Source organism: Camarhynchus parvulus, chromosome 2 (genome assembly GCF_901933205.1).
Source record: "Camarhynchus parvulus chromosome 2, STF_HiC, whole genome shotgun sequence".
Lineage (NCBI taxonomy): Eukaryota > Metazoa > Chordata > Aves > Passeriformes > Thraupidae > Camarhynchus > Camarhynchus parvulus.
The window spans coordinates 108,143,222-108,215,310 of NC_044572.1; the positions used below are offsets into that span (position 1 = coordinate 108,143,222).

Sequence of the window (72,089 nt, forward strand, 5' to 3'; positions counted from 1 at the left end):
CTTTCTCCACTTTTTGATGCTGCTTGGCCACTTTTGCTGAGACAGTGGAACATATTAGCTTGGAAAAGAGAGAAAAAAATAGGGAATTTATCAGTGGAGGAAACAAATGGCTAACTTCTGACAGGTCTGAACTCTTTAAACCATTTCATATACTCTTCTGCTTTCTCCCAAAATAAATAATTCCAAAACACTAGAGTAGGAATTTGGTTTCTGAGACCCCCCTGAGAGCAGAGACCCTCAGGGTACTCTTGCAGGCAGAGCCACCCCAGGGTGCAGAGGCTAAGTGTGGAAAAGAAAGGCCATTTTATCAGAATCCTGATCAGACCCTGAGGATAAAAATCGCTGGAGGGGTGAGGCTGAGGTAGGAGCACAGAAGCTAAAGCTCAGTTCTCAAATAAGTAACTGAAATGTATAATTACACACGAGCACTGAATAGAGGTTTCTGTTAATCTGTGATCCGATAATCTTCTTTCACTGCCACTTAGCAACAGAATTACAAACTGAGGATGGAAAGCTAGGTTGACTTAAAATTCCTCTCTTTGCTGGGCAGAGATGGAAAAAGGTCCCAGTCTGAGCAGGCACAACAGGTTTCCCAGACACCTGAATTTCAAGTTGCCTGAAGAACAGCTCAGTTGGGCAAATAGCATTGTTTATAAGAGTTAGTAAATTTTACTTACAGAAACACAAGATTAATCCAGACACACATGTCCACAAACTCCGTTAAAATCATACATCTTCAGAACGGGGAATGTGAAAGAAGGAACCATTAGGCCAAAACTGCTGCACTGGAAATTATTCTTAACTGCTGGGTCAAACAGTAATCATCATATCTTTGGGATATCTGCAGTATCATAGAGATGCTCAGGAGAGGTGCAGGAGGGTGGTAATCTTTAGCAGTGATCCCTACCCAGAGCCACTCATTGTCCTTTCTTTGAGAGACATTTTGCACCCAACAGAGTACCAGCATACCTGAGGTCTCTCTTAGGTTCAGCTATTTTTATAAACATCAGAAAATAGGTAAATTTAAGTGCCTGCCACCATGCTCTTTTTATCTCAGCCTCTTCTTTCCATCTTCTTCTTACCTTTTTTTCCTTCTTTTTCTCACCTTTTTTGTTTTCCTGTGCTTCTTGCCTACAGAGTTGAGCAGTCAGATAAGGCATGCTCAAAGACATGCTAAAGGCTGCCTAACAACCAGGCTCAGCCACATCTTGGAGTACCTGGCGAGACTGCATGGCCTGCTTGGCATTCAGCAGATTCTTCCCGTAGTCCAACTCGGATGCCTTTTCCTTTGCACGTGTCACTATCTCCAGAGACAAGACTCCTGCAAGGACAGCTTCCTCCCACCTTGAGCAATTTGTTCCCTGTACTGTGGAAAGGATGGCCTTCTATCCCAGTAGTGCTGCCCAGCAGCAGAGGAGAGAGGGGAGGTATTCCAGCCAAAGGGCAACAGACCCAAGGGTGCTGTTAGAATGAAAGTTTAAATTAATATTTACATTTTAAAGAGATTGAATTTGCTTTGCTGGGTTTATCTTCAGCCAAGGACATGGCTTTTTTTTGTTTGTTTTGTTTTTACAGTAGTGTTTTGCTCTGAAACTGAGCAGCCAAGACCTGCCTATGCAGACCCATGCACCCTGTTTAAAAGAGGCTCTTTGTACCACAGCATGGCTCTGCTCCAGATTGCTGGAGTTGTTCATTCCTGACCAAACAAAATACAGTGGCAGGGGTCTGCCCAAGGGGTCTGCAGAGCTCCTTGGCTGCTGGGTACCATGCCATGGGCCATGGGACTGTGTCCCCTCAGAAAAGAGTTGGTCAGCAGGCAAAGAGGAGGAGCAGAATAGGGCACTCTGTTACCTTTTCTCTACTGTTTTGGGCGGCTGTGTGCAAGGAACAGCCAGAAAAGTTCTGCCTTTCAAAAGAGCCCAGGGGTAGTTTCTCAAGGCAATTATACCTGTGCTGGCACAAGAGCACTTATGGACTTGTGCAGGAAATAAATCCACCATCAACAAGCCAGCTGGGTGTATGAGCATGCAGTTTTGCTTGCACTTCAGGCAGAGGAGGTAAAAAGTTTCATAAGCCATGTATAACTCAGTGCTTTCCTGCACTGAGATCTCCCTAACTTCTGCATGGCAACCCTGGGGGTAAAAAAAAAGACAAATTGCTCAACAGAAAGGAGTGTGACTAGCAATTACACTCTTCTGCTATTTGCAGCCTTCCTCACATAATGACACAAAGAAAGAGCAAAATTAGTATGTGTTCCTCTTTTCATGTGACTTTCTGTACTTTGTGGAGAAACTTCAATAGACTCATCAAGCTGATACTAATAAAAGATCTACAGTTCTGTCTACAGTCAAATATTCCCCAGATAATAGTAGTGAGCTGGAGTTATTTGCTGGTTTTTCCCACTTCAAGCTATGCTTCTTTCGTCATTTTTCAAAGACTAAAGCACCTACTTGCTGAGTATCATCTTTAAAGAAAAGGCTAAAATTTACTTTTTACTTTTCTCCTTGCCACCAGGAGCCCAATAGCTAATGATGTCAAGCTCATTGGAAATCATCAGTACAAAGCAGTAGCCAACAGTGTTGTGAAGTCCAATACTGAGGACAGAAGGGATCTTTTAAATTGCAGGAAGGAGAGCAGAATAAAGAAAGTCATTCAGAGTGCATGAGTCTTTTGTCCTCTATTGAGGGAGAATGCTAGTTAGCAAGAGTGGGTAAGGATTTTGATCTGACCTTTTAAAGTCCTTTTGAAGCATCCAAGCAATTCTAAGGACTTGTCTATTTGGCCATACTTGAGAGTTTGTTAAGGCAGAATGAGAACATAAAGTGTGGCAACAGTTCTGCTAGGTGTGGACAAGCTGCTGGCCTCGATGCCTTCTCTGGCCTACATGAGAGGGATTAAAATTCTTTTGACTCACGCTTAGAGGAGAAAATCAGAGAGATGAAGGGGATTAAACGAATTTAGTTTACCAGTACATATTTCCCTAAGCTGGTTTCCAGTGGCTCCGATATTATGGGCTGTGATGCACTTTCGGGAAGACATGGGATGCTGTGCACTGCATCCTGTAGAAGTGAAGGGACCATAGTGCTGCCCTACAAACAGGGAGGGCACTGCTTGGCCCTCAGGATCAGATGCGGCTCCCAGATCAACTCTGCATGAAGGCTGGAGTACAAGGAACAGGAGTGGTCTGGTCTGGGAGCTACTGTTAGAAGGGCAGTACAGCAATGGCAATTCATATTTGACCTCCACACGTCATGAAAGTGAGGAGTGAGAATAATTCCCCGATAGCTCCATCCTCATCCAGCACTGTGGATCACTCCCCTTGTGGAGTGGGATTTTTTCCAAAATGTTTAAAATCACTATGTGGACTCCAGGACAAGCAAGCTGTTGGGAGTGAGAAACTCAAACTTCCTCCTGCTTGGACCTGACTACAGATAATAATAATTTTTCCTAACTCTAGCAGGGACATAACTGGCTGCTGTAAGCCAGCTACTGGACCCCCTGCACACTACAAACTGCATGGCACATAGAGGTCTGTTGAATAAGATGGTGGTTGTTCTGCTTGAGTTTGTCTAAAAGACGCAACAGCCTCTGCTTTGCTACGATTACTGACAAAGGCAGAAAAATTTGTGAATAGTCCAGATGCTGAACAGTTTCTCAGCAGTGGTATGTGGGGGCCTATAAGCTCTGCAGGCCAAGAAAGAGAAGCTAAAGGCTCCCCAGAAAGAATATACACAAACACAAGGCAGGGATAAAATGCACTTTAACTGCAAAAAGCAGATTCTGTAACAGCTGTGGTGGTGACTGTAGATCTAGAACAGTGGCACAAGAGTCATAAATACAGCTAAGCAATAGGCTCAGCTGATATTTATTTTATTTTTCTGGTACAGGAGGTGTTCTGAACCTAGTTCAGAGATAGTGAGAAAAGAAATTGCTATTTTTATCTGCAGCAAGTGTTGCATTGACTTATTCACAAGCTTGTGCCCTGTAGACCTGAGCATGTATCTGTTACATGATTGGAATTCAGTCCCCTAGCTTGGCTGGCAGTAGGTAAAGGGGGATATAACCACAGAGGCTCAATCATGGAAAAGTAGATACACGTTGCCTTGGTCCATCCATTTAAGCAGTGACCTGTATTTGCCACTATGTAGGGGCACACAGCAGCTCGTGCAGAAAGGACTCTGGACAGTTTGTGAATTTACATACACAAGCAAGATTTTTCCTTTACAATATACCAAGGAATAACAGCCAGTTAATCTCCTGTTGACTCACATACCCCACTGCATTTCAAAGTGTGTGATTCATTTTTGTCTGTACAGCTCAGTGTATGGGTAACATGCTGAGAAGCACTACTCCAAAGATACTCCTGCTTTGTTTAGTATGCCTTCACCCAGTATTTCCTACCTGGGTCACAGAGCTAGCTCTCACATCTGCTACAGGCAGAACCAGCAAGAGCTTTTGGCTCAGAAAGCTAGAAAAAACTATGAGCAGTGGCTTGTCTAAAACAGCTATTAGCACTTTTCTTTTGCTGGTTCCACATTACAAAAGTGTCTAGCCCTTGGGTTTTTCTCCCAGAAATGCTGTAGTATACTCTATTCTTGTCTTTAAAATCTGAAGAAAAACAAAAAAAAAAAATAAATACAGAAGGATAGATAGATGTTATTAATGCATTGTACATAGGGTCATGATCTGTTCTGTCCCTTATCTTGTGAAATACCTTTTTCTTTTTATCCCTTACAAGACACAAGGCTGTTTCCTCTCAGATCCATTTTCATGAGGCATTCATTGTGTTTTTTCACTGTGACACTGGTAAATGTGCTTGGAAGCTGATGCCAAAGTTGAGTGAAGCCTGTGGTGGATAGAGGAACTCTGTTTATGAGATAAAATGATTAGTGTAGCATTTCCTCAGAGCTTTTGGCAGGAAGCAGGCACCAGTTCAATTAATAGAAAGAAAGGCATAAATGTGTCCCTGTCACTGACACTTGGTAACTTCCCACTCAACAGCACGCCCGGGGGATTTTATTGCAGGGCAGATGGGGATCTTATTACAAGGTGGGACAGATGGACAGGAGGGAGATGTGGTCTGGGTGGGTCAGGGCACATGACAGAGTGCAAAGGCACCCACAGGCACACCAGCCATAGTTCGCATGGAAGCTGCATTCATGTGAGTCCACGTGGCAATCAACTTGTATCTACAATGATCTCCACTAAACAGAGACTTGAGTAATTCAAAAGACATTAACCAATGGCTAATTTGGCCCTGTGCAAATTTGCAGAAGCTTTTCAAGACCCTGCTCAGGTGGCCCTGCATGACAGAAAAACAGGCATTTCCTCACACCTATTTGTATTTAGGTACCAGAATGAAGTGCCCTAGACTCAGCATTTTACAATCTTAAACAGCAAGATGATGAACAAAGTACATAACTGCAATAGCTTAGCAAATATATATAACCTAAGAAAAGATTATAGTTTAACCCTACAGAACCTCTTTTGGTCATTATTGCTAGAGGAAGATTTTGATTGTCATATGTGGTCTAATTAATCATTTGATATCTGCAGTCCACTGAGAACAAACGGATAATTGATGGAAATTCACTTAAAAATAAAATACACTCCCAAAATGGCCTAACCAAGACCCCAGGAAAATAGTGACCTGTGTTGAGGTTTCCTTTTGCTATTGGAACATTTGCATCATGCTGTAGATTTATTGTGCATGTCTTCCTGTAAGAATGGCACAAAAGCTAAATTTACAATATAAACCACATAATTATTTTACTAATAAATAGATATTTATTATAGATATTTTATATATATCTATATATATAAAATATATCTCTATATATATCTAATATATATAGATATTTAATATATATCTATTTATAATAGATATTTATTATCTTTATTTTTATTATTTTATTATTTATATTTTATTTATTATTTTATCATAGATATTTATTATTTATTATTATTTATTATTGACCTTTAAAAGCATTGATCTCATGGCAAGTTCCAGCATCTTTCAAACACAGGAAATATTAAGTCTGGCACAAGGATATCATATTCAGTTAGCTTTGTACGTAAACTGAATTAGGTTTGGTTTTTTTAAAATCACTTGTCTAGACTGATAGATTAGTATGTAGACATGAATACATATTAAAGTTGAATAACAGAAGTTTGCTTTTGAGAGATCACAAGACCTATAGGGGTAGCTAATGAAAAAGTAATGATCAGTGCCCACTGACCTAGGAGTTTAAATGCTTCAGAGCCTACTGAGATGAGCAGGTGCCAGGTGAATTAATACATTACAAATGCCCTAAAGCAAGAATCATCTATTTATATGTCTCTTTGTTTGGACTTTGAGCTATGTCCCAGGATGCTCTTTGGACACAACCTTGGAAATTATAAAAAACCCTGTGATTTTATACCTCAAGACCAACCCAACCCATCTGTCTTCAAAATTGTTTGCTAACAGTATCCACCTCCTCACTTTTGAAGTAACTGGATTTGATTTAAGATACAAAATAAGGATGTTTTCCTTCTTTTTCTGCATAAGATCAGTAGTGTTTCCTTTCTTCCAAATAACTGGGCAGTGTTAGTCCTGTGAAAATCTGATAATGACCATTAAAACTCAAAATACAGACATACTCCTCAGCAAAAATTAAAATGAAAAAGGCTGATAAACAGGCAAACACCACGCATACCTAGAATGCCACAGTTTTTAATACCATTCTTTACAGATTGAAATTCAAGCTCAAACATGAACCTCCCTGAGCACATTTATTAATTAGAAAAGCATTATCCCTGGCTTTGTAGAGAGGGGGGATGTTATATAATTAGCAAATAGTGAAAGCAACAGAAGATTTCTCACTGGCTTCAAGCAGTTACTGCATTGAGCACTCTCCTTAAGTGCCAGAGCTCTGCCACATCAACTGAGCTAGAAGACACCTGAAGTAAAACTCACAAAGTTCTTGACTCTTTTTTCACCTAGAAAATTTATGTGAACTCCTTTGAGAAGTAAATCTCAGGTCTTTTCCTGTAAGTCCCTATGGAATGTTACTCCAGAGAAGTGAAAAAAGGTGTCACATTCAGGTCTCTATATTATAGAAAGGATTTTTTCCGAGCCCAGGAATTCATTAATTCTTCAAACGGGGAGTTTGGGAATTCTATCCAGATTACTGAATGGCTTACCATCTATCAGGCCCTTTCATTCCAATGTCACAGGAGAAGCTTACAGGTTTTTATGGTCAAAGTCAGGTATTCCAGCCTGTCTGAGCATTTTGCTACGTAGAAGCAGTTGGCTTTCTAAATGAAGTCAAATAGAAGGGAATGCTGCAGAGAATAAGGAGATTATCTGTGTAAAACAAGCCTAAGTGTGTGAGACTACATAGAAGAGAGAGAAAAATACCATAGCACAGTGGGAAAAATCCTTGACATAAACAAGAGTATTAGCCATAGGACATGTTTGCTCTTGACCTGAACACTCTAACGATTCCAAGCAGGGAACACACTTTCATTAGAAATAGGCATTAATCCTAATTCTTCAGAGATGAACTTCAATTGATTTGGAATTCAGATAAGCCTCAAAGCATTCACATATTTGAAGATTAACAAAATTTTTCCATCACTGGGGGTCTCACACTTTTTTGATTCCATAAAGCTGACGTTACTTGGTGCACCAGGGACTCTTGGCCATTCTCTTCTCCAACACCCTAAAAACCCTGTATGCTGGGTGAGCACCCCTTCTTCTGGGTTTCAGGAGTCCCCTAGACCCCAGATGCTTGCACTATATAGCCTCATACTATCTTTGTTTTAGCTATGTTACCCTGAAGCTTCTTCCACACCAGGATCCCTAAATATCTCTTTCTGTTGAATTTTCAGTAACTCAGTTTACTCTTTTTTCACAAAAGAGAATTCATGTTACTGCTCTGTGCTAAGGCTCTGTGTTGCACCATGTTTCCTGGGGCATGTACCCTGCTAGCAGTCTCTGGGAGCTGCCCTATTTCCAGCTCTTCATGGCAGCTCGCCTCCTCCTTCAGAAGGCCTAGAGTTTGCCAGCCCCACTTACATCTCAGAGCTCAGCCTCTTTTCATTTCAGCTTCTCTTATTTTGTATCTGGGATAAGCTATTCAGTACATAAGTTTCAGAAACCCGTTGCACAGAAAATGTTTAAGAACGTTTAACAGCAGACAGACAACAGTCAATCAGCACCTGCTGGATGCTCAGCAGTTATCCATCCTCTTTCTCCTTTCCCCTCCCACAATCATATTTTGGCTTTATACCAAGGGAGAGCCATCCTTCTCCACCAGCTGTTCCAAATCCCTGATCCTTCACATCCATGTTATGGAAAATATTACCACATTGTGGTACTAAGTTGAGTCTGACAGTGGAAGTGGGAAGATGAACCTAGCTTTGCTTTCACTAGGCTGTAGTAATTTTAAATTAGGTCTGCATGGATTTTAATAGAATTCTGTATAAATTCTGGATGCTTCATGATCAGAGATGAGATGTAGTAGAGACTCTTTTTTTGCCTTCTCACCGAGTCCACCTGTATCTTAGAACTTATAGAAATGATCTAGTTGTGTGCAAAATGTGTGAATGGAGATTCACAAAAACACAAAGTCTAATTTTGCACTCAAACTGGAGTCCCTGCTAGTAGTCAAAGAATCCCTGTCTGGGATGTTATGTATGGGATGTTATGTATGGGATGTTGAGAGCTGAAAAAGACAGTAAATGGAGGACAATGAATAAAAATCATATTGGGGTTAGAATTTTTCATGCTTATTCACTCTAAGAAGCAGCTACCAAAAGGTCAATCAATGTTATAAAAGAGGGAAACAAGACAATATGGACAGCTGAAATGTACTATCCCTGTAGACCTGATTTTTCAGAAACTGCTACTTTGTAGGAAAACCTGTAAGAAAATTGGGTTTTTTAAAGTAATTTTCCCATAGGAGAGCAATTTCTCATGCAGCCAAGTGCCAATATAATTAGCTCCTCAGCATTATCTCCTTGCAGAACCACTGACAGCAAAACACAGGACAGCCTACTTGCCCTAGAATACAGACATACAAAGCTTCATTGCTTCAGAGAAATATTCACAAATAATGAGAATAAAATTATGAGGTGATATGTTGTTGCACAGATCTAGGAGCAGCATTTAACTTTCCAAGATTTGAATATAAGCCCCAAGCATTAGATTGCAGCATGGTTTGTTACTGCTGAGCACCTTGCACTGACTTTTACATGCAGGCAAAGTGTGTGTAGAATGTTACCTACGTATCAGCCTGCTTTGCTGTAAGGACAAAGGGCACTTTGATCCCAGTGCAGGAGATTACTGTATTATAGATTTTTTTCTCAAAAATCAACTTTGCCTAGGGAGAAAAACTGCCTAAAGCAGCCCGAAGGCATGAAAGTCTCTGGAGAATACCAGCCGTGATTTCTCTCTAAGACTTCCATCACAATCCTAGTCAAGAAAACTGCTTTTTGTTAGAATACTGTGAAATCAGTAAAAAATGAGTGCCAGCTCCTGAAAAGTGTAGATTCAGGGTTGTTTAGGATATGGAGAAAAGGAACTGCTAAACAGGGCAGTTTCTTTGTCTCTCAACTAGCACAAGGTACAGTATGGACAGTTTATGTGATGCACCTGAACAAAATTAGCTATACCATGCCAACTCCCCCAGATGACTTGTCCCAGCTTAGGGTGGGGCTGACTGCACCCCTGAAAAACCTCTGAAATGCACATTTGTACACATACAAATGTAGAAATGTACAAACATACATGTAACAATAACATTCCCAGCAAAATAAAGGTTTGGCAACTGGAACCTTAGCCAGATGTTAGCAAAAGCTACCAGTCTTTGCTGGCTGCCTTGGCTCCTTTTGGGGTACATGGTGCTGGAGAGGACTCATTTCATTTTCCTGAGACATTTAGCTTCCCAGGGGGACAGCTCTCTACAAGTCTTTCCTCAGTGACTAAGAGACCTCAATGTCTACCTGAAGGTTGGGCAAGATGAATAATTAGAAGCTTGTTGTGGGTGACAGATTGTGTCAGATACCATTTAAGTTGTGTCTCAAAACAGAGACATTGCTCCTTTCCAACAAGCAGGGAGACTGATTGGAAATCCAGCACTGCTTGAGCCAGGCAATGAACAAACTCCATCACCCATGTACTGAGTCTGCATCCCTATGTGGGATCTGATCCTCAGAAAGAACTGGGTATACTGAGAAGAAATATGGGGCAGGTGCAGAGAAAGCATTGAGGCATTATCATGCCCAACCTGAAGGCAAGATAAAGAAATTCTCCTAGAACTAGTTGGATTTCTGGGCAAACAAAGGTCATTTGTGTTATTTTGTGGAGGGCTTTCTATGAGTGTAATCTCCCCAGGCAAGGGTCATGTTTGTGTCCGTTACTTATTTTCTTTTCTCTAGTGATCCTGCAGTCCTTCCATTGACTTCAATGGCAGTGCCATGAAGCAATGGACTGACTCTAGGATTGGGCTATTTACTAAGCAAATAATCGGAATCAGCAGTTTTGGAGTCATATGGGCACCCAATAAGCAGCCTGTTTTGTTGTTGGATTGGCTATAAAATCCCAAATCCCCTCAGCTCCTGGCTGCTGGCACCAAGGCTCACTAACAGCAAGCAGAATGGCCTTTCAGTCTGTGCTCTTTGTTTTCTTAGCTGGACTGGTATTTTTCTCTGAAGCTGCACCACTGGTGAGTTTCTTTGTTTTCAAACTCAATCATTACAAGAATGATAATCTAGATTTTCTAGATGACTAGCATCCTCCTCATCCATGAAATTCTGTAACCATTGGGCTTTGTCAGAATGCTATTTCTGGGTTTTTTTTATAGTATTCTTCAGAATACTTAAAACTTTTTTCTTTTCTTGTAATTTACCCACCTCTTTTAAGGTATTATGGAAGGGTCAGGGATCTAGGTGGTGTGACCTTTTATTTTGCTTTGTTTCTATCTGTTCATGACTCACATCCCGTATCCTCAATAAAGAGGCAGCTTAACCAAACAAGTGCTTCTCTAAAGCACTAAAAACTATTTTTGAAGTATGACTAAGGATTCCTTATAATGTAATGAAGTCTAGGAGAGGGATATTCTTTCAGCCTTAGGATGTCATATGTATTTCTTTGTTGGTTTCCCTAGATAACATACTTTGCACTTAAAAGAATTTGCTGTTTTCATATTTGTGATCATATTATAAAGGTATGACATTATACCATTTTCATAGAGCCATTTAGAGCAACTCTAAATATTGATCAAGCAATCCGTGTGTGTGTAATAAAGTATCAGTATAAAGCTCTAAGATATCCTGCTTAAGAAATAGATGTTTGGAAATTCACTTTGAATAGCATTGGCAGAGAACTTGCTTTTAAGTGAATGGTAATTCTGCAATTAGAATCTATCTTTTCTTTGGGAGAAGGTTTTTGCAGGCTTGGTGAACAGTTCCTATAGAACTTCTCCTCCTTTCCCTAAGGTCTCCCATGGCTCTGTTGACTCCAAATGCCCTCTTATGGTGAAAGTGCTGGATGCAGTCAGAGGAAGCCCTGCATCTGATGTAAATGTTAAAGTTTTTAAACAGGCTGAAGATGGAAGCTGGCAGGACTTTGCTGTTGGGTAAGTTGTGTGGTCTTCTGGAGTCATTTTCAAGTTGTCTTGGGCAAGCAATTGAGGAGTTAAAGGAATGGAGCTCGGATCAAAACAGAAATATGTTTTCTGACACACTATCAGTGTTCTGACACACTATGCCACACTATCAGTGTTCACAGCACATGAATTCTGATCTCAAATCTGTTAGATTTAAGTGGAGCTTATCCGTGACTGAAATGTTAATTGCAAAAATATGTTCAGATGCTCATCTTATCTTTGTAAGGGACTAGTTTTGATACTTTATTTTTCTCCTAGCTTCAGTATTATCTTTCCTTTCTATAGAAAGAAAAAGAAAAAAGCCTATTTACCAGCATTTTGTAGGTAATCCAGACTAACCTATCTTCATATGCAATGGATATAGAGCTTTATTTGCAGCACTCACATACAAAATCCTCTCTGTAAGCTTTGTCTGCACACATGTAAATAATAATTGCATTATTCATCTTCTGCTGTGTATCAAATGTGCTGGTGGGAAGAAACTCCTTGACCAGAAAGTTTAAGAGTATTATTGTAACACAACACAGAAGCAAAATTTCAGCAGTTTGAGGCCATTTCTCTAGCTCTGAATGTGTTTTTCTAGAATGACAGACTAATACCGACAGATACCTAGCATCCTTACAAATACCTTGGGACATCACAGAGGGTCAGACAATAATACCTTCAGTCTGTGACAGTGGTATGAGTAACTGAAGAACAGTTTACTAAAATTCAAGTAGCTGAGGTATTTAGACATTTAACTTTCACTGCAAAAATTTGTTGAATCAGATTTTTAAATAACTCAAGAGAAGTCTCCAGTAGCAGCAGCAGAATAGTCAAGCACAGAATGATAAGCACAAGAATGGACAGGAGTTAACTGTACATTTAACTGTCTTTTATTAGGATTTTTTATAGCTTGATTTAGACATAAACAGCAGGGAAAAACAACAAACCCCAGAGAAGAAGACTATAAGGAGAAATAACTTTTTCTCCATCTGAATGATTTCTTTTTATATAATGAAAACCAAAAAATGCTTTTCCCCATTGAAAAGTAGCAAAAAAATTTACAAGACCGAAAAAAAACAAATTCCACTCCCAAGTGCTGAGTGTTAACCTAGGAATAAATTACTCCTAAAATGGATTTATATACTTTAATGAACAGCAAAGCTCCTTGAGAAGTGTCACATTTTTTTTCAAGGAAAGCAGAGACAAGGATAACATCTTATCCCTACGAGCATTCCTTTCATTATTAGAAAACCAAATTATTTAAAATGTTTCATCAAGTACTGTTTAACAGCTAATACAAAATACAGTTTACAGAAGAACAAGAGAAATGTAATGGCATTATTAAATGTCCTCACCTCTGGGGCATAATAGTGTTTTCTTGTTCAGTTTGCAACCCTGCTCCCAACAAGCCCATGGAGACAAATCCTGTAGTTCTTAGGCAACTTCTGCTGACACTTTAGGTTAGTACACTCAAGAAAATTTAATCACATCTTCTTAAACATAAATTGAGAAGATTAACCCTAGGCAAGTGAGAATCATTTTGCTGGGTGATGGCAGTGAAGGAACATTAAATCACAGCTTTTATTGCAGGTAAAGATTTTGACATTTTTCCTGACTTGCATCACAACCAAGGCTACTTTCAGTGATACCATTGACTTTAGGTGATGACGGTTGTTCGAACCAAGTTTTCATGTGCAATTACAGTTTTATTCTTTTGGGGAAGCCAGAATTTCCCTGTGTTAAAACTCCTGAAAATGTGAATGAATCCAGGAACACAACCTGTAAATACTCCTGTCAGGTGAATAACATTTTGAAGTTACAGTACCTAGCAGATACATATGGGAAAGTTACATTTTGTACAAATGTCTGTTGTAGTTATGTTTCTACCATTTTGTTTCCTTATGTTTCCTTTACAAGCACACTTCATGGAATTAAGCAAATGTATTTAGGAACTGTTGAATTTGAGTAATGGTGTTTTAGGGGCAGTGGGGAAGTTAGAATAGTAGGAGCTGACTTTATTAAGAGGCTTATTTCAAAATTACTCTAGCTAAAGTATGCAAGAAGAGATAACTTGAGCTAAGACATACTGGGGAAGGGTTTAGGGCGCAGAACACATGATTTGGATTCTATACGAGCTCCTCCCATGACTAGCTTTGATCTTCTCACTCCTCACAAGTTTTTTGAAATCTAGGTCTTATCATGTGGTTCAGGAGTTGCAGTCAGTGAACACAGTTTTCCATGTGACCTGGGTTACAAGTCATGAAAGAAAAGACTTCTGTGTATTTTGAAGTGGTTCCCCAACCCTCCTTGTTTTCATTTTTTTAAGCTCCAGAATAAGAGCCAATGTTCCTGAGATATTTCCTCATCAGTCTGCACCTGAGAGCACAGTTATCTCAGTGCAGTATGTCCTAAGAGTTCATATTCATCATTGTACAGGCAGTGTAGATTTAACCTGGCCACAATATACAACTGAGGTCCAGACAGTCAAAAAGAGGATGAGGACTGCAGTATGGGATGGCACTGTAGTAACTTTACTGGCAAAGCACAGCTTTTTAATTTAGCTATCCATCTTACAGCAGAGGCTGGCAGTCCACATCCTGTTAAGAATAAGGAACCATATTATATTTAGTCCCCCACTCAGACAGAAATACAAGTGCTGTTCAGAAGCAATCACAGCATTTTGCTACCAGGGCTGAATGCTGAACATCCTCTGCCTTGTGCTCATCCCCTCCAGGCTCTGAATCACACACTGTCCTGTTGGCTGTCAGTGCAGCAGTAATGCTGAAGGGTTTCCTTGTGAGACCAGTCGCATTGAGTGGCTACCACTTAACAATTAAAATAAAGAAAGTGCCATTAACTTCTGGTAGCAGACATCCATTTTCAAGTGAGCTCTTGTTTCCAGTTTCCCAGCTGTTCTGGATGGTTAACATGTGACACTCTGGAGCACTACCCCTTAGGGAAAGCACCATTCCAGCTCCGTCCAGACTTTTCTCAAACTAAAACTAATTTGTTTTTCTGAACAAAGATTTTGAGGCAGACACCATTTTTCCTTTTAATTGCTTATCTAGACTATCAAGATTATAGGCAGAAGTACATGAATTGCTAACTTCTGCAGGATCTCAATAATTCTGTTTCACAGCTTCAAGCGCAGTCACAAATGAATTCTTTCTTTTTTTATTAAAGCAATATAGATCAAACCAGGAATTACTAATTAAACTAAAAGAAAACAGATGCATACACTTTACAAACTGACTGTGATACTTGTTTCAAATAGCACTTTGATTCTCTGCAGATTTGGTCTGCCCTGGATTCACTTGATTACACTTCTATTGGACCAGTGAGATTTTGTCAGTCTTGACAAATAAGAAAAATTAAAATTAGTATGGGATTTTAAATCCTGCTACCTCTTAATTTAAGCAAAAGCTCTGTCATTCAGTCTTTTTTTATTTACCACCATTAACCAAAGATTACAAATAAGGTGAAGGAGGAGAAAGAGACTGGGGAAGAAAAGCCCAATAACACTGATCCTGTCTCAGATAAGCAGCATGTTACTGCTTTCTCCACTTCCTCTCATCCTCCTCAAGTTTGTTTTCTGCCTAGACAGTTACTCTGTGCCATAAGACAGGAAAGTTCCACTGGTTCTTCCAGTCAAGGCTTTCTTCATTTTTCTTTCAACTAAATCGTGTGGTGATGAAGTGCTATAAATATCAAATAAATATTTTCAGCCGAAAAAGACCCAAACAAAAACAAACAAACACAAAAGGTTAAAAAATCAGAAACTAAGTAAAAGGAGAGAAAAGAGATAAATGGTGTTTAGGAGCTAAGTATGTAAATATTTAAACAGCAGTCATACAAAGCTTGAAAAGCCTCCTTTTCAAACAAATAGGGTGCAGTGCCAGCTATACTTCCTTCCTGCTACTGGAGTTTCTCCATCCACAGTTTTTTGTTCTGAGCTGAGCACATAAGCTTTGAGCTGGGAGTTCCTATTGCTCATTTATATGGTACCCAGTGGAAGAGGCCCCCGGTCTTTGACCAAGGCATTGTAATTCAAATTATTAAAATCTTATGATGCTAAATTGCATTTTCAAGACATTGCCACTAAGGGTCACATAAAATCACATCATTGTATAGGAATAAACTCCAGAGCGTCCGTGCTTATAACTGGAAAACAAAATAATTGTCCAATAAAATTTCTCTTCTCTGCTTAGTTTTATTTCGAGATTTGGCATCTTGCCTCTCATCATGACATTCCTTCTCCTAAGACAGTAACCTTTGGTTCTAGAGGACATTGGGTAAAAGTTAGACATGATACTAAAAAAGGGACCAGCCAGCTTTGATTTGTGATGTATATGGGTGAGTTGGTAGCAAGGACAGACTGTGCAATGTATGGAAACATACACTACGTAGAGGGAAGGAATTATTTCAGATGATTAGGCTGCTCAATGTAGAATTTGGCACCTCTTGCTGTTTAATATTCCACACTGCCTGTTTCTGTTTAGCATCTAAATGATAGTATAACATATTTATATAGATCTTTAATCATTACAGGAAAACCACAGAGTACGGGGAGATTCATGATCTCACGACAGAAGAACAGTTTGTAGAGGGAAAGTACATGGTGAAGTTTGAAACCAGCTCCTACTGGAAGGCACTCGGGCTTTCTGCATTCCATGAATACGCTGATGTGAGTAGTGGCAAATATCCTTGATAACCAGTACACACTGATAACCAGTACACACTGCCTGTGTAGAGTGGCATCAGCTGGAAAGAGCAAACACAGCCCTCTAATACTGAAGGAGCAGCAACACTCAGTGAAGTAGTTCACTGCCACACAGCACTGGGCAAATAAAGGCAGTAAATATCCAGCTAAGCCACAGGAAGGAGCCAACCTCCCTGCAAATGCTGACACAGCTCTTCCAAAGTGTAGCTGTGCCCATTCACCCACTCGTACCAGTGGGGAATCTTGCTTGAAAAGAGCTGCATTATTCAATACTAGACAGTGTTTACAAAAACAAACAAGGGAAAAAGAAAAAAAGGAACGAAAAGAAAAAGAGACTGCTTTTACTGATGCTGAAGGAATGGAGAAATTTGGAAACCCTAATTTTACAGGAAATAAGCTGTGCTTAAATCAGAGGTATTTCTCCCGTATCAGTCACATGAAAATCCCTGAATTCTAATATGGCATGTAATTACAGAAAAAAAAAACCTATTCTTTCTGATGTGCATTTTTAAAATGATGTTCAGTACCAAAATACACAACAAAGAAAAAAAAAGAAAAAAAGGTATAAAAAAAGTAAATAAATAACCATAGCGGGAAAGGAAAATTGACTATTTTGTTGATACTCAAATTTCACAAGCAGGCCAACAATGTGATAATGTCCTATCTCTCCCTTTGTTTTCAGTGCTACACTGATTTATTGTGTACTCTATTCTACTACATTTACTTAGCACATCCAAAATCTGTTTAAATTCTTCAGGCTTAATCTGTCATTAAAGTTAAGTTTCCCCAATTTAATTAGTCTGGAACAGCTACTGGTGGTGTAGAACATTTCAAACCACAAGTTCGTGGAGCTGTAGTGGAAGACTAAAACAAATTACTGAGTCCCAGGTCCACAAAGTCTGATGTGCCATTTGGGTGATTTAGGTCAAAAAAAGAAACCTCAAAAGCATTCCCTAACCATTTGGATGTCTGAAAGTTGTAAGAGATACGCCTCAGAAGGTGCTTAAAAGTGCCTGACTGAGACTGTTCCAGCTAGGCTGAGGAAGCTTTTCCTTGACATAATAGCCTACAGGCCAACAAGCTACCTGGGAAGTGGGAAGAGTTCAGGGAATGACTGTGTACAGGGTAACTGAAGCCTACAGTCCTCATGTCCCAGCAGCTTAGAATTTGGTCATAGGAGAGAACTCTCTAGTCCGCTTATAGAAAGTGTCTCATGATTTAGAAAATAGATCAAATAACAGGCTAAAGAAAGCTGGAATTTAACCCAGGTGACAATACTTTCCTGGGAATTGTGTGTCCCAAGTCCCATTGGACTAATTTGAAGGGCAGCAGATTTGAATTGTCTTAGGGCAAGGGTCTCTCCTTGTTCTGGCACATCTAGTCACTCGGTTCTTAATGCAAAAACTGACCCATCACCAAAAGTCTTGAAAACAGAAGCGGGCACTGAAGTACAGAAAATGGCTTTGGGCTCCAGCTTCCTGCCTTGTTTGGCCACGTCACACAGGGGTTGTATTTAAATTCCCTGGGTGGAATTTCACCCCTGTCTTTCTTACTGGTCATTTGAGATACCTCCCCCTTACCCTCCTGTGCCACATCACAAAGCAGTTTGCCTGGCTCAGGTGTGGGTATTTCCATCCAGCTTTGCCGCAGCTGAGGCTCTCTGTAGACCTCAGCCCAAATCCCACAAATATCTCAGTCATTGGCAATCACAAAGTAATGGGAAGCATTACCCTTCAGAAGGGTAAAAGCATTGAACAGAACCAGCAAAGTGCTCTGCAGATGAAGTGGGGTGTGCTGCTTACTTGTTAAAAAGGTGCTTTGGCTGTATGTTGCTCATCATGACCACGAGTTTTCCCTTTTCCAGGTGGTGTTCACTGCTAATGACTCCGGCCACCGCCACTACACCATCGCTGCTCTCCTCAGCCCTTTCTCCTACTCAACCACTGCTGTTGTTACTGACCCCCAGGAGTAAACATGTACTGTCTTTTCACGCTTTCCTCCACTAGAACTATCATAGGCTTTTAGGAGGAAGGTTTTTCCTATTGCTAATGCGTAACTTTTTGCTACATTAGTTGTTTGGGTTTTTTTTCATTTTGTGACCTGGCAAACTTCAGACAAGTCAATAAAATATTACTTCTTTAAAACAATTTTGTCTCAATTAGTGGAATTTTATTGTTTTAAAGTATTATGATTTGCATTAAAGCGCAAAGGACATCTGAAAAACACACATGGGATGACATTTGATTTAGTTTTGTTATCTTCTTCCACTGCCTTAAAGAAGTCTCACCAAATACATTGGCTCAAAACAGGAAATCTATATGGTTGTTGCCTTAAAAAATTACCAAATAAATGTACTCAAAATAAGAAAGTCATCTGTGCTACTCCAAGTTTACACACAGAAAATATGGTCCCACTATCAACCAGGTCAAAGGGTGAATAGGTGAAATTCTGAATACCTAGCAGCAGAACAAACAATACAGAAACCATTGAAATAAGTATGACCAGAGAGCCGAAAGAGTTAAAATCTGTGTACCTGTACTTAAAACTTCAGGTAAACCTCAACACATTGATGTCTCAAGAGGAAAGTTGGCTGCTCAATCAACCTAGGAAGTACTGAAGTAATTTCAATTAGCATTTTTTTAATATCTTTGATATTAAAGCAATTATTTTACATAACACATCTGGCTACCCTATATAGGTGCATTCCAGTTAAATCCCTAATAAGTCAAATCTGTAGCCATCATCTTAATAATCTCTTCATATTTTTAGAAATAGGAAAAGGTAAGCTATAGTGTGACTGTGATTCAAATAAAGTTGCTGATAAACTGACTAAAGACTTTGAGGGCCTTAGCAGCAATTTCTGTATTGTATATAAAATATCCTGAAGTAGAGGAATTGGTTCTAACTGGATTACATAAACTACTGAGAAAGAAACTGAAATCATGACAGCCAGAAACCTGCAGCACTCATTTGCCACTGACCTTGGAGTTTATACCCAGAGCCTGATGGGATGACGGCATGGCAAGTGAATTCACAAGTTACAAAAGCTTGCCTTTAACATTTCACTGGTTACCTTTTCATGGATTTCTAGATGCTAGCATAGTTACACAACTCTTTTAAGCCATGCAAGCAGTTTCAAAACAGCACCCATCATAAAGTATGGAGATTTCATGGGATCCTGATATTTCTGGAGCTTGAAAACTGGTAGGTTTCATTTGAAGTGTCATGCTAAGCCCTCAAAATAGGACTTAAATTTGCTCATATAGATATACTCAGAGAAGAAAAAAAAAAGAGAAAAAAACTACTCTGCTTGTAGTCATCCATCTGATGAGAGGAGAAACCTAGTAAAAGAGCGCATGTACATATGTCTGAGCAAAGATCAGAAAGATAAAGTTGAATTTCAAGAAGCCACATTTCCCTCAATCGAACCAGATGCTTCTGGTCAGAGTTCACTTGCAGTTATATGGGGAAAGTCCTGAGCTTGTACTGAATCTAAGGGACAAGAGACACAACTTAAAATACTGTTAAAATGTGCTTCAGAAATTGGTGTGTAGGTATCTTGATGCCATGCTGAAAACCAAAAGTAATATCTTTTTCTTCCTAGGGAATATGTAAGATAACAAAGTAGCCCACAAGTTATCCACATACATTTTATTAGAGGTGGGGAGGAGAGCGACCCAGAGAGAAATCTCTTAATATATAAGTATGGCTGACTCAGTTAAACCAAGCCATAACCACGGAGAATTTCTCACTGAAATTGCTGAGTTGACATAAAATTTGTATTTCTCTCAGGTATATACAGCAATTACTGCTCAATAAAAAGGGAAAAATAGAAAATAGACATTTCTTCGAAGAAAACTGACACAGCAGTTGAACTAGGCAACGTTCACAAGATTTCCACAGACAAGGTTCTAGAATAGAAAAGACTTATGTTCACAGACAAGGTTCATGTTTGTATGGGTTACTTATTTTCTCATTGTTTACTAAGTAAATAGTATGAATCTACGTGTTGAAAGTGATACGGGTTTTCTGATAAGTAGCTTCATTTCAGAGGCCTTGATATAAAAATCACAGCTCCCACCATTTTCTGCTTGCTGACACAGACTTCCTAGTGGTAGGCAAAATGGCTTTTCATTCTGTATTTCTCGTTTTCTTAGGTGGCCTGGCACTTTGCTCTGAAGCTGCACCATTGGTAAGTGTCTGAGGACTGAAGTCCTTCTACTGATGTAGTCCCAATTCTTTTCTTTTATTGTTTTTTCATTATTATTTTGATTTTACAGTATGTACTGACTGTAGTTCTCTGCTATAACTCTTTTCTGATCCTTCTTTCTCCTTCTCTAGTGATTAGTGAGAGGACTTTATGGGTAGAGAAGTAGCACTTGTCATTAGACACAGCAACTACATGAAAAACAATGTAAAACAAGACAGGAAAAACTATTGTATTCACTAGGCAAAAAAACTTGTGCATTCATAACATAATGAACAAGCTGTGTCATGTGGAATTTCATCTCCTGTTGCAAAATCCATGCTAGAGAAATCCATGCCTTCTCTAGACTTCTGCCTTACTGCTCTACCCACTACAACTTAATCCCATGTAAGTAAAGAGCAGAGCTAAAGTCAGGATTCTTTTTCCAGAGGGCTCATTTATCCCAGGAAAGCAAGCTAAAGACTCAGACGCTTCTGCCTGAAATTCTCCTACAACAGCCTTGTCTCCCTCTCTCCTCAACTACTCATTTTTCCTCTCAACTCTGATCCTTGGGAAAATAGTACCTGACTAAGTCTGTTGAGGAATTAGGGTTTCATTGAACTCCCAGGGTGCAAAAGTCAGGAAAATCAACAGTGGCAGTGCAGCCTTTCTTGCCAAGGCCTTGCGAGTATTGCCACTGAGGAGCCACTGCATTCCAGAAAGGGAGCATGGGGAATCTGGGCATACAGGCAGCATAGATACATGCTGACAGATTGGTATGATACTAGTCAGGGTTCCTGGCCTGTGGAATATCCCAGAGGGGGCATGAAAGAGAGGGTTCTTAATTTTTAACCATCTACACCACAATTCATTTTACAATGATTAAATGGATATCAGTGACTGCTATTTGAGATCATCCCTGATTAGCACCCTCTACAAAGCTCTATTTTCTCACTCTTCATCTGCAGAATTGGGTAAGGTCAAAGCACTGATTTAATTCTATTTTTGAAAAGGCAAAATATCAGGCCATGGATGTATCAGGATGAAACTATAGCCATCCTGTGTTTGAAGGAAAGTTTTCCTCTCCTGTGTTTGTGTAGCTGCCAGGGTTGACAAATATGATTCAACACGCTGTTAGGAGAGAGTCTGTATGTGGTGCTTATCGTGTTTACAGCAGAACTGTAACTCTGTGGCAACAGAGATAGCTTTGTGGAACAGGGTACCAGAGGCTCTCAAATCCAGAAAGCTGTGCTCAAATTGCCAGTCCAAAATGCAGGGGAAGAGTTGGCAGATATTTAAACATTGTTACTACCTTCGAGGATGTAATTATTTTCTGTTGACACCACAATTTAGTTACAGCTTCATGCTGGAGATGATGCGTACTAAGCCATGACAAAGAAGAAATAGAAATGTGGTCTCGCACCTGCAGTGCCTCCTTGGTGTACATGGCTAAATGCCCAACAGCTTCTGAAACCTTCCTTCCTGGCTCTACCATATCCAGCCCCCAGAAAGCTTCAGATTATGTTTCCTCAGTACATAGCAATATTCTCATGGAAAATATAGTGTCTACTGGAGATCTGAAGAATAATATTCCTTACTGTTTTATGATGCAATGTCACCCTTCTTGCAACATAAAAATTCTCTCCGTATTGCAGGACCCCCCTGATACCAAGCATCCTCTTTCTGTAAAAGTTGTGGATTCCGTCCGAGGAAGTCCAGCTCCAAATGTTGCAGTTAAATTATATAAAGGAGCTGCAGATGGATCTTGGGAACTGTTAAATTCACAGTAAGTCACACTAAAATAATGAGTGAAAGATGGGAAAGGCAATGGGAAGAGGACAAATAGTTGAAAGAGCAGTGAGATGTCTGTTTTGCTCAGAGGAAAGAAAAAATACAATTGAATTAACTTGCTGCAGACTGTCTTCTAAATGTACTTCAGTTTCAACTACAAAAATGGTTTTATAGTGGTTTACAAATCTTATGAACATGAGAAAGTATTCTAAGCTAACCCTTAATTCAGTCATCACTTCTCTTTAATTTCATTGCAAAGGTCTATATTACCTTTAAGTACCCAGCAATGAACTGCTGCATTGTTACCAGAAGTATCAGATAGACTCTTACATTTTGAAACCAAGACTCTTGTTGAGAATCCTACCTTTATTGGCCATTTTCCATCTTTCTAAATGGATTTTTATTTCTTACAACACCACAGTTTTAAAAATAAACTGTTTTGAACATATACCACATCATATTTGATAGCCTACTTTACTTCAAGATAAAGGACTTAGCCAAAAGGAGAAAATTTGGGGATAAATCTTTCTCACCTTCTCCCCCACAAAGAAGAAATCATGCCTCAAATAATAAAAAATAATCTCCAGATATATAAATATTGCCATGTCTTTTGAAAAACATAATTGTAGAATTTAAGATGCAGATGACTTTTTTTTAATTGCCCTCTGTTTTAGTAAATATTAACACTTAAAAAAAAAAGAAAGAAAAAGCAATTTTTACTTGAAGTATAGCCTGAAATTAAATTGGAAAAATTCTTAGGGGATACACAGAATGAGCATTCTTTATTCACCAAGCAATATTCCACTTCCACACTAAGCTCCTCATGATAGTTGCAAAGTCTCACCTGAGACCTTCCCAGGTATGCTAACAGTTTATTACACTTTTAAAAAATAGTGAGAAAGGGCTCTCAGGCTGGCATAACACATGAACTTCAACAGTGGAATCCTGGACTCAGATATTTTTCTATAAATTCCTGCAGAAACTGCTCAAATGCCTCTTGGGTGTCACGGAGCAGTGGGCTGGCACAAGCAGCACTGCTCTCATGTGTCCTTGAGAAATATAGGTACAGTGAAGGCCACACGTCCTTGTACAATGGGGGAAAACAATCTATTCATGTTGTCCTGCTTAAATTGCCTCACTCCCTCAAGTGAGAAGACAATTTCACACATATTCTATCGCTGTAAATGCGTGAAATTTTCCAGTAAGGGTGTTCAGTTCACTTATCTTCATTTCTGAGCTTAGAGACTCTATATAAAGATACTTATAACAGCTGGATGTTGATTGAAGTCTCAAAAACACATTTAACATTTGAAATAAGGAGCAAAGTAACCTCAAGATAAGGTAAGCAAAAGTCATGCTAATACTAAATCAACCTCTCCCACCTTGATAATTTGAAAATAACTGAATGCTAGCAAGACGTCCTGTAACAAATGTTCTCACTCAAAGATGCATTTGGTATTATCTGAAAAAGCTTATTAGACAAGTGACCAGTTATCTAGCAATGATCAATCTATGACAAAGGAAAAAAAAGAGACAATTGAATAGATATAAAACTTCTGATAACTGACTATGGAGCATCTTGTAAGGCATAAATGGTATCCTATACTTTATTTTCTAAGCTACATGAAAAAACAAATCAAGTATTGCACTGCGCAATGATATTATTTTTCTCTGCATGCCATTTGAATAAAATGTGTTCAGAAAAAAATTGGCAGCTAGAACAAAAGACAGTGGTCTTTACATACCAAAATCAGGCATTGGCAGCTCTGTTATTTGTGAATAACCTACCTAATAAAAAACCTCCTAGTATTACAAAACTTATTTCACAGAAAGGTGTTTCAAAAAAGGGATGTATCTGAGAGACTGCATTCAATATTGCTTCTGGACCCCAAAATGGGTTGGTGTTCAAAGATGTATGGTTTCATACCAGAACTAGGGCTTTAGATAACACTGATAGTATCTTCAAATCAAACAAAACTGTCCGTTTTGTTGAGGCGAGTACAAACCACAAGGAATTCCATGAGGCTTCACTGCTAGCTGACCTATGGTCGTTTCAAATAGTGGACCTCAAATTTCTAATAGCCAACTGTAAACAATATTTACACTGATAAAACTCAATGCATTTAAATAAGAAAGAAAACCATGGAAAAATCAGGACAGTTGACCCTACTTAGTTGCACATTGAGTGCATCATAGTGCTTCCATGTTGCTTGCAGCAGTGGTGAAGTTTTCCCTCTGAGTGGGTTCATTTAATTGAACTCCAAGACTCTGCCAAGAGTCTATGAACAATAATGCCAGTTTTTGGCTCGCCCCCAAACCATGCAGAGTTAATGAGATAGCAGGCAGCCATCTGCTGTGGTCACTGTGGAAGTAGCAAATGCCAAGATAAGCTCTGAGGCATCCATAATACAGATGGACATCAGCCATTCCAGATCAATAGAAGTATTCATCCTATCACTTAAGCCACACACAACTCAAGTTCAATTGCTAAAAACTACATCTTTCTCAGGCTTTTAACCAAACTATAAAAGTGTGTTCTTCTACTATTACACAGACAAACCAATGAAAAAGGAGGCCTCTCAGACCTTACAACAAAAGAACAATTTGTAGCAGGGTTATACAAGCTTGAGCTTGATACAGCCTCTTACTGGAAGAGTCTGGGCTTGAATCCCTTCCACCAACACGCTGATGTGAGTATTCCTTTTTTCCTCTACTTCTGTTGCAAAGAATAAAGATACTTAATATGTGTGGACTTCAGTTACTAACTGTGTATGTTGAACTTTATATTCAGTTTAAAATATTTTTACATTAACACTTTAAATCCACAGTCTCAAAGCTTTGTAGAAACACAGACAGAACCTAGTTACTAGCTCCCCCACAAGTCTCAAAGTTCCTCGATGCATTATTTATGGAGAGGAACTACTACCTCTACTTAAGCCCATGATTGTTTTTGTGATTATTCTAAGTGTTTGAGGGACAACAAGGGGAGTACTCTGTGAAGTCCCCTGGGAAAAGCATTGATCTGTCTTTTGGAGACAACAGTTTCATGGCTACAGACAAAGTTCATAATTTAGATTGTTAAAGAAACAAAAGTAGGTACTACGTTCTGGATGCTTGGAGCCCCAGTTTACCACAGAAAAAAGGAAAAAAGGTGCCTCTTTAATTTACCTGGGGCAAATAAACTGGTTAGAGGAAGGTGTTCCAAACCAGGTGCTGCTGAGGGATTTGGGGACTGTCTCCTTCCCATCAAAGCATTAGTGCTTTCCTATGACCTTTCAGTAGCAGCAGCTCTGTATTAGTTTGTTGGACTGTGAGAGATCTGCTTAGCTGTTCCTTATCTCTGTGAAGAAAAGGTGGCTAACGCTTGGATTAAATTCTCTGTCTTCCAACAAATGAAACATGACATTCTTATACTAGACAATAATGAAGGCTAGAAGGCTAGGTAGCCTTGCCTTCTGTGGGAACTGAAATAAAAAAGGGAAGCAAGATTTACAGCATGTAAGTGAATTGATTGTACATCAAGATAAAGGTTGACTGGAAATTAATTTAATCTACAGTGCCTTCTTTCTTAAAAATAAGCCTCAGTAGGGAACACATTTTGCTCAGTTCACTGGTTGTTTCATATGCATCTTTTTTATTAATGTTGAAAGGAGCACAAGCTGTGCATCACAGAATGCTATTAAACTGTCTATTTTAAAAGCTGACACCTCTCATCTCACAACACAAAATCATGTATTATGTGGAATAAGAAATCGAAGGACAGGATGTGCTGGTCAGGGAGATGTTAATAGGGCTGTGGTAAATCATTCATATGTAAGGTTATTATCATGCTGTGGCCAAATAACTAATGCAGTCTTTCTCTAACTACTAGATTTTGTATCAGAACTAAAGAAACTCATTGTTTTATATTCTGGCCTAATGATAGCTAGTGCAGCACTGTTTAATTCTGCTCCTTGAAGTAAAGAACATGGTAAGAGTAACAAAAGCATTCCAACACTTGAAAGAACGGGCAAATGGGCTAGCTTTTTTTTTTAATAAAGAAAATCAATGGGGTTCATGGAAGACCTTCATAGGGAAACAAGAAAAAAAGTCTTGTTGTTATTTATGAGTACCAACAAGGAAATGCCAATTTGGATAATAAATAAATTGAATAAAGTCTTAAATAATGTGACATTTATACTTTTAATAAAGGGAATTTAACCAGCGGAAAAACTGTGTGTTACAAGCAGTCACACTTCAGAGTGAGAATATTTCTGAAGTCTCATGTGAAGTTACATACAATGATCACAATGGTTCCATCTAGGCTTTTATCTAGAGACCACTTCTCATTTTGTCTCATATTTGTTTTTTCTTTTTCCAGGTGGTGTTCACAGCTAATGATGCTGGTAATCGGCGTTACAAGATTGCTGTTGTGCTCAGTCCCTTCTCTTACTCAACCACAGCAGTAGTTAGCGAGCCAGTGGAATAAAAGCTGACATTAAGCATGAAAATTCAGTTGCGTAAATTAAAATTTCCATAAATGATAAGAACTTAGTATCTGAATGTATCAACAGCTTCAGATTTCATAGTAAATCACTAACAGTAAGTTTTTTATTCACTTTGTTAACTTTAGGAAGAAAGTGTATTGACTTTGTTTTCAAATAGTCTTCTGAATTGAAGTATTCTGCATTTCTGTATTGTCAGTATTGCCCTTCTGAATAAAAGTTTAGGATTTGAAAAAAACACATTAACCTCAGGAAAAAAATGCATTGAAATCCCATTGTGGGGACTCGGAGAATAAAGCAGCTTTCCGTGAAGTTGAGAAACTAAATTCTTCTTGCAAAGGAATTGAACTAAACACATCTGTGAAAGGTGTCTCATGAAAAGCAAGCAGACGGAAAATACAGTCCACCACTACCATCTCCTATGTTTTATTAATGAAGCTCACAACAGATGAAGTCACATGGGATTACTCACTCAGGGCCTCACATAATTATCAAGATAAACTCACCTCTCAATTCTGATTTTGGAGACATAGAAGTGAAAGCAGGTAAAGGTGACAGAATAGCAGAACAGCATTTACAGATGCTAAGCAGGTTACAGATACTTAAAATGCCTTCTTTCCTGTTTTCCAATATATCATAACTCGTGACATTTTCAAGGACAGACCAGAAGCCTGTGTTTTAGAAAAGCATATCACTTGAAGAAGCTTATTCATGCATTTGCAGAAAATTCTGCAAATACTTTCCCAAGTTAAAGTACTCCCCAGAATTACTTGCATACCTCAAACCATCAGACATTTTCATAATAGCTGTAAAATGCAAACAAAAATAAGGATAACTGATGAATCCCAAGAAACTGTTTCCTATTTAATGCCATGAGAAATATGGATTAATCCTTCTATTCCCATTCTAGTAATTCCTATATAGGGTAGAACCATTAGGGGATTCAACAGAAGAACAACCCTGTCTTGGAAAAGTATGCAAAAAGGTTGAGTCACTTAGACTAATAAAACCCAAAGCTGAAAGCCTATAAATACAAAGAAAGGGAAAATGGCCTGCTAGCCTAAGGCTTGATCCCATCACAGCCTAACCTGATGAATTTGGACAGGTGTGTCCTTTATTTTTGCTGTTACTTTGGGGTACTAAGCACTAGAAAAATGAGCATTTTTGTCTAGAAACAAAACACAAAGATAATATCTTTTCCATAGAATCTCAGAATAAACAAACCAACACAATCTTTAGAACATTATATTTCGTAAAAGACAATGATAAAAAAGTACAAACATTTTCATGAACAACAAAAAAACCCAAAACTATGATAGTACACAGGAAATTCCCAGCATTTGTTTCAGTGCATTTTTTCATTGAGCCTATCTTACATACCTCTACAAATAAAATAATCTTAAGTACACTTCCGCTTGCTGATATGCAATGGATCCTTTCAATTTTTTTAAACAGCTGGCTCATTAGTAACCCACTACAACAATTAGTAAACATAACAATAGAAAAATAGAGTGGCAAGATCCAAGAAAAAGGACATTTTGCACCTGCTTTTCAACATACTGCCTATTTGAAAAATTGACTTTATATTTTATATTCTCCTACTTAAATTTGAAATATAGAAAATGGGTTTGAGAGTATCTTAGCATATTAACCAGATTCTACTTTTAATAGTTCTGTAATGTTTTTACTTGCTAATTTGCAAGACCTTCAGAATCTTGTAAAATACTTCCTTCTTCTTCTCCCTCCATGTTCACTCCTTGAAGACATCCCTTATTTGCCTTGTCAGCAATTCAAAAGCCAATGTGATTGGCTTCTCTCTACATTTTACAAGAACCATGAAATTATCAAAAGGAATGTGCACAACTCTTAGTTCTGCATTGTATTTATTCTGTTTGAAGGCACTGTCTATGTTAAAATTCACTACAGAAGAGTACTGAGTTCAGACAGGTAGTATACAAACACTATTTTGATGTAATTTAAGATGGCAACTTCTAAAACTTCCCAACAAAGTGATAAAAGGTATTTAGGGAAGAGTGTTGGTCAACAATTCATAATTTAACATCCATCATTTTGGGGCACCAAAATGCAAAATTTTTAAGAACTCAGCTATATGTCACAATCCATTCATATACTGGTTTAATTCACATTTTTCTAGGACCATACATGATCAATCACTTAAAGCTGTAAAGTTATATTAGTTCAGCCACAGCATATGTGTAATATAGTATGTATATAAGTATATATACATATATATGCATTGGATTTTTTTAAAATTGCACACAAATTTCACAGAATGCCTAAGAAATGGGAACAAAAGCATGCTTCAGAAAACAGTACAGACCTACAATACCAAACGATGTTTCATAACTGTAGGTGTGAAATTGTAGGTACACCTGTACTGAAAACCAGAAATCAGTTCAAAATCACATGAGGGATTTAAAAATTTATTCAACTGTTCTTAGAGAACTGTATTAGTCTGCTATGAAATATTTTTTTTAAAGATAATAATTGTTCCTACAGTGTATTATCTCGGCTTTCTCCATATGCTTCAGAATGTTCTATACACTTAGTTATAGAAAAATCTATCAGGAGGTGAGCAAACCACTTAAGCATGCTTTTGAAGGATGTTTTCTTCATTTTATGCTTTTAGTTATTTTCATTGTATTACATCATTCCTAAAGCATATTAGATTAACTGGTAGATATTAAGGTAATTCCGGTATGGTATAAAATATCCCTTACAATTGTTCTCAACTACTAAGTTAAATAATAATATTTCTACTAAATATTTGGGATGCCTACAGCTAAGCTCATAACATTACTGAAGGATGGCTAAGGGCAAAATTTGCTGCTGGGATGCCAAAGAAATAAAAGGTGTTTATGGCAAAAAAACTTAAAATATAAAAAGCACCACACCATCTGCGGCAGCAATTTAAGAAATCAACATATAGTAATGACTTAAAAGTTAGGATTCTTTGTCAACACTCTTACAGAACACTCTATGGATAAACAATCCCTATTATATATACTGCTTTCCATTCTTTATGGAAGCAGAAGTCAGTCTTTGGTTCCTAAAGAGTTAGTAACTGTGACAAACAAAACAGTTTAGTATATCTTGTTCACTGTATTTGCATTAACATAGAAATTAAATGACCTGGTCCTTTTCCTTTGTATTAACAAGGGATGTAAAAAAATATTAGTAAAGATAATAATGCTTAGCAGTGGGATACTTTTAGGTAGCATAACATTACAAGCAAAGAGAAAATAAGAAGATAAGGAGAGAGGCTAGTTACTCATACATTTAACACCACAAAAATAGAGAAACAGACAGGACCAATCCTTAGCGGGACTGTGCAACCTCAATCTCATTGACAGTCATCGACTTGAGGATCCTCAGCGCATCATAGAAGCACTCAGCACTCTACCAGAATAGGCCCTTAAATAGCTATATTTAATAATATATTATGAGTGGAATTTTAAAAAGCACTTGAGATTGGCCTGCTTTCTGTTCTGCTTACGTCATCATCATCCTCATCAGCAGAACAGCACGACCAACACTGTGCTTCTGAGAATCCCACACTGTAAGCATTTCAACTATCAGAATTATGTTTTATTATTCTCTTAAAAATCTAACTTTAATATTCTTCCAATGAAGACACATTTTTGGCTCTTCTGATTTTGGAGGAATAAAAGTGCTGTTTACTAGAATTAAAAACAAACAAACAAACAAAAAAAAGAACAATACCAAAATACTGTACGCACCCAGACACATCATTTTAGGCATTAAAATCCCTGACATTGACACTAGTGGCACACTTGGATACAGTTAAGAGTTCCTGTAGATCATAATATGCAACAACTGCAAGATTTTCTGTAATACACATGCAATATGCATATAAATATGATTCAGATGGCAGGCAGGGTATCATACAATTTTGCTGGCAATAAATAAAATCAAAAGCTTTCTTTCTAGCAGGTTCATATAAGAATTTGATTTTTCTAAATAGATATGCAGAAGGCCTAGAGCTCAAAACTAGTATAACAGTTTACAGTCATAGCTGGCCAACAATTAGTATTTCCTTCATTTCACATAAGGTATAACCTTTTTATAAGCATACTTACATTTTACACTTGTTCTTTCATGCTAATAAAAACATTCCTATAGAATTCAAACAAGAACACACTCAAATACATACTGAAGCATAAAATATTGAACAATTGAAAAGCAATGTACACACATTAATTTACATCACATATTTACAAAACACATTTTAAAAAGAAACAAAAGCATTCATTTAAATATGAGGAGGGGCAGTTTAGTATAAAAAAATCCTGGAAGAGGCCTCTGTCCTTACTTCCAGAGAAGCTACAAGTCTGTTTCTGCAGTTTAAATAGCTGAGTAGTTAAGATAGAGAGTGTGAAGAATGAAGGCTTGAACAGTAGTCTCATGCTGTAAACATCTGAGTGGTAGCTGCTGGCTTTTCTTTCAGATCAAAACGCATGGTACATACAATCACTTCTCATCCCAAATATGCATCATCATCTGTTGGTCAAAAAACTCTAATTCTAAGCTGTTGTTTGTTGGTTTTGTTTTGTTTTACAGTGTTTATCAGTAGCTTCCAGTGTTAAAAGTTTAGTCTGGTAGGATTCTTGCCAATCCACTTCCATCAATAGTCTCTAACAGGAGCAAGTTCTGGTAGGAGATTAACAGTTATATTTTTATACAATCTACTGACAAATATTTTAGGAGTATATACTAAATTGTTCAACCCATCAATATACTGACGTTCTCTGGAATACCTCAGAAGTTTGTATCTGCAGAAGGAGTTGGAAGAAGAAAAATGAGAAAGATTTGCAAGAAACAATTCAGTTGATGTTAGACATGATACTGTGACAGTCATTTAATTTTCAAGTATACCTTAAATTCTGAAACTACTTTTCAGACCCTTGAAATTACCAAATAACCTACCTTAGGTTTAAAAACAAGCTTTTAAAGATTTTTAATACAATTAAAGTTTATGGTCACATATACAAGTTAACATTAGGACTAAATAACAAAGGAAGCATTCAATACGTAAGCTTCTCATAGTCCCAAACGAAACAGATTTTTAAAGATTATTCAATTTCTTCATTTTTTTTGCTATAAAATTCAACTAAGGAGTTCAAGGAAGATTTAGGAATCTTCACTATTCTTCATTATACATTTAAATGTCTGAAATTATTTTCATTTCACTCTTGAGACTTCTGCATTTGCAAACATCTAAATCTGAGGTGACTGAAAAAAAAAGTTCTCCTCCCCCTGATTATCCATATATACATTTTCATGTCCTATAACTGATTTACTTATCTCTACTGTGCATGTATATGATTTTATTCATAATTCAAAACTATGAATAAAAGAGAAAAAATATGTTCCCAGAAAAAGATGACAGAACTGAACAATATTTCTAGTTGCCTGAAAACACTTATCATAAACCCTTTATTTTGTGTTTCACCTTCTAAATTTTATGTGCAGTTCATCTGCTGCATTCTGTTTTCTATTCCATTCCAGGGCAGCCAGAACCTACTGGCCAGTTTAAGTGTTTTGTATCTTTGTAGCAAAAGAAAGGAACCCCAAAAGAAAAGGTTTAAATCAATGTATGCAGGAAATGAGAAGACCTGTATCTCCAAAAATAATGAAATATGAGCGAAGAAACCAATCCTTGAGGACTTCTAAAGTAATTTTTCAGGCAGGAGTTCTTTGCCCTAGTGGCACTGCTTCCTTCTGCAAAATATCCAAAATAGCCAACTAATGGAGCCCTGCCAGCACTAATGCCCAAATTATTATGGAACAACAACATTATGGATCAAAGGTTATGATGATAATATCTTCCGACATGCAAATTTAGTCTCTCTCATAGTTAAATAAAAAAACATAACGTATTTAAGAAAATACAAATTTTAGCACCAAAGAGGAAATAACACTGATAAGAACTGACTGCTTATTCGTATGTGTGGATGCAAGAAAAAAATTTTACATCTTTAGCTGCAGTATTTGATTATTTCTCTGTTTTTCTTACCGTCCTAAAAACTGGACTTCTCCTCTGTGATGATGAGGAATGGATTTGTACTTCCCTAAATCACCTTCTGGTCTTGTTACATTGTATCCAGCATAGTGAACCCTGCAGTATAACACATAAACATTTGTAAAAACGTCTTCTTACAACTTGTCATACAAGTTAAAGTGAAAAATACACATCAAATATTTTACAGCTAAGTCTCGATGTTCACTGACATTCCCTTCCTAAAAAAACCCGCAACACTCCAAACTCAACAACTAAAAAAGTTGGCAAAACAAAGCGCAAAATAATAATAATAATTTCATATTTAATATTTCCTGCTTGTTGCAGCATAAAAGCATGGAAATAGCAAGAAAAAAGTATAAAAACAAACTTGTCCTTTAAAAGATATCTCTTTATATATAAACTGATGCAGACATTTGCAACAGCTCTGTTAGAACAGTTTAGACTCATTCACTGTGAGCAGTTGGCAATGCCATGAGCAGGGCTGTCTGTTGTCCACTCTGGGATTATCAAAATACTTACAAATTAACCTGTCTCTCAAGCACTGCCCCTAAGACATGAAATTCATGCTTACACTACATGTCTGTGGGGTGGTATTTCATAATGCTAGCAGTAAGAGTGATGCAATGTGCTTAGTATGGTTACCTCTTGTTCTATCTGTTGTCCAAGACCTAGATCTTTAAAAACTACCAGTTGTCCCCAGGCCAAGAAAAAAGAACATCATACTTTTTTCTTCAAATGGTATATTCTGATATTTCTGAAACAAACTATGTAGAGCTAGTCCATTTAAAACAAATTACAAAAATGTAACAAGTGTCAGAACAAAAAGAACCTAATTGGTCTCAAGGGGTGGATGCACAGAAAGACCTAAGCAGTTAAAGCTCACCTGTTCCAAAGATCATCATCTTCTCCGCCCCATCCCCAAAAGGCATTTGGAAAACCATTGATCTTCTTGAATTGTTCCACTGTGAGGCCACTTACACCACCAAAGAATTCATTGTATGGAAGGCTGGAAACAAAAGACAAATTCTATATTGTTAGCTGAACTTTGATAGGCAGGCCTCTCTTTTAACAATACCTTTCCAAAAAAGCAAGAGCCCCAAGCTAGGGACATGACCAGAGGCTGAATGTATTCACCAAGGGAAACTGGTTCATGGATTGCCAGCATTAAGTAACATACAACAAGCTGAACAAAAGGTTTGCAGTAGTGTCTGATTTGCATAAAAGGTGCTTCTAAACTGTAGCTGCAATTAGTATTACGCATATGAAACAAAAGCATACCAGGAATTTCAGATGACTGATTTAGACCCATAGTTGAAGCGTTAAGTGAAGCCCTCAAACTATTTATGTTGACACTATTTAACTGAAAAACCTCTCTTTAACCTGCCAAAATATTACAAATCAGTAATGCATTAATTAAATAATTTCAATTTATTACTATATTCTACAAAACTGTTAAAACTTGAGAGAAACAGTTAAACAGTACATATTAAACAGTGAATGGCATGCTGATTTTAAAAAATCATTTTCCAGTTTTTAAAAGATAAACTTTTGAATCAAAAGGATCTACAGGCTTCCCTGTCAGTAAGCAAAGGTATTTGCTAACACATATAATTAAGCAATAAGCAGTTGGCCAACATGAACAGCCTATCTATATAACATACCCAGACAATGTGATTTCTAGTCCTCCAAACACTGTCAATCTAAAAAAAACTTAAAACATTTAAGTATCTATATTTACTTCCATCAATATTAACTTGCATCCTTAACCCAGAAGCTGCTACAGTAAAGTAGTTTTCTTTCAGAAGCAGCGCACAATAAAACAAAAGTCTCTCAGGAGACACTTCCAAATCTGGAACCTTCAAGGAGTTAAGACCATCTACAAAAAGATTTACCATTGCTTAGGACCCAATTGCCACATTTGAATAACTCCATAATGCAAGGGGAAAGAAAACAGAAATAGACAATCATGTAATTTCTGATCTCTGTGGAAACAAAATATTCAAACAAATCTTAATAGCATGTGGAGAAGGTTGCAATTATATTTGCCTTTCAACATGTAACTGAAAGAGCAGGTGTTTTAACCCTCTCCTGCCTCTCAAAAAACTCCACATACATACCTCCAAAATAGCCAACAAAAAAAATATTGCCAACCCAAAACCAGACCACCAACCAAAATCAAAACCAACTGAAATATGACAGTTAATGGGACTTTTTGAAATTTATTTATTTTTTGTTTTATAAATCTAGTTTTGTTTATACAAAATTTATCAATTTTGTAATTACTTACCTATTTAGACATTATATAAATGCATTAAGTGCTTTATAAGTACATACAAAGATAGAAGAAATCTCCTATTTATTCATAGGTGCTAATTTATTTATTTTTAAATACACATGAAATCTTTAAACATTAAACTGCTGATTGGTTGACAACCTGAAGTCCAGACACAGAGCCATGGTTTCAAAGCACTGCTTTTCATTTGTTAGTTGACCAGGTTGTTAAGTAGATTAATTTCACAAATAAAGTCGAGGATAACAAATACATACATGTAGCAAGCAATAAGCTACAGCTTCCTGTGAAGTGATTCCAAGAATGTCATGAGATAGCAGAGTGTTAAGAAGCAAGTGGCACATCATTAATGTAAACTGACAGAAGAGAAAGAGGTAAGAAAAGTGCAGGTCCCAGTACCTTCATCAAATGTCAATAGAGACTGAGAGACAACATACGACAAAATGGTCTAGCAGTAAGAAAATCTTCAGTTTAAAAAGGAGTGTGAAACAGAAATTAAGTGTGCATTTATCAGAAAATAAAGACACTATTCCTGTGATATTTTGCTGCAGATTATCTGCTTTTCTGTGGTAACAACCAGTAGAAGTGTTTATGTAGCCAGAAATCACTTCTAGTAAGTTAGGTAAGATTTTCCCCCTTGACATACAAAGCCTTTTTTTTTGAGACCAATATCATTGCAACAAGCTCAACATTGAAAATCATAAATATTATCTTGTAATTAGTAACACATCAAATGTAGAAACTAAATTCATTTAGTTTCTTCATTTAGACTGCTCATTTCTGTAAATAGCATAGTAGGAGGCTGCTTTGTTGTTTTCACCTACTGTGTATATATATAGAGTCACAAAATTCATACTTTTAAATATTTCTGAGTATTTAAGAAATAATGTGAATAAAACCATTTACTTACATGTACATGTACTTGTCCAGCTTTGCTGCAAAATGGCGTGGCATTTCTCCACATCCATAGTAATTTCTGTCATTTTCAGGTAAGTGATCCACATCATGGAATATTATGCAGTCCCAGACAGCATCCTTCATAGCCTCTTTGAAGCCAACATTAAAGAGCATTGCACGATTAAAAGGTTGTGTACCTGTCTTCACACAGAAAACAAAGGAGACATTGTAAAAATCAAGAGGAGACAAAAACTTCCATACTATGAGAAAAAACATACTCTAACACACACACAGACACAAAAAACTGACAGTGATGCCTCTTTTGACCAGCAGCCCATACTAGGTTGCCTGCACCCAAGGATGGGGTTTGCCCTCCTGGCTGCCAGGGCACACATTGCTGAGTCCTGTGAGCCAGAAGTGAGCCTGGCTCCTGCTGCCAAACAGCACCCCCAGATCCCTTTGGGCAGGGCTGCTCTCCAGGCACTCATTCCTCTCCCAGTTTACACTTGTGCCTGGCTTTACTCCATCCTAGGTGCAGAGTCCAGCATTTTGACTTATTAAATTTCATCCCATTAATCACTGCCCAGTGCTCCAATTTATCTAGAACCCTCTGCAAGGCATCCCATCCTTTAAAAGTCAACCACAACCTTCCAGCTGGATATTATCAGGAACTTGCTGACGGTGCATTCAGCTCCTACATCCAGTGAATGTAAGGCCCTGGAATTGAGCCCTGAGGAACACTGCTGCTGACCTACTTTTTTTGCCTTGAAAACCTACAACTACAATAGATTCTAAGAAGCATCTTATTACTTCTATATTACCTTATATAGGCTATATTTGAAGAAAAGCATTGTGTATGTGGCCACTGCTCAAGATGAGGAATGGAAATAGAGCTTTACTTTTTGATTTAAAGGAGTAGAAGAATAGGGTAACAATTTTTAAATTCTGGATTCATCCAAACCTTGGTAAGAATATCAAACCCCTTTTAGTAAGGAATCTTCAAAGTCACTTTTCAAGTAGATGCTGTTACCTGTTCAACAACATAGAAGGCAAATTCCAGCCGCTGCTTCTGCAACATGGGTATCAGATGACGGAAAAAAATTGGAAGATGCTCGTGACGATTCCGAAAAGGAATAAGGATAGCCACCTTCAAAAAAACAAAAAAAAATCCATTATATCAGCATTTTAAAATTTTAATTTTTCAATACAGATCAAGTTTCCCATGATTTTTCAACTTTTATATTTAAATTGGCTCAGTGTTTTACATGTTGGTTCCCCCTAGAAAAGTGTGCTGAAAATTTGCTCAAATAATTAAGAAAAAAAATTTGAGTAAAATGCAAATAAGATTTTCCTTTTATGTTCACTTGCTTCTAGTTATACTTCAAGCAACAGACACATAGGACAGATTTGCATCCTCCATCCATATGATGAAATGTTTAGTAACTACAGGTAATGAACCTTTAAAAGTTCTTGATGATTCATTTCAAATTTTTCTCCTAGCAGAAGTTTCCTCTTGAGCACAGACGGCATACTACAAATAATATAAGATACTACATATATAGCACCAAAGACTGAGTGCTTGCAATGGTAAATTATTCTCATATACCAACAAGAAAAAATAAACCAAAATAGAAAATCAGCATCTAACCTTCCACCGTGGCTTACAGTCATTTGGTTTCCAGTGTCCTCCTGGTTTAATGTCTAAATCTTTTGAAAACAGTTGCTGAATTTCATCAAAACTAATTTCGCTCATATTAACATCAATAAGGCCTCCTAAAGAGAGGAAAAAAAACTTACATATTAATTTCAATTAAGAAAATTGACCTAATGCTACAAGGAATATAATGGACAAATGGCATCAGAAATTTGTAGTTACACTACCTACAGAAAAAAAGAAACTATTTATACTATCCTCTTAATCTTTAATTCTTACAGAATGAAGTTTTAGTGTTTCCAAAACCAAACATTCCTTCCATAAAACCTATAAACAAAATACTCATTTCAAAGGACACAGAACAAGCAAAGTAATTTAAATTCTGCATCTCTTACAGAAAATTTGGGCTGCCTTTCATTTCAAGTACCACTGTTAACAATTCTACATCTACTCCAATTCTGGGTGCCTTTCTGCTCCACTTCCACATTAAAGGAAAATGTATCATCACTGCACTCAACAAACTTCCTCAATTTAAATTTTAGATTATAGGCACATTTCATGTAGAGTCTTCATCCACTAATTCACCACTATTTGCTTCAAAGCAATTCATAGCAAGGGACTGGATGTGAGAATTACTATTGGTAGAACTAATGACCCCAATGGGAAAAGCATTTGCAAAAGGCATGAAAGTGAAATTCAGTAAGTTAGTGAATAAAGACCACAATACAATTTGAAAAAAAATCAGCTTAGTACCTACTATGAGAAAATATTAACATTAGTTGACAGCTGAAAGTTGTCAGTCTTTAGCTTATGCATGTGTAAAATTTCAACACTGGAAATAATGATTCATAGGAAATACCCTCAAAAGCAATAGAAAGAAGCAAGAAAATCTGGGGAGAAAACTAATGTAATACTCATTAGCCAGAAGTTCAAGTTTTTCTTTTGCAACTACTACACTCTAAATCATCACATAAAAATCTTGCAAGAACTTTCTGGCAAACAACATAAAATATTATTCTTATTTTTGTCTACAAAGTTAAGTGCTTTGGTGAGAGATGGTTTATATTCAGTCCAAAAATCACTCAATTTTCTCCCATGTGTCCATACACAAAAGATCCTATTCATGCCAAATAGATCATTTGTGTCACCAAATTAACTAGTTATGTAAATCTTTTGAAAATATTGAAATTTTTGGAACAAACTACAAAATAGAATTGGAATAACTATCATTTTCAGAAGAATGTAGAAGATACTGCAAGAGCTATTTTAGTTTGGGATATGATTAAATATAGTACTACTTGCAAATGAAGAAGGCAACCTTTTTTAATGTAAAATCATAGGTGAAAAATTATCAACAATAGTACACTATGGAACTATTTCAAGAGAAGATTTAAAGATACCCATATTAATGTAATTATTTTAGGAAAAAAGGAAACCTGGCAGTTGCTAAAAAACCTGTATAGATAGACACTAGAATAAGCTAGTCCTACAGAGATTTAAATAAAAATTTTTAAATAATTAAAAATAAAAATAATTATTTTAAAATAAGCTTAGATTATCATAATGGCTGTATCCGAAACTCTTCAATAACCCAAAAAAGAAATCTTATGAAATATAGAATCAAGGTCAATCAACAAAGGACTAGTATATAAACATGTACAAAATAAATTTTTAAAAATTAAAAACTAAATTTAAAAAAATCAATTTCAACTAGCAAGAGACAGAAAAGCAACAAGAGCCTTTCAGTTCAAATACAGAATCTAAAAGAAACATAAAGATAAATAAAGGTCAATTACTACACCAGAAAGGGAAGGAAATAGCACATGATGTGATTCAGATACCTCAGTATTCTGAGAAAAGTTCAGATGTGATCAGATGACTACAGAGTTTAAATTAGAAAGAAACATCAAATGGTAGAACAGTATTTAGATGAAGCCTTTCGATAAGGGTGCTTCTAACTCCATGGGACATGATGAAATTCCATCCAGAATGTTTAAAAAGAAGCTATAGTAAAACCTGAAGTATTGGTACTATCAAAAGCACACAGGAGATGAGTGACTAGAAATCAGCATTTTTTCCCCTGTCACTGGTGGGGGCAGGAGAAAGCATCTCTGTAAATAACTGCACTTATTATTCACTAGTTCCACCACTGTCTAGCAGGCTGCAATAAAACATATTTATACAACCCACAAAATAAGAAAGCTGAGAAAGCAAAAAACATTTTGAAGAAGAAAATCAGGGAAAAATTAATTCAACAAATGAGGTAGACACAGAAACCAATAAAGTAAAATTCATTTAAAATAATAAAGGATGGTTTCTTACTGAAGGAAAAATGAAGTGTGCACGACAAAACAAGCAATATCTGGCTATGCTGCCAGCTCGTTTTACAGTTCATAATGGATTGCACATTAATAGGAGCCAACACAATGTAATTGTACAAAACCAGAAAATCTCATCCTGGAATGTATTAACTGCTGCTGTGTGAAAAAAAAAAAAAAAAAAAGTTTTCCAAAACTAATTTGTTTTGTAACCAGGATTTAAGCCAGTTATGATGCTTTAGAAAGAAATCAAATTAAAGGCAGTCTACAGTGCAAAAAATTCAAGAATGACAAGAGCTTTAGAAACTATGCAGTCTAGAAAGGTTGGGATTATCAGTTTATCTCCAAAGGAACAGACAGACAGATTCTTGTACTGCTCTATCTCGAAGAAAAGGTGTTTTGCTTACAAATTACAACAGCACTGCCCAACAAATGGGTTATAACCTGTTCTACTGAGTCATACAACAAAGGCAATAGCTGTTCCTATTTTAAGAGCTTATGTACTTATGTACTAAAATCAAATATGATTTTACCACACTCCTTTCATTATATAAATTTGACAAGCTGATGCAAAGAAGAAAAGATGACTTCTATAATAACCTTAGACTAATTAAAACATGTCAAAATATACACGATTCAACACTCTTTCTTGCCTGGCTATCTCACACTTCCTACAACATTTCATTAAATTAAAAGATCTTCAGAGTTGCTTTATTTAAATTATAATTAGAAAGAGAGATGATGATTAAAAAGGCATACATGGAAACCAAAAAGGGAAACACATATCCCTTGGTTGAAAAGCAACTTATTCAGTGACTTATTCTCTATTAAAATTATTATTTCTCTACTAAATTAAACAGGATAGAAGAAGTACAGAGCAATTACTAACAAAAAAAACCACCAACAACAAAAAAAAAAGATGGTAAAAGCAGAGCAGCAACAAGGAGACCTATAGAGAAATTACTGGTAGAATTACTTAGTTTTGAACTAATCTGCCAGAATTCCAACTGCCAGATACCCTGAAAGTGACATTAAAAATACTAATTATATACATTTTTCAATCAGCAAAAACATCACATCTTGTGCCTCTGTTTACCCAGATTTGCCATTTCCTGAACTTTTTATGTTTCCAAAAGTAGCTAAAAAATTTGCTATTGAAATAATTTGGTTTTATTTCTTTAGATGTTCAATAATATCCAAAAAGGTGATTTTGAAAGTCAAACCCTATGTCTGGAGGAAAAGAGGTTGAAATAAGGATATTATCATACCATGGGGCTAATTACTACCTGGCTTAAGACAGTTTTCTATATGATTGAGTTTCATAAGCAACAGCAACTGATCTATACTTTTGGCTCCCTGCCTGTATATTTAAAATATAAAACAAAGCTTAGAATCTGACATTCTTGAGAAGAAACACAGGTAACATGCACTGTTTCTGTTTTCTTCAACAGATAAACTCAGTGGAGATTAAAAAAATATTATAATGGAATCTAGATTAGCCTAATAAAATCCACTCTTTTTCTTTGAAGAAAAATTGATCAGATTTCAGTTCAGCTGCCAGCAACATTTTTTGGTATGATATGGATCTGAACTGCTATATTAGATATTTAATTAATTGCTCATGCTGAATGACAGCCCACAGATTAAACCATGTATCTAAAAGACAAGAGGTTAGAATTCTGGAATGCATTACAAATTACTTCAGAAACCATGTGACATTTTCTCTCTTACAAATCAGTAGTTCAATTATTTGATTTCAAATTAGTAAAGGTGATTAATAAAGAGACCAAAACTTCAGTAACACATTAGTTACAGGTAAACTTCTGCTAAGCATCATTGTGCATCATCAGATGTATTTTATTCATTAATTTCTGTTATATACTTAGACTCCTTACAATTATATTTTATATTAAAATAACTGTGTTTTGTTTAGAATACAATTTAATTTACTAGATAAACATTAAGGTCACTTTAAAACTTACTCATGTAAGGCAGTTTCTCTGGACAAGGCTGGTAAGGAGAGTAGGTGAAGTTCTCTGGAAGATACATTGTTGTTTGAGCAACACAGTCACTAGAATTGTTTCCTTCGGGATAATCTTAAAAAGAAGAATTGATTTTTGTAAAAACCTATGTTACCCACTGAAATTGTAACTCATCATCATGCAGGTGAGAGCATTAATTTTTAGTTAACAAATTCCTAGCAGCATGATTTTAAAAGCATTTTATTACTCTAGAGGAATAGTAGCGAAATACAAGTATCTTTGTTACAGCTAATACAAATATTTCCTACTGAAGTGAGCTGATAAATAGTAACTATTTGACCCTGACTCCAATTTCAGAGAAGTAGCATTTGGGTCTAAGTTTTCACAATCAAGCTGTGTCATTAATGATTGGCTTTTTTAAAAAATTGAAAAAAGAGGTCTTTTAAAAAATACATTAAAAATATTCTTACCTGTGCCATTCAGTGTAGTATTTTTGTTAGTGTACAGTCTTATCATGTGTCCTATTGTTTTTACATTTTCTCTCAACATTATACCACGAGCTTGCACCATAAAGAGATACGTGTTTGCTGATAAAACAAAAAAGCAATTTTGAATTTGTATTGAAATATTGTATTTCCAAATTATTCTAACATACATCTACAATGTGTTCAACATTTTTTACTGTGTCTGAATCCATGGTCAGTGAACAATAGTTTTTTGAGATGAAGGTACACACAGTAAAAACTAACAGCAACAACAGAAAAGAATAAAATTGAAAAGAATAAAATTGATTCAAAACCATGGCTCTATTCAAACTCAAAAACTATGGACTATCAATACACATTTTATATGACACTTCCATTTCTCTTTAACTAACAAAAAGCAACTGAGAGTGACAAGAAAATTTAATTTACCAATAAAATATTTTCATATGTAGATACATGTCTCATATATAGATCTACAAAAAATAATTGAAATATAGGACAAAAAAAGTCTAGAAAATCTTTTAAACCCATACAATGGTTCCTTTTTCACTCACTAGTTAACACAACTTCCAGTCAAAATTCACTGTTTATTCATTCATTCCAAACAGCTGCTTTGTTATACAACTGTTACAAATCTCTGCCAATCTCAAAGTATTAATGTTTTATAATTATACATGAAATATTTATTATAGGCATCAAGAGTGAGTAAATCAACATTCTGAGTAATTAAGTGACTCAGTAACAACAACAGCACGAAATATTTCTCTGTCTCAATCTTGCACCCAAAGCCCCAAATACGATCTCAAGACACTTCTTGGTATTCAACAGAAGTTAGTAAGGTAGAAATGAAGCTGCATTTATATGTGAGTGAGCAAATGCCTACCCCCAGGACTCAAAGAGCTAAAAAAATATTGCAAAGGGAAGGACAAATGTCCCTTACAGAAGGTAGCAAAGAGGGTCAAAGGGATCATCTGTCACTTCACCTACATTAAGCATCCAGTTGTCTGGGGAATATTTGCCTCCCTGTAACTAGTAACCACCCTAACAACAAAAAAAAAATGCTCTGCACCTTTGGGGGCAAGAACTAAACATACCAGGGATGAAAAATAAGTAAAGAGATTAAAGAACAGTTAGAAAATTATCTCAGGAACTCCATCAGATGACCCAACACCTGTGGCATGACACAAGTAACTCCAGATCAACCAAGAACTTATAGCCCGACACAGAGAGTCCAGAGCTACAGAGAGCTGTGTATGAGGGACTGGGGGCATTTCCAGAGGAAAACACAGTGATAATTCCACCACATTAGCAAACAATACTACCAACACCCACACAGATAAAAAACCAGCTTAATCTTTCAAGGAATAGTATTTCTAACTCCTACAATAATATCTTAATTTTTAAATGAATGAATGGGGAGGGCTGTCCTGGCTTTCAAATAACTCCTCATTAAAACAAGGAATATTGACAGCTAAAAGAGATGCTCTGAACATGTCAGGTGCCATGCATGGCATGAAATTCTCAAACCCTTGGCCAGCATGACTAACTGCATGGCTTAACAAGAGTTTACATGAGTGTAAACGTGTTTACAGCTGCTACAATCCAGAAGTTGTCTCAACACTTTCTGGCCACCAAAACAGAAGCAAAACAAAACAAAAAAGCTACAACCTTGGCCTGACAACAAATAGGAAATACGAGAAGAAAGATTCTTACCAGGATTCAAGACAACAGATAACATTCAAATTTCCTTACACAAAAATTACACAAAATCTTCTCAAAATTTTAACCCAATTCATGTAAAGTAACGCACTGTGGTTTCAATTGTTTCATTCCATTTGCAGTTTTCCATTCAGATACTGGAATTACAGAATCACAGAATTTCTACGTTGGAAGAGACCTTTAAGATCATCAAGTCCAACCCATCTTCTAACGCCTCAACTAGATCATGGAACCAATTTTTGGGGTGTCTCTGCTAAGCATTTCAAGGAATCTGTACAATTAATTAATTCATATATGAAGTTACCTACTCTAGAAACCTCCTCCTTTTGGAATCAAAATAAAGGCATTTTGATCTGTTCCTCCAAGAACAATTATTTACCTTCAAACAAACAATATCAAAATTCAAGGTTTATCTGAAAGTAAAACCATGTGTATATTTACCAAAAATTCTTAAATAACAAAAAATTTCTCTCTTCAAACTTTAATATATTTTAAATTGGTATCATCTTTTCTCCCAAATAAGTTTTTTTTTCTCCCACAGGTACAGCTCTTCTCTTCAATATCTTCCTATTTCAACACTAAAATAAAGCGGGTTTTTTTAATATAAATCCGTTAGTAAATACTGACTTTGGAGTTAATATCTGGAAGACTGTGTGCTTTATTCTTGTTTTTAATGTGATACCAAAAGCTAAAATCACTTGAATTTTTAACTCTGCAGAAGGTTTATAGAGCTTTCAGCAGGTTTATAGAAGGATAATTCACATAAACCAGGTGTGGTAGGTTGATGTGGCTAACAGCTAAGACGCCACTATGTTACTTGCTCGCTTCCCTGGAATTAATGAAGGAAACAATAAAAAGGGCAAAAGTCTTAGGAACTTGAGATGGTAAAGAACTGAGAGTAAGAATTTTCAAACAAGTCCACAACAAAACCAAGAGGCCATGTAAATGTTCTCAATTTTTATGAGAACTGTTATTGTAGTCCAGATAATATAGACATAAACCTTGGAAAAACAAAATTTTCTGCAAAAGCACCTATACCTTCCCTTTATTTACACCTTCTGACACAGAGGAGAAAATTTGGACAAACACACAAGACCTTTGTGAAAGTTAGAAAAGGCATTTGTCTCAAAAATAGACATAATGAAAAGACATAATTGAAAAAAACCCAACCAGGTAAAGCCTGCTGCCACCTTCACTTAAGTATGCAAGAGCTGCTCTTGCTGCCAGGAAGATCCAACCTTGCCATGTTTTTATCAAGTAATTCTTGTAGTCTACCTCTTCCTTCTTGCTGAGCTGCTTGTCAACTCACTATCCAACTTTACAGAAATACAACAGGAATTAATCAGGAATGAAACACTGTCCTTTCTGAGCAGCCTTTTTCCCACTGCCTGGCTCTCCAGCACAATCACAGTTACAAGGAGTTCAGATCTCCTCAGTTCATTCCACCATCATTCAGCAGCTGCTTAGGTAGCAGCAGATGCTTGAGCAGCCAAATAATTACATCAGAAGCTAAAACATCAGGCAAAAATCAAAATATTAATTTAGTCCTAAAAACAAATCTCATCTACTGGTACAGGTTTGTTGGCAAAGAGTGCAGTTCACGTGTCACACCAGCCAGCAGCAACAGCAACAAAGTATTCAACCCACACAGGCCAAAACAGCAACAGAGAAATGCAGCTTTTCTTCCAGTGTGGTGGAGGATGACTGACAGCAGAAGACAGCCAGATAAAATTCCAGAAGGTTCCTGGTATGCCGTGATGGCAACTTCCTGCCACAAGTGCCAGAGTCAGTGAGGGGAAGTGATCTGCAGAACCTCATACTTACCAAGGAGGAGGGATTCACTGGGGACATGAAGATGAAAGACAGCCTTAGCTGCAGAGATCATGAGATGGTGGAGTTCAGGATCCATGGGGCAGGAAGACACAAAAGAAAGTTCACAATCCTGGACTTCAAGAGAGTAGACTTTGAGACTTTGGCCTCTTCAAATACCTGAGTGGTGGAGTCCCATGGGATAAAGCCCTCAAGTGAAGATAGGGGCAAGAAAGCTGGGTAATATTCAGGAATAATATCCTTTAAGCTTACAAGAGATCCATGTCAACAACTATGAAGACAGGTAAAATGCCAGGAGGCCTGCATGGATGAACAAGGACCTCCTGTAAAAAAAACCAAACGCAAAAATAATTCAGTGGGAGGAAGTAATCTCAGGGAATGCAGGAGGAATACAGAAAAAATACCTGAGCATCCAGGGATGCAGTCAGGAAAGCTAAAGCCCAAATGGAACTGAGTCTGGCCAGGGATGTCAAAGACAACAAGAAGCATTTCTGTGGAAGAGTAGTTACTTGACAAAAGTCATGTAGACGTGGTCCAGGTGGCTGAAGAGCTTGGAAAATACCAAACTCAGCTAATCTGAAGCTATGGATGTAGCAAGGCCACTGTATCCTTGAGCATAGATACGGCGGTTAATCAAAGCATGAGAAAAAGAGAATGTAATTCTTAAAGAATGTAAACAGAAGGTGGAGCTGACATTTACAGAATAACCAATAGATTGCTTAGGTTACAGAATATGCATTAGCTTATTATCTTACTGTATAAAAGTCTGATGCTCTAATCAATAAAGGAAGCTTGCTGATCCCTCATATTGAGAGCCTAAGCTTTCCCTCGCCATGACAAATGGCTCGACATAACACATTTCCGTAAGTACAAAGGTGATAAGAAGAAAACTGAGGAAAACATGTACTCATTGCTCAGTGAGAAAGACACACAGATAAGAAGTCTGCAATACTGAGTGTCACCTTTTCTCAGTCGTTATTAACAAGACCACTCTGCAGAAAGTCCAACTCCCTGAGACCAGTCTGGAGCTAGGAAGTTGTCCTCTTGCCCTTGGTGAAAGAATTAAGCAAACGGGGCACAGGTTAAGTCCGTGGGCCCTTATGGGGTGTACCAAGTGCTCAGGGAGGTGGCAGATGTCATTGCATAGCCACTCCTGACCATCTTTGATCAATCATAATGAGTGGAAGAAATGCCTGTGGACTAGAGGAATGCAAATGTCTCTCCTAGCTTCAAGAAGGAAGACCCGGAGAAGTACAGGCTGATCAGCTTCAGCTTGATCCCAGGGAAGGTGTTGGAGCAGCTAATCCTGGAAACCATTCTTCAGGTACATAAATGACAAGAAAATCATAAGAAACAGTCAACCAACTAGGTAACCTTCTCTGATGAAAGATAGATAAGGAAAAAGCAGGGGGCATTGTCTACCAGGACTTCACTAAGCCTTTCACACTGTATCCTATAAGACCCTCATTGACAAACTGCTGATGTACAGGCTGGCTAAGCAAGCGGTGAGCTGGATCAAAAGTTGACTGACCAAGCCCAGAGGGTGAGGTCAGTGGCCAGTGATCAATAGTAGCCCAGGGGTCAATACCAGGTTCATTCTTGTTTAACACCTTCATTAATAATCTGGATGGCAAGCAGAACAGAACCTCACAAAGTTTGTTTATGACACAAAAGTGGGGTAAGTAGCTGATATGCCAAAGGGCCATGCTGCCATCCAGAGGTACCTCAGCAGGCTGGAGAAATGTGCTGACATGGACTTCATGCAGTTCACAAGGAACAGTGCAAACTTCTGCATCTGGGGAGGAACAACTGCAGACACCAAAATATGCTTAGGGGCAACCAATTGGAAAGCAACTTGACAGAAGAGGCTTTGGAGGTCCTGGTGGACATCAAGTGGAACATGAGCCAGCAATGTGCTGCAAAGAAGGCCTACAGCATCCTGGGATGCATTAGGAAAAATGCTGCCAGCAGGTCAAGGTGATTCTTCACAGCCTTCACTCAGCACTGTTCAAGCCACACCTGCTATAGTGTCCAGTTCTGAGTTCCACAGTGGAATAGAGAAGAACATGGACATCCTGGAGAGCATCCAACAACAGGCCATGAAGAAGATAAAGGGACGGAAGCATCGCTTCTATCAGGAAAGGCTGAGAGAGCAGGGATTGCTGAGCCCCAAAAGAGAAAGCTCAGGGGGTCACATTAATGTGTACAAAGGGCAGGTGTATATGTACACAAGGTCTATGAAGGGAAGGTGCAAAAAGGGACAGAGCCAGCCACTTTCCAGTGGTGCTCAGGGATAGAACCAGAGGCAGTGGGCACAAACTGAAACACAGGATATTCCACCTGAACACCAGGAAACACTTCTACACTGTGAGCACTGGCACAGGTTGCTCACAGCGGTTGTGGAGAATATCCTCAGAAATATTCTAAAGCCTTCCAGACAAGGGCCTGAGCAATTGGCTCCAGGTGGTACTTCTTGAGTAGGGAGGTTGGACTAGATAAACTCCAGATATCCCTTCCAACCTCAACTAATCTGCGATTTTTTGTCTACTTTTATCTTTCTGCATTTGTACCAACCATCGCTGTCACAGTGCAAAGCAAAGCACAAACCAGGAAGGCAAAATTTCACATGTAACCAAAGAAAACATCTAACAATGTAGCACCTAGAAGCAATTTTATTCATATTCTTCTTATTTCACTGCACACAGTTCATAATAAGTAAGAAAGAGAATTTTTGGCTCCAGAAACATAGAATCCAGGCTGTCACATGGTTTACAGGTTAATCAGATGGAAAGTGCAGTGAGGAATATAAGACAACACACACACATAGCACACCTTGGAATCAATACTATACTAAGTGTTCCATCTCAAGCAACTGCAAGTGTCAGCTCAGAGCTCATAACTAATTCAGATGAAGTTTTCCTATCCATTGATCCAGATCTGCATCAGCAATCATGAACACACAGCCACATGTCAATAATCAAAAGTCCTAGTTTTAGGGCATTATTTAAAACTCATTCTAATAACACACATTATGGCATTAAAGGGATCATCCTGTATTTCAGAGGACATATTAAAAGTATCAGATGAATCATTTTTTCTCTCAAATTTTTATAGCTCACTAGTTATTAATAGTTTTATGTGCTAAACTGTTGGGGGAGGGCAATGCATTAATTTTAAAAGTATAAAAAAACGTAAAAATGTCTCAGTGTTTTATATCAGGTGGCTTTTTGTTATTTAGGTATTCACCTGAAGACTATTTACCCCTTTTTTTAAAGAAAATTAAATCATTCACAGATCACTCTCCATTAGGGAATCAAGCTCCTTCCAAGCAGTACACTAAAAAATCAAAGCACTTCTCACAATACTGCATTTAGTTTATCATCCCACAATTTCACAGGAAAAGCACAAGACTCATTTTTATATAGAAACTTAGTAAGTTATCATGCTGTACTCGTACACCAAAGCAAAGCCAACAAAATATGCCATGCACTTAGAAGCAACCAATGTAGTAAAATATACAACAGGACAAGTGAATTTGAAACTGGGTCAATGACTGACATTCTGAACAGGACTAGGAAGTTAGAAATGTGATGATTTTAAAAACATAGAAGAGTATGAATTATTACCAAAAATTATTTTTAAATACCAAACAAAAATGGACAAACTTGGAGGCAACAAATTTGATTTTCAAATGCAGCTTTCATTCTACCAAAGCAAAACCAGAAAACCAAGGCCAAACAAACCCAACAACATGGAAAAAAACACTATGTCAAGAATATTTTCAAAGCAATTAGCAAAAAGTTAGCATGCCCCTTAAAAAAAAAAAAGAAAAAAAAAAAGATGATCTATCATCAGAGCAGTTATAGGAACATTATTCACTGATCGTTCCAGCAAAAAAAATGCTGAAAAACTCAGATAGGAAATATTTCATAGAGAACCCATGGATTCTGCAAGATCCAAGTGCAGTAAACATGGCTTTAGGCAATAGGTCTTGACAAATGACCATTTGACCATTGCCCCTGAAGTTACTCATCTGCTAGTCAACCAACACCTGTTTTCATGGGACTTCTGAAAAGCACGTTCAACATATTGTATAAAAATTGGTATGGATTCAAACAGGTTAACAGAAAGGTCTCCACTAGTAATTGTAAATGGGGGAATCATCTCATGGGAGCATTTCTAGAACAAGTCCCACATGTACCTCTTCTTATCTCAAGGTTATGGGATATTGTTCTCAGCAATACTGGAGTTAGAAATACACTATTGGCAGAGTTCACACATGGCAAATTAACATAGAAGTGTTAAAGATTAAATTCTATGATTAATCTAACTAAACAGTAAACAGATTGCTGAGAGTGCTTCTGAAATATCACAGTTACAATTCCAGGAGCTAGAATATTTTCTGCAGTATGATGACTTTAGTCTGTGAAACTGATTCATTAAACAACTTAGCTGTGAAGGACAATACCCCAAGTAACATAAGACTGCTGTAAACTGGTTCCAATTCAAAAATGGAAATCTACAACAAACATCAATAAATACTATTGCAAGTGTCCAACTTCCTTACCACTGTATTTATTTTTACACATTTGTTGTTAATCAGAAGTTGTTTTTAAAACAGATGCAACAGCATAAAAAAAGAAAAAACTTTGTGCCTTGAAATATATTCTTTACTTGATTTGTTTTTCAATATTCAATAGCAGTTTTGCACTATTTGTAAAATAATAATAAATCCAATCTTATTTCACAGGGATAGTGAGACTGCATTTGAGTCTGTATATGTATACCTCCTTATAAAAAAAAATCTTAGAAAGATATAAATCACCTCAATCTGTTGAAAAAAAACCAAAAGCTCCCAGTGTTTCTGGTGGCTAACAGTAATCTTTCAAATGGTGTAGATGGACGAATCTGTATCAGCTGCAACAGAGAAGCTCCAAATTTGTTTTTTAATACTTCAGACAACCTCTGTATATTTCCTGCAACAATGGATATGTCAAATGGATGTGTCCTCTGGCTGCAGGTCTGAGGAATTGGAAAAATATCAGTTCACTGTTTATTGGGAGACAGAAAATGAGGGGATCTCCATTTACAGTGAAAAAATTGAATCAAAATTTCTTTCCCTAACAGTAGTTTTAAGCATGATAAAGGATACAATGTTCAATAAAATTTCTAATATATTTGATACTATTCTATCCTCTCAGGCTATTAGTTGATTATACAGTAAGCTGTAGAATAATTCAATAAATGCACAATGAACTGAAGGTAAAGGAGGACAAGCACAAATCTAAGAAAGTGAACTGACCATTGGCAATACCTTGCAAAAAAGCATCTTTTGTATTTTAAAGTCCTGAAACCAATCTCTGCACTGTGCTCACAAGAATCTAGCACTGGATCCCACACAAAGCATAATTACTTCATGCTGCTCCCCATAATACGATTGCATAATTTGAATACAAAAGATTACCTAAGAGTAAGAGCTATAGAAAGGCAAGTAAAAATAGTCACTTGTAGAAATAGTCTTATTAATCAAAAAGCCAGTAGATAAGCTATCTTTCACCACAGACAGACGTGGAAATGGTTAAAGCTTTGGCCCTGTCAGTAAGGCATCACAATTCAGATAAATGTCCCCAGGGTATACAATCTCTCCTTCTCAACCCATGAAAAGAACGCATTCAAATAACTGGCTGGCTAAAGTGAAAACTCATTTCACATGAGGTCTCATAATTACTTTGTCCTTGTGAAGTTAGCTGCACACCATAAGTACCTGGTTTTTTTCTGCTTTCTGACTAAGAACAACATCACAAAATGAATACTGATTGAAATCTTATGCAGGCAAGTTCCCTGGCAAATAACAAGTAATATCTAAGTGCTTTAGGAAAACTATCAGATAAAAAATGCAGAACCACTGATTCAGAAATAAATATGCATGCTTAGTCAAAATAATCTGTTGGTAAACGTGAAAGACAGTCATGAATGACAGGACTACAATAATTTATTCAGCATCAAGTGCTAGGAATGACTGTGCTGGGCCAACATAATGGAAAAGTCTCTGCACCTCCCAGACCAAGGCAGAAAATGTACCCATGACACTGCCCGAGTTCAGTGGATTCAAGGAGCTCATGCGCTTAGTCAGAATGCTGAGGAACATTTGATCACTGGAAATCAGGGATCAAGCAGAGTGTTTAAACCTCCATTTCCCCTCTGCACAAGAGAAAAAAAGTCCCTGTTAATCAGAAAGTAAACTACACTTTCACAGGTAAAAGATTTTATGATAATTTGTGGAACTGACATGAAAAACTGCAATGCAAGGAAGAAGAAGACTTCTGCAGCTAAATGAAAGTACTCCTGCTCCAAATGAAGCCTTTAATAACAGGTGAACTTCAATAATGGAATATAGCTGAAAATAGCTCCCAAACAACAACCAGTTCTGTAGTACAGGCATTTCCATGCAGAAATTATAAAACAATGGGACAGGCAAGTTTCATATCTACTCAAGAAACTTGTAAGAGACCCATGAGAATAATTCCCTAGAAAGAAATAAAAGAAGGCAATAACAAGGAAAGAAAAATACTAACATGAACATCTCCCACACCCTGCAAAACTCATCAGCCTTTTATCAGATACTTCCCCACAGCATGAGAAATGAGCAAGTTGTATCAGTCCTATTTCACTGCAGCCCTAGATCTGCACTAAACCTATATAGAGGCGCTATTACAAAACCCTCAGACAAGGTATTACCAGCCCCCTATCATTGTGGCAAGCACAGTCAACAGTATCCTGCCCTGTACTAGCAACAGTATAACCAGCACATCCATACCAGTAACTGTTGTCTCTTCAGCCTGTAAAATCATATTTGTCCAGTTTGGGCATCCCAGTAAGAACCAAATATTAATACCAGAACAAGCCCAGAGGAAACCTTCCAAAATCGAAGCATATTATGTACAAGCAGAAACTAAAATAAATGGGTTTGCTCAGTCTGAAATAGAAATGGCTAAGAGCAGGGTGCTTTTTATTTTTTTCTGTCTTCAGTGATACAGTATTCTTGTTAAGAGAAGACTAAATTGAACACTTGAAAGTAGTCAGTCAAAAGACACAAGGCAATGGACATAAGGTGAGATATTACAATTACATATTACAATTTTCTCACAGTTGTCTGACACTGGAACAGGTTTCCCAGAGAGACAGCAAAATCTTCATCCCTGGATTTATTCAAAAACCCAAGTGGACACGACCCTGAGCAATGTGATCCAGTAGGATCTGCTTTCAGCAGGAGGTTGGATCAGGTGACTTCCAGGTGTCCCTGCTAATCTAAATTATTCTGTAATCAAACAGCAAGTCTTCAGAAATGCCACAATTGCCACAGATGCAACAAAGAATACCAGCACAAAGGCTGTGCCCATATTTATGGGCTCACCACCTGAAAGCCATGATAAGCATTTCTCTTGCCCATAGCATTTTCAGGACTCTTCTCTATTTCTGCACAAGTTCAAAAAGGAGTGATATCATTCTTCCTATTAGGAAAACTAAGAACAGGAAATAGATTTATATAAAATCGTGAGCTAAAACCAATAGAGATTATTCCAAGTTCCATGCAAGCTGCACAGCTGCCTTTTGGTTAGGATTGACAAAAAAGCAGCAAGAGTTTAATAAAAGAAGCAGAAGACCATAAAAGAGAAAACATTAGCTATTTTTTCCTCTTCAAATTCATTTCACCCTTCAGGATTCTTAGTTACTGATTTCAAAGCAGACTGCATCTTCTTTGATCACTACATTGTTTCATAACCAGCTCTTATTTGAACTGCAGAGGTCATTACATCCAAGGTAGACAAGCTAGAATCTCAGAATAAGCTGAGTTGGAAAAGACCCATCAGGACCATGGAGTGCAACTACTGCCCCTGCACAGGACACTCCGAGAACGTCACCATGTGCCTGAGAATATTGTCCAAGCACTTCTCTAACTCTGTCAGGCCTGATGCTGTGACCTCTTCCCTGGAGAGCCTGTTCCAGTACTCAAGCACTCTCTGGCTGAAAAACTAGACTGCAATCAACTACAATATTGCTTACTCTTCCTCCCAGTCTGGCAAATGTTCTCTGCTGCAACAAGACAGAAAGGAATAACCCAGGGATGAATAAGAGATCATTTTCTGAGATCTGTCCAATGTAATTTCAGTTATAATGCTGAGAGCAAATAGAAAAAACAGGAAAAAAAGAGAAAAAAATTGTCTCTTGCAATACTCAGATTGGTTTGGCAGTGAAATTAGACCAGCAAATGCTCTCCCTTGGTCACCATTGCCTTGTTAATTTGTCTTATTCTCCTAATCATTGAATCCTTTCCACGATGTAAACTCAAACATATAAATGGGTTCTGGATGGCTGTCAGGACCAGACATACATTATTTGAGTCCCTTTTATTACTACTTTTATCTATAACACTGAAAAAATCCCCATGTTGGTGCCAAATATTCCTGCTCTTATCTAGCTTCTTCAACCTTTAACTAACACATGAATATTTGCAACTTTCAATGAAGTTGCAGAATCACAGGTTATTAATTCAAGATCAGAAATTTCAGTTTCTGCTTTAACCAGAGAAGCACAAAATGAACTACTGTCACAAAAATGGTCATTCTGGAGAAGCAGCACCTCTTATCTGCTTTTATTAAATACTTGAAACCATCTCACAGAAGTATCATTAAACATTTAAATGATTTTAAGTTTTAAGTATTTTAAATGTTTTTGACCATTTCTGACCACTTGCCATCCTATCTATTAAGGTTTTCCTCTGAAACATCCACTGAATTAAACAGGAAAAATTAAAATTAGAAAAATAGTTGTCTTCTCTAATTAATAGTTAGAAATCAATCTGCTCTTGTGTTTCAGCTCCTCTGACTATCAAAAGACTACCAGGGTGCTGAGGTAGGGTTGCAATCACCTCTACTTCATCCAATCATCTGTGCTTACAGAAAAGACAAAAGCAGGCACATGAACAATCCAAACATAGAACATGAATTCTTCTCAACCATTTAAACCACATATTTTTATATTCATTACAGTACTATATGTCTTCATCTCAAAACACAGAACCACACCTGAAAACGTGAAAATGTGATTTTCCTCCCCTTGTATTCTGAAGTACATGGAATAATAAAAGCTTCTGTTTCCCAAAGAACTAGCATTCTGAGAGGTCTCTTCAAAAACAGAACAGTGATATTACTGCAATATCTGTAATTATGGTGCAAATGAAAACTTTTAAATATTAGACAAATAATGCCTTTATATAAATACCTTAATATAAGTAATTACAATTTCTTTCTTCTAAACAAATTGTCAATACTTCAAGTTGATTGATGTAAACTCCATTTGTTACAAAATTTGCAGTTTGTCAAAAAAAATGCAGTAACTCTATTTTCTAAATAGTTTGAAGGACAGAGGGAATGTGACAGTGATCTCTTTGAGAATTCTTCCAGTGCTAAGGGCTTACATGTGCAGATGTCTTTTCCCTTTGATAAGTCGTTAATTGCTTGCTAAGGGGGATTCCCCCTCCATTAGCCCATAAAAATTCAAAATTTCAATCAACTTTGACGTCTCACAAAACCATTCTGCTGCATAACTCGTGTATTTTTCCCCTCCCACCTTCCAGTACACTGCTGCTCCATAAAACATTTGGGAGTCCAACTTCTCCCTCTCTTTTCAGTTTCTCTGACTACCACAAAGAGAAGCCAGCCACGGAGCAGCTCCAGTTCCCTACAACACAATTAGTATTTTCTTCCTCTCTGACATTGTGCCTTGCAGCTTGTTGAGGAAGAAAATGTTCTGGTGAACTAAAATATCTTCAGTAAAACACATCTTTACACATAAATTACAACAGATCCCAACCATTTATGACTTCCATGCAGAAAATTTTTAATGAAAAGCTGCTAACAGGCAAGGTGGCTGAGCTTCAATAAGCAACCTTTATCCTTCCTTCTCTCCACACACACAATCAGCCTTGACTTAGATGCATCTATTTCATTTCACACAGCAAAAAGGTGCAAATACAGTGAAATATTCTACTCTATCACAATATGCAAATGCCATGAGCATACAGTATAAGACTATTAGATGAATCATCTGCCTGTAAACTTGGGTGTTCCTAAGTGCTTAGAGAATCTTCCATTCTTGCAACTTACATTTCCACTATACTGCCAGGAAGCTTGTTGGTTTTTAGATAATATCTGACCTTCTTTCTCTCCATTCCACACAGTAACATTTTAAGGAGCAATTCCTGGGAAATCAGCATTACATCTGCAGGCTGATAGGCTGAGACGTAAAACTTTCCTACTGCCCTTCACCATTTTCTATTTATTCTCTTCCCCAGGATCCTTCAGACCAGCACAGGACAGCAGCATTTCAAGATGGACCTAAGAAGTGCCACAGACAAGGAATAAGTTCATTATTGCCTGGTTTTAACTTAAGCTGGATGAGTTCACACCACCACTGGATACAGTTAGGGCAGCACAGCATTGATCAGTGGCTGGAAAGAGCTGTAATCTCACAAATTCATGTAACGACCCAAGATCTTTGCATTGTTAAACCACATCTTGAAAGGGCCAACTACAGTATTTGTGTCTGAGACAACAAGAGAGACTAGTTTGAATATGATCCTTTTTTCCCTTAGGGTTGATCAGATCTAATTCACCTACCCCAAGAACACTTTTGGTACATACTGTTGATTTCATTTCATTCCTGGTACAAAGGAAGCTGAAAAGATATGTAATTCCCGGTAGCTGAGCAGAAAGATGAAGTCAGAAATTTAAAGTCTCATCACTAAAGGCTCTGATTCTGAGCAAGGTACTACATAAGCCTTGCTTAGTGAGACAATGCTCTTCCTAACAAAGTACCCATTGGCAAGAAACATTTAAGTAACAAAGTAAAACTACAGCTGCATACATTATATTAGATGTTATAAGTTTCACTTACAAAGATGTAGAAACTGCACTCAGCTATTAAAATCATGTATCAATTACTTGCAATTAAAGTCTACTTTATATATGTGTCCTGCACCAGCATCTCAAAGACCTAAGATGTCTAAATGGACATCAGCATCATTCTCACTTGGAAGACTACATCAGATCCCTTTCAGCAGGAAAACACTGACAGACAAGAAAGTTCTGAAATGTAACCCTATAAATATTATATATTTCCTATTTTTTTAATTTATTTGAACTAGAAGAATAAGTGGCAGACTTGTAAATATTGTAGGAAGTACAAAAGTAAAGGAAAACCACAGAATGATAGGTGAACTATATAAGAACTATTTATGTATAGAAGCAACCACTGCACCTTGAAAGTGTTTAAAAGTTAGATAGGAGATAGTGAACAAGAGGGAGCCAAACAGCATAAAGACACAATCAACAGGAAACAATTCCTGAAGATGCAGTGATCACACCATTGTGGACATTTTGTAGTAATGACTGCAGAGAGAAGTTTTAAGCACTAAGGATGAAAAGAGAGATGATTTGGCAAGTATTTAGGCAACACCTGATAAGCAAGGAGATGTGCAGAAAAATATGGCAATGTTCCCTGGGGAAAAAAAGGAAAACATCCCCTAATCAAGGAACACACAACACAAGGAAATCCCACAGAGCACCATATAGGATACCACTGGCCTTAGCTCTGGGATAATGCTAACCAGTTCTAAAAGGATCTTCCACTGAGAAAAAGCCTGATGGTCTCCCAGTAACTGCAGAACAGCGAACTAAGGGAACCAGCAAATTTTTTTGGTTTGTGTTAGAAACAAACTTGAACAGTTGTTTTATTAAGCTTCTTCTAAATCAGAGGGTTTGTCTCCCTCTGAAGTGGTTCCTTCAGAAGTGGAAGAGTCACCGAACTGTAAAACCTGTGAAGAGAGAGAGATCCCTCTAACAGAAGTAAAAAACGAATATTCAAACGGGTCCTTCATTTTTGTTCACACGGGGTTTATTATTAATGCAGTTACTAATAATCTGAAAGATTAATACATTTAAGTGACTTCAGCAGTTTTGCAGTTCTTTCCCAGTTCATACCACGGTAACACGACGAAACGCTGAGCCGCTTCAGCGCCTGACTTTGCCAGCCGGAGAAGCAAGGGCAGCATCCACCTACCTCGCGATGGCAGATGAACCTTCTAGAGCTTTTGAAAGCAGCAGAACAAAGATGCGGGATCCGCGCACGTTACCGCCGCCCCCGCCGGCCGCCCCGACCCTTCCCGGGCGGGCGGGATCGCGTTCCGACAGCCGAGCCGCCCCTGGCCCGGCGCCGCCCGTGCCCTCCCCGCCGCGGTGACAGCCCGGGGGAGGCGGGCGCGCCCCCCACCCCCGCTCCCCGCGGGGGCGGCTCCGGACTCACCGATCCCGGGGGCCACATAGATGAAGTAGAGGCAGGACGAGGAAAAGGAGAAGAAGAAGATGAAGGCGAGCATGGAGCGGTTGGAGACGCGCAGCACCTTCCGCAGCAGTGGCATCCTCCCGCCGCGCCGGCCGCCGGCCGCTCCGCTCAGTCCCGGCGAGCCGCGGCGGCGCTTCCTAGGGGGAGGCGGCCCGCTCCTCCCATGGATCGGGCGGCGAGAAGGTGACGAGGGGGCGAGGGGAGCTCCCGCCCTCCGTCCCCGGGAGCGGGGCTGGCAGGGGCAGCGCCGCGGCGTGCGGAGGAGGGCGGGCGGCGGCGCTTTGTGGCCGCTCCTGCCGTCTCCTCGCGGGCGGCTGCAGCGGCGATGCCCGCCCGCCTCCGCGCTGCGCCTCCGGGCGGGCTGAACCGCCGCCGCAGGGAGGGGCCCCTTGGCTCTGCCGCGGGGCTCGGGGAACGCTCCCGCCGCTGCTCACATGCCGCCGGGCGCCGCGGCCACCCGCGCTGCCGCCTGCAGTCCCCGTACTAGCGGCGGCGGCGGCCGCAGCAGCAGCATCCCCGCTGCGGGCGAGCAGAGTCACCTCCGCGCTGCGCCCTGCCCTGCGCTGCCCGGCCCCACGGCTCCCGCGCCGCCCCGCACCGCACCGGGAGGAGCCGCCCCGCACCGGGAGGAGCCGCCCCGCACCGGGAGGAGCCGCGCGGCCGCTGCGGCGGTTGTGGCGCGCGCGAGCCACGGCGCGGCGGCGGCACTGCGGGACTGCAGCGGGCGGGCGCGCGCCAGCCCCGCCCCCGCGGTCCCGCGGGCCAATTGGGAGGCGAGGGAGAAGCGAGCCCGCGGCCGCCGATTGGCTGTTGCGCGCGCACCGTTGCTATCAGCGGGCTGCGGGAGGGGGGCGGGGAGCCGTGAGGCGGCTCGGCAGGGCCCAGAGTCCCGCCCCGCCCGCCCGGCGCTGCCGCTGCTGCTGTGTGCTTCTCCGTGTCCAGTCACCTCGGCCTTGTGCAGAACACAGGGGACCGGGTTCCTGCCCCCCGTGCCCACTTTTGAGCGCTGGTGCCTGTCCTTCCCTTCCCTTCTTCAGGTGGCGCTGTCCCTGTGCCACGGGTGGATGTCGTTGTGCTTCCAGCTGTTTTAATGCAGAGCGGTTGGAAACGGGAGTCAGGGCTGGCAGCTTCTCTCATATGAGAGGCTGCAGGAGCTGGGCCTGCTTAGTCTAGAGAAGAGGTCTGAGAGGGGAACTCGTTAATGCATATGAACATCTCAAGGGTGGCTGTCAAGAGAATCGTGCCAGATTCTTCCCAGGGGTGCCCAGCGACAGGAGTAATGGCCATAAACTAGAACACAAGCATCACCTCAACACGTCAAAGAGGAAGAACCTCTTTACATTCAGGATGGCCAAGCACTGGAGCAGGTGCCCAGGGATGTCATGGAGGCTCTCTCTCCAGAGTAATTTAAAACCCACCTGGATGCAGTCCTGTGTAACATGCTCCAGGTAACCCTGGCTTGGAAGATGGTCCCTCCCAGATGTAATGCAACACCTCCCAACAATAACAATTATGTGGTTCTGTTTTTCTGTCACCCAAGAGCTCTCCATAGAGCAGAATAGGAAGCATTGCCTGAAGGCTTGGTTACACTTATGCTTTAGGATTTGCTGATGATCTATACACTCTATTACCAGTTCACTCCCAAGGCCATTGCTTTAAAAAGGTACTTTTCAAAAGTTGGCAGCAGAAGCTCCATATCGATTCTCTGCTCTTTCTTGCTTTGGCAATGACCTTGGCTGCCACAAGTTGCTGAGTGATAGGGTTAAGCCAGTAGTTGCTCCGTTCCTCTGGAGAATGCTGTCATGGATAGATGTGTGCCAAGGGGTTGGCAGCAGGCCAGGTCATGCCTGGGCACACTTGTTGTGGCAGCAGGATCCACTTGCACAAGAATCCAGGTCTCTGTTGTTAGTGTGTGCAGAATTTAGTCAGACACAGGGCAAAAGAATGGAGATACAGAATTGCCCCACTCCCCACAATAAAATTTTATCTCAGTCGCTATACTTGCACTATGGTTTTTATGCAATAAATATTACTAATGGCTTCATCTTGTTTCAGTAATCATCAAAGAGTCATAGAATGGTTTGGGTTGGAAGGGACCTTGAAGACCATCTAGTTTCAACCATCCTGCCATGGGCAGGGACATGTTTCACCAGACCAGGTTGCTCAGAGCCCAGTCCAGCCTGATCTTGAACTCTTCGAGAGTTCAAGAGCACTCACAACTTCACAACCTCTTCCAGTGACTCACCACTCTCATATTAAGTGTTAGCTATTTCTAATATCTAATCTAAACCTGTCCTCTTTCAGTTTGAGACCATTCCCCCTTATCCTTTCAATACATGTTCTTCATCTTGTTTCAGTAGTAACAGAGAGAAATTATTTTGTTCACCCAGTGCAGCTCATGGTCAAGTAGAGCTTATCCTTTAGACTAACAGAGCAACCTTTTAACTTCCTTCAGTCACGGGCAAACTGCTTCAAAACTGTCTGCAGGCTAACATATCAGTATTTTTTAACCGCAAATGTAAAACCTCAAGTCAGTTGACATGTAAACGTCGGGGCTAGAAATACAAAATGATTGGTTAATCGGTGAGGTAGTGATGCAAATAGCTGATAGTAAAAATAAAAGCAAATGCTTACTTAGTCAAAATCTTGCTGGATGTTGAACATTTATTTGCACAGTGGAACGCAGTACACCCAATAACATCATGAGCTTCCCTGATTATCACTGATGCAGAGCATAGACAAGGATTTCCCAGTAAGGGTTTTCATAGGAGAGAGAGAAATTCTGTTCCTTCAGCTCTGAAACAGAGGCTTGTCAGCTATATTTTGATGGATGTTGTTGCAATGGATATCTGTGCAGGTTTTAGCTGGGGTGGAGTTAATTTTCTTCACAGCGGCTCATAGGGAATATGTTTTGGATTTGGGCTGAACACGGGGTTGATAATACAGATACATATTTGTTACTGCTGAGGAGGGCTGCACAGAGCCAAGGCCTTTTCTACTTTTCCTACTGCCACCATGGTGAGGGGACTGGGAGTACATGGGAGGTGGGGAGGAGACAGCTGGGACACGGGGCCCCAAATGACCAAAGGGATATTCCAGACCATATGACATCATGCTCAGTATACAAAGTGGAGGGAAGAAGAAGGAAGTGAGGGATATTTGAAATGACGGTGTTTGTCTTCCCAAGTAACCTTTACATGATGGACCCTTGCTGTCCTGGAGATGACTGAACATCTGCCTAACCATGGGAAGCAGTGAATCAATTCTTTTTTTTTTTTTTTTGCTTTGCTTGTGTGCACAGCAATTGCTTTCCCTACTAAGCTGTCTATCTCAGGAATTTTCTGACTTCCACCCTTACAATTCTCCCCTCTCCTCCCTGATCCTGCTGGGGGGAGAATTAGTGGGCAGCTACAGTACCAGATAGAGGGATAGATTGTGAGATGTATTTTGTCACAAAATTGTTTCTGAATTGCCAGTAACAGCTATGTAACTTTATAGATATAATTTATTTTATTGAGCAGAATGTAAAACTAGCCATAGGAATACAACAATGAACAGTTATTTACATATATTATTTAAAGTTGAAGCTTAGGCTGACAGTAATATAGAACATTATCTTGGGTTTATGGAGCAAAAATGTACTGTATTTTTATGTCTTGTTGCTGTCTCACATTAAAGTAAAATTTATTTTATATGTGAAGTGACATTATTGCTACTTTATTTTTATGTATTGAAGCTATTGATTTACTCAGCTAACTGGAATAACTGAGTATTAATTGGCCTATGATTCTCCCATGTTCCACTTTTATTAGATTTTTTTTTCATACAGTTTTAGATCTGTTTCTATGCTGTAAGCATAGGGAATGACATTAGAAGGTCAATATGATGACAACTCACAGAATCTTGTCAGATACAGGAGTCAGATCCATGGTAGAAGATCTCTTAAGACTGGCCCTAACTTTTGTGTGGAGGAACATTAAGTGGTGTCCTGCACAGCGTTATCTCTGCATAGATAAGGGCAAATGCCATGTCTCCATTCAACATGAATTTTTGTTTGATCACTTGGACTGTTAGGTGCACTTTTGTAAGAGTTTAAGAGACTCTGTGATGAGCATGAGACAACCTGTGGAGTAGTATATTAACTCATATATATAGAAATGTTTGTGGAAGCATTAAAAAAATAGAATTTTGGAAGATAGATGTATCATGTTTAATTGAATCTCCAGCAGCAGAACACTGCAGGAGCAGCAGCATAACTCACAGTTGTGTAGATGACTTCGCACAGATGTCTGCTCTGATCATAATACTTGAAGCCTCTTCTTTAATATTACTTGAAGCCTCTTCTTTAATATTACTTTCTTCAGTAAAAAGATTACTGCACAATATGTAGACCCCTTCTTTGAATGAACAATATTGCTCTTCACTTATTATTGTAAGAGGAAATTCCATTGGATGTGTATTGCTCTGCTGTGTTTCCTCTTGCAATGGAATTTCTTCAGTAGGCTCTTAAACAATTCTAGGTTATTCTGGAAGATGAGAACTCCTTCCTCATTCCTGTTTTCAATCTAAGCATCCCAAAGTGAATTTTCTATGGATCAGCAAGCACAAAATCAAACAAGATCATCTCATCAGAGAACAGCTGCAAAACCATCAATGTCTCCAAAGCTGCTATAAAAAACACATCTGTCAGTCATTTCAAAAGTTCATATATTTTGTGAAGTCCAACAAATACTGCTGTAGAAACTGCATATAAAAAATTAAAAGGTTTCCCATACTGCATGGGCACAGTTGTGCATGACAATGTTCTGTTAACAAAACCAAGGCACTGATCTTTTGGAGAAATGTAACAGCAATTTTTTTTGATGGGGTGGAGGGAGAGGTTTATAGATTTTTTTTATCTGGGTTGCTTCTGGAACCCATTTGAAAGAGTGACACCTCACGCTATTGTGGCTTTATAATTGCGGACATAGGGTGCTGTAAGACATCAGGCAGGAAGGAATGCCAGGAAGGAATACCTTGAGGGAAGCAAAAATATCTTACACTACTGCTGTCATCAAGTGAAAGAACTGAGCCTGATGCCACCATCACTGAAACTGTGTCAGAGACTATGCAGGGAGGTAGAGAGTGGTGCATTACTTAGATCATTTGTTAGAGCTGGCTGTTAAAAGAATACACATATGAATGTGCTGCTTATGTAATATCCAGTTTTGCAGTCTGCAATACTAAATTAAAAATTCACATTTTCTTCCCCAGGTCATCTACTGCCACATGCTCATGTTATTTGTTATTGCTTGTACCCAGTCTTTGAATGAACTGTCATAAACTCTTGTTTAACTAGCTGTTTTATCTCTTCCATAATGATATGTCTTGAGATTCTTTCCTCCAATCAATATTCCTACACACATTGCCAAATTTCACCAGGCTGCCTCCATAGTTTGTATATTTCAAACAGGACGGCTTCTTGTTTTCGTCACAATTTTTGTCATTTATCTACCTAAAAACTTTTTATCTATCTTAACACTTTTTTTTAGTACTTTAACAATAAAGTACTAAAGCACCTTATCAGTCCTGAAAATCTTGCTTTTTTTTTTTTTTGCTGCAAATTTACTCATTGATACCAACATCATTCTGTCTTCCTTACACCCTACCTTTACATTCTGGAACTGTCAAGTCATGTCTATTTGCCCTCTGGTTGCTGACTGTCACTTTGTCTTCACTTTTAGCTAAGCCAGCCCAACTGCATTATTTAGGCTGTAATTGACAGCCCAGGAAGCAGAATGATTATTTCACATTTTTTTACAAGAGCTCTTTCCTACTCACACCAGCTGTCCTCCAAACAAACCCAGTGAGCTGCAGTCAAGGCACAAACCTTCTTTAGCTCCAAGCAACCCCTTTGGAGCCACAGGCACAATTCTGTGATCAGCTTTCTCTTCACTACAGTGAAATATGTGAAATATTCCCTGTGGTTTTCCTTCTTAAATCTTTTGCCTTACTGCTTCAGCTCTCTTCCTTGCCTTTTCTGTTTTGCTTAATTGTAGTAATAAAAATTGACAAATGAGCATGTCATGGTTTCATTATTAATCCTACGTGTAGCAATTACTTTGTTGGTATTTTTTGTAAACACCTTTGGTTTCTCATTTATTTGGATTTAGCAGCATGATTTTTATTAATCACACTTTGTTATACAGCAGCATTCCAAAATCCTGCAGAGTAACTTATAAGTAACCCTTCTTGTAAGGTCAACGAGGAGTTAAAATGCCTGGAGTGAAAAGCTCAGGATAAGAAGCATGAGAAGAGCCTGACAATTCCAAGAAAATGCACAGTCTGTGTAAGATTTTTAAAGATCACGATTAAGATTAATTATGATTAAAGATTAAATCAAGTTTTGTCAGGGTGATCTAGACCCTGAGAAAGTTAGCATTCTTCAGTGTGTAGCGCAGACACATAAAACTCACACCAATAAATAATGAAAAATGTAACACCTCACTTAAGTTTTGGGCTATGTGACCTAACCTCATTACATCCATTATAATCCCACTATCAAATCAAATGTCAGGTTGGAAGTATTTTGAGAAAGTTTGGTATTTTCTTGTGTACTACAGCTTCAAGCCTGAAACGTACTGCACTCTTATGTACATGGTCTGATTCTTGGGGCTGTGCAGGGCCAGAAGTTGGACTTCAGTGATCCTTGTGAGTCCCTTTGACCTCAGGATTACCTATAATTCTATGGTTCTATAATTATCATCTTGAGATTAGGCAATTTGTATTTTTTTCTGTATCATGTATATAACTATTTGCTATACCATACTATTGTTAGCATCTTATGTGGAAAAGACAATATCTGGCAATAGATCATGTTCATAGTCCTTTAAAATAGTGCATGCGCAGTTGTTTGAAATCTACGTAGCAAGGATAAGGTGCCAGTAAAGAATTATTTTTATCTGTATGTGCAGTACAAAGAAGGATTGATAAAAAAGTAGTTTTGGGAACCATGGGGTTTATTTCACTGTAACTTGTACAGGTGAAAAATAAATGCAGCAGGAGACATAATCATCATTAACTAAGATGAAATACTTTTATTATGGAAATCGGAATTTTTGCAGCCTGAACTAGTCTGAAACCTCTATTTGCTGCATTTGGATTAATAGCTGTTCCTTAGAACATTTTTGGAAATGGAGAGTGAGTGACTAAGAAATAATAAAAGAGGACTTCAGGATAAGCTTACACTCTTGGACTCCTTCCCTAACCTCGCTTTTAAAAATGTCATTCAAGTCTTAAAAAACAGAGCACAAAACTAAATCATGCAGTTTGGGTGGTAATCACTTCACTGGGGGAATAAATTGGTAGAAGATTTTCTGGAAGGCTTGAGGACTTTTGCTTTGTTTTGTTTTTGTGGCTAAAATCCTATCCTCAGAGATGCAATTCCTTTGCATATATAAATAGAAACAATCTGGTCTCACTCATTCTACTGCAATTAGGAAAAAGCAATCAGAGTTTGTTAAACAGACTTGAGAGAAACAAGAATCTTATGTCTTAGAAGACAGATGTTTTCTGATTAAGCTTTCTGTCACAGCGTCATTTAAATTGCATAAGTCACAGATAACTTTAGCAAAGGTTACAGTTGTTGGAATTCCACTGTTCTGTTCAGTTCTTAATAACAGCTTTGTTTAGTTTGTGAGATAGTGTTTAAATAGTTTGAACTTTCTTAAGAACTGAAGAAATGCTTCTGCTCAGAAAAACTCTTCAGTGTCTTACAATCCTAAATAATAATCTAAAGTTTTCCTAAGAGTCATCTTCCTACTTTTCTACTTATGCTATGAAAAAATAAAGGAGGGCTAAAAATTAATAAGTGTATTTTCATACATACAACCTCATTTATGCAGGGGGCCATGTAGTGACAGTTGTGTAGAGACAGTGATGCTGCCATAATTTTGTTGCTTATATTTCTCGCAACAAAATTTCCATTTATTTGACTACCCTTTAAGTAATCATTAATTTGATCAGTTTTTAAAAAATTCTGTGTATAGTGTTTTTTTCCTAAGATGAGCTTTTCCCAAACCTAGGAAAAAATTCTCTATGTAGGGGAGAAAAAATTCTTCACATCTCTTTGTCCTTGAGAGAAAAAGGGCAAGATCATCTGGTCACAACTGAATTTCCCAATATTTTGGAAAAGAAATAGTGGTCTTTAATATTATCTATTTGCTCAGTCATGGGCATGAACACTTTCACAAATATTGCTAGTGCAGCTGATTTTTTAGAACAAGTGAAATTCTAAAGATTCTGTTGTGACGAAGAATTTGCCAGCCTCTCAGAATTCCAAGAACAGACAGTAAATATATGTTTGGCCAAAAAAATTAACGAAAAAATCAAATATTATAACAGATAACAGTGTTGCAGTTACTTCTTGGGGAAGTAAGGTGTTCAGGCATGAAAGAGTGTTATATATCTATTGTGCAAGATACAATGACCCAGACTGAAAATAGTTAAAAATTCCAGTGAATTTTCCAGACTACAAATCTTAAAAAGAATACTAATCTTGAAGCATTGTTGGAATTGTTTGCTTACTTTTTTTGTTTCATTTTGGTTTGGTTTGGGTTTTTTTGCATTTTAAAATTCATATTAAGTTCTAGATTTAAAGTAGATTTTTAATCACAGTTTTAGACTACATGTGTTAGAGTTAGCAAAAACGGCTTCCTTCAGGGGGTAGCTTTCCTTGCAGTATGTTTCCAAGTGTGTTTATGGATTAGGGGTGATGTGGTGCATTATGCCACAAGACCTTCTTTCCAGTCTCCAGGCCATAGCATCAGTTACAAAAATTAAAGCTGAAAAAGGCAAAAATAGCCTTTGGCATAACCTACAGCAAACTGAGACTGTTTGTAGCACTATCTGAGGGCCCCCAAAGCCCAATAGATAGGTTTTTCCTGCCAGTTCATTTCCTATCCCAAAGACAACAAAGAACAAGTATCCTACAAAACACTAAGGCAGCCTTAGGATAGCCATTTATTCGCATTATTTATTGCTGGTATTGGTACCTAAAGGTCCCAGTCACAGAAGAGAATGCAAGTCCTATGGTCTATATAAATGAAAAAATGAAAATAATCCCTAGATCAGGAATTTACATCTGTTTTACACTTAGCACCTGCTGATTCCATTGTAGGGATGTAGACACATGCTTGTGTGTCTACATCTTGCAAAAATGTGACCATTTTAATTTACTTCTCAATGCTGGTAATTTATCTTGATCTGAAACACAGTGACAAAAATGAAGTTCACGGAGCTCCATATACTTAATAACAGCAAGAGAAAACTGCTGTGGAAATCAGTCTGCCAAAATCTAATTAGGGGCTCTAATTGTGTGTTGTTGCTCAGAGAGTTTTTCACAAGTGAAAACTTGTTAAGATTAATTTTTCCAGGTGCCTGTGGCAAAACCAGTAATAAATATTGAAGTCTTACGAGCTATGATTTTGAAATTACTTTTTGTGTTCTCAATATAACAAAACCACTAAGGTCTTAAATATTTAAATTTACTTAGGAATAAATATTAAAACAAACAAAAACCAATACCACAAACAAACAAACAAAAATTAAATAAATCCACTAAAACATCAACATCATCTTGGATCTGAACATTTTCTGACCAAGTGTCTACTTTTTTACCCCACATTCATCTGACAGAATACGTGGTAAATATTTAATGCAAATTGAAATGAAGAGACAATGAAAAAATGCAAGGGAAAAGGGTTCTGCATTGCAGAATGCTTTTGGAGAGAATTAAACAGGTCGATGAATGAGTATGAAATTATATTTAAATTTGGGACTGGTGACATGGAATCAAAGGCACATAAAGTCACATACAGGCAAACTGGAAAATAAGTTTTGTGATAGGGATAGATTTTTTCATTCATAATACCTTCTATAAATGTAAGTAAGTGTTCCTTCTAGCTGAGCATCTATTTTCTAACATGTATTAGAAGAGAAATTAGTTTTAGTGGTGGTAGAGAATCGGACTTGACAGCCTAGGAGGGCAAGATCACTTATGAAGTTACCATGTACTACACTGAAAGACTAACATCCTTCTATTCTTTTTTTATTATACTGGGGATAAATTGGTTATTTTATTTACTTTGGAGTTATCATTTTCTTTCTCTGTTTGTCATGAGGATTTCTACAGCTACTGTTTTATATCATTGGGTAGCCTCCCCAGAGTTCCCAGCTGACTGCGTAAACAAAAGTTTCCAAAGTTTGTCACTGAAATAAAGCAAAAATAAAGGTGACAAAGGAAAAAAAAAATGCAACTCAATTTCTGTGGAAAGCAAACAAAAATTCACAGGAAAAAGTTTGTATTGGAGAAACTGTGCAAAAGTGACCAACCAGTACTGACACAATTACCCAACATTTACATGGCCTGTTAATGGCTTAAATGTCTAGTCCTTTCTGTTTTCTTTGTTTCATCTTTCTTTTTCCTATATTGTCTTTTTAGTAAATGTGGACAGTTGTAGAAAATAGATGAACAAAAAAAACCCATTTGAAAGTATATAGTTCTGTAACAAAAAATAAAATTATGAATTTATATTGTTTCTGGTTCAATAGAAAATACTTTCTTGCTTTAATTTCTTAAAAATCATATGACCATTTTAGTTATTCCTGCATTTGGTTTGGCCTAGTTCAAAATTCTTAGCTGATGATTTTAGAGCTCCTTATGTTCAGCTAAGTCTAGAAAGAGTTTAAATGACCCAAATGCTTTAAGAGTCAACACTAAGCTATTAAATTTCCAGGGCTGCTCTCTTTTTCCCAGAGGCGTAGGGGATTTGAGAAAGGGGAGATGAAAATATCTAGAAAATATATTTGCATTCCTGTTGCAGTCCTGCAGTGAATTTATGTTGTTTGTGTGCACACAGGTTTCCTTGATAGATCAGGAATTAAGTCAGAAATATACTTTTTAAGTGTTTTATAAAAAGACTTCCCTTTTTTAATAGATAAGTTCATGGTTGCAGTTCTGATAATTGCACCTTCAAAAAGTATAGTTTGAAAAAGTACAACAAGAAGTGAAATAAAGATAGCCAGTTCTGTGGGTGGCTTTTGTATGAAGGAAACTAAATGGGTCAGGATACTTCGTTTTGGAAAGTAAGGGCTAGGAGAAGACGGTTAGTCTGTGATTATTCCTTTTTTTTCCTCCAAATGCAGAAACTGGGAATCCTCCAAACAAATTATCAGACTGCAAGTTTAAAGCAGACAAAAAGAAGCATGCTTTCATGCAGTGAAAAATTAAATTTTGAGAAAAAGTAATCAGAGCCGGAGGAGATAAATTTAATAATTACTGATAGATTCAATGGTTTAGTCTGAACTTCTGGTTCTAGTAACTCCCACCCTGCTGATCACAGAAATTGAGTCACAGAGAAAGAAATTTATCCACCCACCTCTTGAAATAACTTCTATGTCTGGGACAGTGCAGTGAGCTAGGCCATTTAGGGCATTTTAACATTTTGTAGCCTAAACAATCACAGCAAGATAATCAAGCAAATAAACACTCAGTTAATGGAATAGAGTTTCATAATGTTTTAGCTCTGAACAAAAATCTGTGAAATATTTACTGGTTTGGGCATAATAGAGATCTTTCCACGTAGAGAAGCTATGTCATGAGTCTGCCACACAGATCTGGAATATGGAAAGCCCAAATTTCAGTGGAAGTTATCAGAGAACCTGCTCTCAGGAGCAGAAAAGTAAAGTCCTACATTTTGAAGCAGGACTAAATAACTCACAGAATTTTTACCCAGTATTATTTATGCTCTTGGAATCCATCAGCCATGCTGTGACTTCTGTGATTAGATCATGCTCATTTTAAAATATTTTTATTTGAAAGGATCACCAACTAATAATCTGTTTTACCCAAGCTTATAATTATTACAGTTTTACTGAATTTAAATAGAGGTTAAAGACTACAGTTCAGATTGAACAATTATGTTCAGCAAACACAACAAAACAATGCCTAAACAATCACTTTAAAAGATGAGGTTGTTTGTGAAAGAGCATCTTAGAAAGGGAAGCTGTGGCTAAAGTTCAGCCTTACAATCCTCATGATTTTACAGCTGAAAAATATCCCAGCAATGTCAGCACATTTTATTGTTTAGAAATTGGTTTAGGTGCAAAAGTTCAAATTCATGATTAACCAGTTAGTCTTGGGTTGTCTTTGTGCCGAACGACTGCTCCTTCTTCCAAGTCTGTGGGTATACCCAAGTCTGCCTGGCAGAGTGATGCAGAGAAAGAAAACTGGTGTCTGGATTTTTAAGGAATGGGGGAGCAGCAGAAGAAAACCTCCAAATCCCTGTCACAAAAGAGTTTGTCCCTCTCCACTTTCAATTCTCTTCTTTTGTCTATTATGAAAAAACCCTAATGTTTAGACCTGTCTCTTCAATTAATACAGTTTCTTGACACTCTGGCAATTCTTTCCATCTATTTGCAGTTCTGCTCAATGTGAGAGCCATGCACAGTAATAGGATGCAGGCATTTACGGCATCTAGATATCAATTCTGCTAAGCTGCTGCAGATGCAATCATCTTTTGCCTGAGTCTGAGGAAGTACAATGACTTTTCAGCCAGAACTGTGGTTAGTTTTCCAAACTTCCATAAAATAACAGAGGAAATTCCTGTACCTGATACAGAAATGCCAATGATGCAGTAACATTAAATAGTTACATTATTAAAATTAAAAATTAAATTTAAAATTAATAGTTTTTCTATCCCTCCCTGAAAATTCAGGAGAATTTTCTGACTCTTTTGATAGTATGGTTTTGTTTGTGCTTAGGATTTCTGGTTAGAATAGTGTGTTGTAAGGTGGTTCCTCTACCAGTACCACAACCATAGACAAGAAAAGACCTTCCTCCCCTTTACTCTTTCTGAACTCATCCTGCTTGTTTATTAGTCTTGACCATGTTTCCAAACCTTTAAGATATCTATAGCTATGAAAATTTCTATATACTGTTATCTCTCTTTAAAAACAGGACTGTGTTACACTATTGGGGAAATGAAAAGGTTGTCACTGAAATAAACTGACAAAAAGGGAGGATTTTTAAATATTTTTTGGAATTCTCAACCCTCAATTTTCACTTGTAATGCATTTGATTCCCTTACAAGGCTACAAAGTGAGCATGTCAGCCTTGCTGGTGATTTAAGTCTCATCTATTCTGCTCCAGATGGCCTGTCCAGGCAAGAGAAGGACAGATGGCTTCAGACATTGCAGTGGTGGGAAGTAGAAAGAGAGCAGAGTTTTTCCTGCATGTGCTTCTGCTTTCTGAATTTTCTTTTTCCTGGAAACAATTTTTGTTGCTGCAGGAGCAGTTAGGAGATAATGAGTGTTCATTCAGTCCATTGCCTTTAGAGTGGACAGACTTTAGGTCTCAGATAATGGTTGAAATGTCTACAAACATCTCAGTCTCTCAGATCCAGTTTTTTGTTCTCTGACAAGATTATATTCCAGTCATTAAAAGGCACATGTGAGAGCGGAAGAAACATACATATTGATCTCAGATTATTATCTTTTTCCTTTTAAATCCTACTCCCCAATCAACTTTTCCTTCCAGGAATCTGTGACAGTGAACTCAGAGAGGCTACTACTTCTAAAAGTTATCCTTT

The 72,089-nt window shown here is 38.0% G+C and overlaps 3 protein-coding genes across 5 annotated transcripts; 2 read left to right on the forward strand and 1 right to left on the reverse strand.

Moving 5' to 3' along the window:
* The first annotated feature begins 10,532 nt into the window (after positions 1 to 10,532).
* On the forward strand, positions 10,533 to 18,506 carry LOC115915486 (transthyretin). The gene is made up of 4 exons (XM_030968941.1): positions 10,533 to 10,712; positions 11,485 to 11,624; positions 16,188 to 16,323; positions 18,224 to 18,506. Exons 1-4 carry the CDS (start codon positions 10,644 to 10,646, stop codon positions 18,329 to 18,331), a joined length of 453 nt encoding a protein of 150 aa, XP_030824801.1. The 5' UTR covers positions 10,533 to 10,643; the 3' UTR covers positions 18,332 to 18,506.
* Positions 18,507 to 20,482: 1,976 nt separating this feature from the next.
* LOC115917303 (transthyretin-like) lies at positions 20,483 to 26,804 on the forward strand. 2 transcript variants are annotated; one of them, XM_030971165.1, is made up of 4 exons: positions 20,483 to 20,557; positions 22,201 to 22,331; positions 24,891 to 25,026; positions 26,697 to 26,804. In XM_030971165.1, the coding sequence occupies exons 1-4, from the start codon at positions 20,483 to 20,485 to the stop codon at positions 26,802 to 26,804; spliced, it is 450 nt and encodes a 149-aa protein (XP_030827025.1). The 2 variants fall into 2 exon arrangements, with proteins under 2 accessions (XP_030827025.1, XP_030827026.1); XM_030971166.1 differs by having other exon boundaries at positions 20,483 to 20,551.
* A 1,247-nt stretch (positions 26,805 to 28,051) lies between these two features.
* B4GALT6 (beta-1,4-galactosyltransferase 6) lies at positions 28,052 to 59,047 on the reverse strand. 2 transcript variants are annotated; one of them, XM_030971162.1, is made up of 9 exons: positions 58,423 to 59,047; positions 42,496 to 42,612; positions 42,026 to 42,139; positions 37,720 to 37,844; positions 37,102 to 37,218; positions 36,085 to 36,272; positions 33,768 to 33,890; positions 32,879 to 32,980; positions 28,052 to 31,634 (listed from the first exon to the last, which is right to left on the reverse strand). In XM_030971162.1, exons 1-9 carry the CDS (start codon positions 58,535 to 58,537, stop codon positions 31,487 to 31,489), a joined length of 1,149 nt encoding a protein of 382 aa, XP_030827022.1. In that variant the 5' UTR covers positions 58,538 to 59,047; the 3' UTR covers positions 28,052 to 31,486. The 2 variants fall into 2 exon arrangements, with proteins under 2 accessions (XP_030827022.1, XP_030827023.1); XM_030971163.1 differs by lacking the exon at positions 58,423 to 59,047 and adding an exon at positions 46,054 to 46,169.
* Positions 59,048 to 72,089: the final 13,042 nt, after the last annotated feature.

Coding starts and splice junctions, on each gene's coding strand:
- LOC115915486 (XM_030968941.1), top strand. CDS start 10,644: ATGGCCTTTCAGTCTGTGCTCTTTGTTTTCTTAGCTGGACTGGTATTT. Junction 10,713..11,484: donor TCTCTGAAGCTGCACCACTG/GTGAGTTTCTTT, acceptor CCTTTCCCTAAG/GTCTCCCATGGCTCTGTTGA. Junction 16,324..18,223: donor CATTCCATGAATACGCTGAT/GTGAGTAGTGGC, acceptor TCCCTTTTCCAG/GTGGTGTTCACTGCTAATGA.
- LOC115917303 (XM_030971165.1), top strand. CDS start 20,483: ATGGCTTTTCATTCTGTATTTCTCGTTTTCTTAGGTGGCCTGGCACTT. Junction 20,558..22,200: donor AAGCTGCACCATTGGTAAGT/GTCTGAGGACTG, acceptor TCCGTATTGCAG/GACCCCCCTGATACCAAGCA. Junction 22,332..24,890: donor TGGGAACTGTTAAATTCACA/GTAAGTCACACT, acceptor ACTATTACACAG/ACAAACCAATGAAAAAGGAG.
- B4GALT6 (XM_030971162.1), bottom strand. CDS start 58,537: ATGCCACTGCTGCGGAAGGTGCTGCGCGTCTCCAACCGCTCCATGCTC. Junction 33,891..36,084: donor CTGGACAAGTACATGTACAT/GTAAGTAAATGG, acceptor TTTTGTTTCCAG/CCTTCCATACAATGAATTCT. Junction 32,981..33,767: donor GATGATGATCTTTGGAACAG/GTGAGCTTTAAC, acceptor GTTATACTGCAG/GGTTCACTATGCTGGATACA.